The sequence below is a fragment of the Plecotus auritus genome (assembly GCF_963455305.1).
Source record: "Plecotus auritus genome assembly, chromosome: 2".
Taxonomy (NCBI): Eukaryota; Metazoa; Chordata; class Mammalia; order Chiroptera; family Vespertilionidae; genus Plecotus; species Plecotus auritus.
The window spans coordinates 32003720-32074740 of record NC_137771.1 but is presented as its reverse complement, the minus strand read 5'-3'; the positions used below and the strand labels follow the sequence as shown (position 1 = coordinate 32074740).

The 71021-nt window shown below is 42.4% G+C and overlaps 3 protein-coding genes and 1 pseudogene across 15 annotated transcripts; 3 read left to right on the top strand and 1 right to left on the bottom strand.

Annotated features, from left to right (window-relative positions):
* The first annotated feature begins 1866 nt into the window (after positions 1-1866).
* Positions 1867-15962, top strand: ZFP69 (ZFP69 zinc finger protein). 3 transcript variants are annotated; one of them, XM_080655075.1, is made up of 6 exons: positions 1867-2492; positions 3751-4222; positions 6264-6349; positions 12557-12683; positions 12994-13089; positions 14539-15962. In XM_080655075.1, the coding sequence occupies exons 2-6, from the start codon at positions 4096-4098 to the stop codon at positions 15669-15671; spliced, it is 1569 nt and encodes a 522-aa protein (XP_080511201.1). In that variant the 5' UTR covers positions 1867-2492; positions 3751-4095; the 3' UTR covers positions 15672-15962. The 3 variants fall into 3 exon arrangements, with proteins under 3 accessions (XP_080511201.1, XP_080511200.1, XP_080511199.1); XM_080655074.1 differs by having other exon boundaries at positions 1895-2492; positions 4063-4222; positions 12991-13089; positions 14539-15895; XM_080655073.1 differs by having other exon boundaries at positions 1895-2492; positions 12991-13089; positions 14539-15895.
* A 2512-nt stretch (positions 15963-18474) lies between these two features.
* EXO5 (exonuclease 5) lies at positions 18475-24557 on the top strand. 4 transcript variants are annotated; one of them, XM_080654784.1, is made up of 4 exons: positions 18636-18800; positions 19347-19513; positions 19622-19674; positions 23026-24551. In XM_080654784.1, exons 2-4 carry the CDS (start codon positions 19506-19508, stop codon positions 24162-24164), a joined length of 1200 nt encoding a protein of 399 aa, XP_080510910.1. In that variant the 5' UTR covers positions 18636-18800; positions 19347-19505; the 3' UTR covers positions 24165-24551. The 4 variants fall into 4 exon arrangements, with proteins under 4 accessions (XP_080510911.1, XP_080510912.1, XP_080510909.1 ...); XM_080654785.1 differs by lacking the exon at positions 19347-19513 and having other exon boundaries at positions 18475-18800; XM_080654783.1 differs by lacking the exon at positions 19347-19513 and having other exon boundaries at positions 18556-18800; positions 19549-19674.
* Positions 24558-28307: 3750 nt separating this feature from the next.
* Positions 28308-50649, top strand: ZNF684 (zinc finger protein 684). Of its 7 annotated transcripts, none has more exons than XR_013959837.1 (6): positions 28343-28516; positions 29846-29883; positions 34719-34845; positions 35168-35263; positions 47818-48430; positions 49017-50649. XR_013959837.1 is itself a non-coding variant. In XM_080654231.1 (6 exons), exons 2-5 carry the CDS (start codon positions 29869-29871, stop codon positions 48413-48415), a joined length of 333 nt encoding a protein of 110 aa, XP_080510357.1. In that variant the 5' UTR covers positions 28378-28516; positions 29846-29868; the 3' UTR covers positions 48416-48430; positions 49843-49949. The 7 variants fall into 7 exon arrangements, 4 of the variants coding, with proteins under 4 accessions (XP_080510354.1, XP_080510357.1, XP_080510356.1 ...); XM_080654231.1 differs by having other exon boundaries at positions 28378-28516; positions 48321-48430; positions 49843-49949; XM_080654230.1 differs by having other exon boundaries at positions 28378-28516; positions 48321-48430; positions 49017-49089.
* An 8241-nt stretch (positions 50650-58890) lies between these two features.
* On the bottom strand, positions 58891-59815 carry LOC308242714 (general transcription factor IIF subunit 2-like; annotated as a pseudogene). The gene has a single exon. The product of its transcript is annotated as a general transcription factor IIF subunit 2-like (transcript).
* Between the last annotated feature and the right edge of the window lie 11206 nt (positions 59816-71021).

Genomic DNA, 71021 nt, shown 5'->3' with positions numbered 1-71021 from the left:
CCAGAATGACCGCTCAACCAGTCGCTATGAGGTGCATTGACCACCTCTCGGTCCTTCCCCTCCTCGAGCCCCCAACCCCCTCCCCTGAGACCCACAGGCTCTGATGGCTGCATGGTGAACGGGCAACAGGGGTGGGTGGCGACGGCGGGGTGGGACTGGGGATTGGCGAGTGGGCGGAAGGTAGCCCTGATCACAAGCTAGGCTAGGGACCCTACCCGCGCACGATTTCATGCGGCAGGCCTCTAGTATATATATAAAAGACTTGAGACAGGTAATTTAACCCCAGCAATTCCACTTCCAATTCATCTTCATCCTGAGGGTGTGGCCTTTTGGGGACCCGTTATTGTACAGAAGGTCTTGGACTTCACTCCCTACACATTGTGTTTTATTCATGTTTTTCTTCTTTGAAGTGTAAAAGGAAGATCACAATTTCCATTTAGGTAAATGTCTCAGGGTAAAAGCATCTTCCAGTATTTCAAGTTGGATTACCTCTTCCAAATTGGATTATCTCCCTGGATCCTTGCTTTCTAGCTTTTGGTTTAATAATTCTATCTTGCCATCTCTTAGACACCGTGTTATGGGCTGAATTGTGTGTCCCCAAATTTCATATGTTGAAATCCATATGAAATTTGGGGACCACCAGTACCTCAGAATGTGACTGTATTTAACCATATATTTTGGTGATTAAACATAATCACTTTAAAGAGATAAATGAGTTAAAATGAGGCATTAGAGTGTGCTCTAAACAAATCTGCCTGGTGTCTTTATAAGAAAGGTAATTTGGACAGAGACATACCAGGGCCATGAAGGCACGCAGAGGAAAGACCCTGGGAAGACACAGGGAGAAAGCTGCCGTTTGTAGCCAAGAGGAAAGGTCTCAGGAGAAATAAACCCTGCTGACACCTGGATCCTGGACTTCTGGTCTCCACAACTGTGAGACAATACATTTCTGTCATTTAAGCCATCCAGTTATGACAGCCCTAGTAAACTAATAACATTAGTTTAGTAAGCTTTAAAAACATATATATATATATATATATATATATATATATATATATATATATATATATATATATATATATATATATATATATCCAGACATTTACTTTTTAAAATACATATATATTTTTTAATTGATTTCACAGAGGAAGGGAGAGGGAGGGAGAAAGATAGAAAGATCAATGATGAGAGAGAATCATTGATCGGCTGCCTCCTGCATGCCTCCTACTGGGGATTGAGCCAGAAACCCGCGCATGCATCCTGATCGGGAATGGAGCCATAACTCCTGGTTCATAGATCTATGCTCAACCACTGAGCCCCACCAGCCGGACCAGACTTTTACTTTTTAATATTGTTTTCTGAGGTGGGTTGATATAACTATCCTAGCCCACAATTACCAGAGAGGAACTCTGATTATCCTCTACTCCCCACTCTCTACGCTGCTTCCCTTTTCCTCATAGCCCTTACCATCACCTAGAATGTTATCTATTTTTCTATTTACTTATCTGCTTAATCTCACCGGAATTAATATACAAGAAAGCTGGCTGCGTTTTGATAACTGCTTGTAGCCTCAGATTCTGAGACAATGCGTGGCAGATCGTAGGCACTAAGAAGACAGTTGGTGAATGAATGAATGAATGAATGAATGAATGACAGAAGGGGCTTCCCCTCCGGAAGAGGTGGCGGTCCACGCGGTCTCTTGGACCGCGGTCAGGAAACGCTGCAGATCCACTGAGGTGGTCGCTGCCCCTAGGTCTGGAGAGTCCGCTGGGGGGCACGCTCCACCGCATCCAGGTTCCAGGTTTTCGCGCGCGCCCCACAATCCTGGAGCCGGCGGGCTCCTCCAGGGCCCTCGTGGGCGGAGCCAGCGGCGGAGCGGGTGGAGCCGCGGGAAGACTAACGGGCGCTGGGCGGGGTGGCAGGGCTGCCCGGCGGCCGCCTTGGGTGGGCTGTACCCCGGGCTGCACTGGGGCCTGCGCTGAGGCGACTGGTGGCGCGGGCAACTGCGGGGGCGCGTCCGAGGCTGGGGCGCCGGGAGACGTCGGACTGCGGCCCAGGAGGCGGGGCGCCGGAGGACCTGGCCGCCGCCGCCCCGGCACTGAAGCCGCCTCCTAGGAGATGTATCCTAGACTCGGTGTGCGGGAAGCGGGTTCAGGGAACCTCTCCCTTTGCGGCGCCCAGAGCCCGGCTCCGAGAGGTGCGGCGGGGAAAGGCCACGTTGGGTGATCAGGAGCAGCAGACCCGCCCTAGGCCGCTTCTCCTTGGGAATTTGGAGAAGACCCACTTCCAGTCCGGAGGCCGACGTGAACGTTGGACGTCTTTTGAAGAATGATTGTTTTGCTTGGGAATATGGTTTGTCTGTAAAAGGCTGGGAAAGAACAAAATCTGTTACCAGTCCTCCTCCAAACAGACACCCTCTGGAGCTGAAAGCCTCAAGAGCGAGCGCTCTCACGCCCGCATCGCTGGTCCTGCCAGCGTCCGAGGCGGATCTGGTGAGTAGGAGGCCGCCCTGGCTGTCGTCAGTCCGAGGGAGGCATGTCTGGGAGTAGTGAGAAGGGGCACCTTCTAAAAGAAGCTTCCCTGTCATTAACCGTTTAATATATTTCTCCACTTTGGTAACAAGACATTTACTATTTATATATTCAGAAGCAGGCTATTTCCCACTTGTTCCAATAGGTAGGATGCAGCCCCTTTCTCTGCACCAGTCACAGCTGAAAACAAGAGATGCCCATTAACCACATGATGCCCTTCCCCCACAAACTTTAAAAAGTTGAGTCGGCTTTCTTCCCAGGGAGCTAGGACAGATTTTAGGGTCCCAGATACACTGGACCTGGTCGCTGTAGAGCGCGATCTACCTGCTCAAATGACAGGGGCGGGATGAGACAGAGGATGTATTTGAGTTTTGTTCTGTTTTTTTTTTCCGAAATTGCCTGTTACAAACACTTCTGCAGTAGTCCTCAATTGTACTCGAAGTACTGTATTTCCTCCATTTGTAGGCATTCTCCTTTCCCCAAATTTCAACATTTTTGAAACCAGGATACATCTTAACAGAGAGGTTAAAAGGACTTGCTAGCTGCTAGGCATCTATGTGGGCGTGTCTGTCACTACTTGCCCATGTGAAAATGCAGCTATATGATTATTCCATCTTTTGAAATACTTGACATTAACTTTGAGATTTATTAATTGTTTTTTTTAAATAACTTTAGAAGACCCTGGCCCAGTAGGTCACTGTTAGAGCATCATCCCAATATGCCAAGTTTGTGGGTTCCACCCTCAGTGGTAGAACAACAAATCGATATCTCTGTCTCTTAAAAAAAATGAAGAAAAAAAAACTTAGAAAGATAATGCTCTGCTGCAGCATTAAAGCAAAAGGTTTATAATAATATTTACTAAAGGTTTATTGTTTGCCCGACATTGTCTCAATTAATCAACTTTACAACACTATGAAGTACGATTATTATTTTATAGATGAAGAAACTGAAGCTCAGTTGAAGTGCCTTAGAGCTTTTAAGTGCAAGAGTCAGGATTCTAACCCAGGCTGTCTGATTTCAAATCTATATCCAGGCAGAAGATGCATGTGGCTTTTAAGGGGGGAAGTCAAGGCAGGATTGGTGCATGTCTGTGTATCTTTGGCTGTTTGCGGGGGGGGGGGGGGGGGCACGGGAACTGGGAGACAGAGCCACATCCAAGAGCATTGATTATACTTCTTCCCACATTGATGCCAAATCTTTGTTTTTGGATCTTTTGCAGTTCTAAATATATTTCTGGATTTCTGGCTGTATGAGGGTGCTCCTGGGTCCCTCCTCTCCTGCATTGTGTTCCTCTCGAAGAAGATAGAGGCATACACCCAAACCTACTCAACTGGCTGCCTCCTAGGGAGGCTGTACTTAATTCAAGAGAGGAGTCAGTGTTTCAGAGTTGTCCAAGTCACATTAGCCTCTCGGAGCCCCCAGTTCTAGTGCTGCAGGAGCATGCCAAAGCCCTGAGGGCAGGGACTGTGATCAGAGGAGGACCACCCAACTGTGAAGCCTCTCAGCAGAGGTTCTGGCCGTTTCCTCACAGGAAGTGGACAAGCCCAATCAGGTGGACATCATTATGCTGCAGCAGCTCTTGATCACCTTGCCCGCTGAGGCCAGCACCTGGGTGAAGTTGCACCATCCAAAGAAGGCCAAGGAGGGGGTGCCCCTATGGGAGGATGTGACTAAGATGTTTGAAGGAGAAGGTAAGAATAGACTGATGAAGGGGGGAATGCATGGGGAACTAGGAGATCTCATTTGTGTGTCAAAAGATAGGTACACGTCATTGTTCTGGTCTCTGGGAGAACATTGGAGGAAAGCAGGTCTCTGAGGTTCATGCTTGTGGCTTTTGGGAAAGGGATAGCTGTGAGAGTTCTGGAGTTCTGGCTGTGGGATTGTTGCTTCCGGATCCCTCCTCTCCTGCATTGTTGTTCCTCTAGATTCTAGAATAGAGAGGCATGCACTCAAACATACTCAACCGGCGGCCTTGCAAGGAGGCAGTACTTACTATTGTGCTCTCAGCACAGGCTTCTTGGTGACATGTGCTCTGTGTTGTCCCATGCTGCTCCCATCTCCTGTCCTCAGTACTCACAGGACAGGAAAACAGAACACAAGATGGTCCCCACCAGCGACTCTTGAGTGTGGACAGCAAAGTCAAAGCTTTTTGCACCCTTAAGCCCCCCCAATGGTTTTTCTTCACAAGTTTCAGTCATTTTAGCCTCAAACCAATATCAGTTCTTGCTTTTCATCTTCTGCTGAGAGGAAAGAATGACATGCTTGATTACTCTTATTTCACCTTGAAATATAGGTTCAGTGGGAAATATGTCCAAAATTACACATTATTTAGTGGTCTGGTCAGGATAGATAGATGGATAGAGGAATCTGTGTGTTTCATGTGGTCTCTTAATTCATACCTTTAACACTGTAGATTCCGTCAATATTTATTGTATTCTAGCTGTGTCAGGCAGGAACTTTGCTAAGCTTCTTGACAGATGAAAAAATGAATAATGATTTCTAATGCTAAATATTTTTTAAAATATATTTTTATTGATTTCAGAGAGGAAGGTAGAGGAAGAGAGAGAATTGTTGATCAGCTGCCTCCTGCATGTCCCCTACTGGGGATCGAGCTCACAACCTGGGTATGTGCCCTTGACTGGCATCGAACCTAGGACCCTTCAGGTTCAATCTATCCACTCAGCCAAACCAGCTAGGGCACTAATTATTAATTGATGGAGACAGACACATACCCAGATCACATACCCATAATAGAAGGTAACCTAGGAAAATGCTATGATAAAGTTTTTTTTTTGGAAGACAAGAGATAGGAAATATTTTTCCAGTTGTGCTTATCTGATAATTTTTTACAAAGCAGATAGCATTGAATTGGGCCTTGAAAGATGTCTAAGTTTTGCCCTGGCCAGTTTGGCTTAGTGCCGTGGTCGGCAAACTGCAGCTCGCGAGCCACATGTGGCTCTTTGGCCCCTTGAGTGTGGTTCTTCCACAAAATACCACAGCCTGGGCAAGTCTATTTTGAAGAAGTGGTGTTAGAAGAAGTTTAAGTTTAAAAAATTTGGCTCTCAAAAGAAATTTCAATCGTACTGTTGATATTTGGCTCTGCTGACTAATGAGTTTGCCCACCACTGCCTTAGTGGATAGAGCATTGGCCTGCAGACTGAAGGGTCCTGGGTTTGATTCTGGTCAGGGGCACATGCCCGGGTTGTGGGCTCGATCCCCAGTGTGGGGCCTGCAGGAGGCAGCCAATCAATGATTCTCTCTAATCAGTGATGTCTCTATCTCTCTCTTCCTCTCTGAAATCAATAAAAATATATATTTTTTTAAAAAAAGAAAGATGTCTAAGTTTTTTTGTAGAAGTGTCAGAGAATGGAGGCCATTGTAGTCTGAGATTGGTGTTTGAGTCCAACAGACAGAGGATGGTGATTAGAGGAAACTAGTGCTGGAAAGATATGCTTCGGGTGGACCATAGAGTGCCTGGAAGTCCATGGGAAGTGAACAAAGGAGTAGCTGAGTAGACCTGTGCTTTTGGATCAGCATTGACCATTGGGAACTACAAATGCCCCAAAGAACACACTGCAGTTCCTCCTCATTAAGGGGCTTCCAGTCTGCTTGAATCACTCCAAATGTCCCTCTTTGTGAATGTATTGAGAGAGGAGCCATATTCAGCAGGTCTCCCGGCATTTTGGGGGGCTTTTGGGGAGTGCAAATCTTATGGCTCTTTTCCTTCCTCAGCTCTGCTATCTCAGGATGCTGATGAGACCCAGGGAGAAAGTTTAAAGGATGAAGGGACTTCTGGGGCCCAGAGAGCAGAATTCCAGGTGGGTTGGAATTTCCTCTCATTTTTTTGACATGCTTCTTGGTTTTTAAGGCATAATGCCCCTTTTCTTGGAGTGGGAGGTTGTTGAGGCTAACGAATTCAACCTAGGGAGCTCAGAGAATATTGCTCTTGTACAGAAAATGGCAACGGTGGTATCAATTTATCTGCTCATAGAAGTTATACTTTCCTCCATGTAACTCTAACATTGTGTTGCTAATTTCTGTAAAGAAAGCAAAAGGAGTGATAGAATTTTAGCCTCTAAAAACCAACAGATACCACTTGGGATCTAAGATAAGCCTCATTTTTTAATTTATTTTTTAGTATTTATAACTGAAAAACAAACTTTGTAAATGAGAAGAAAGTTCTGACATTCCTTTATTATTTTTATATATTTTTTAAAAATATATATTTTTATTGATTACAGAGAGGAAGGGAGAAGGAGAGAGAGAGAAACATCAATGATGAGAGAGAATCATTGAATGGCTGCCTCCAGCACACCCCACACTGGGGATTGAGCCTGCAACCTGGGCATGTGCCCTAACTGGGAATTGAACTGATCTTCTGGTTCATAGGTCTGTGCTCAACCACTGAGCCACACAGACCAGGCTGACATTCTTAATGGTGTACACATATTACTTGTGAACTTAATGAGGTGACCCTTAGTGTATTGGGAGCAAAGATCAAACTGCAGCCAAAGAATCAAGAAGAGGAGAAATGGTCTGGCCACAGGTACACCCGTTAGCCTGGGCAGATACAACAGGGTGTCATAATAGGTGTCCTCACCCCCTGGTGGAAGGATAGGTGAGACAGAAGGAAAATGGTTTAATAAACAGGAAATGAAGATCATTAAAGAGCAGATGTTATTCGAGGACAGAAGAGTTTTAAGTGAACAGAACTTGGATTCTAAAATTAGATGGTACAAGATTTAAACTTAGCTCTTGAATTTACTTGCTTGGTGATCTGTGGCAATATTTTTTAGCTGTTTAAAATCCCAGTTTTCTCAGCTAATTCACATGCTAATACTTTCTAGGATTGAAATGCATTCCAGAGTTAGAGAAATGTGGAAGTAATAATAGTCTAATTATTTAAGGGGTTATCTCTGCATTCCACTTTTTAGAATTCCTCACTTCCTGACACTTATTGAAACTGATGGGATTTAAACTTAGCACTGGGGAAAGATTAAAATAAAAAAAATGAGGTATATTATCCTGGCCATTTTGCTCAGTGATTAGAGCATTGGCTCTCAGACCGAAAGGTCACAGGTCCGATTCACGATCAAGGGCATGTACCTCGGTTGCAGGTTCGATCTCCAGTCCTATGCGGAAGGCAACTAGTCGATGTGTCTCACATCAATGTTTCTCTCTCTCTCTCTCTGTCTCTCTCTCCCTCCTTCTCTCCCTCTCTCCCTCTCTTCCTCTCTCCCCCTCTCCCCTCCCTTATACTCTCTCTAAAAGTCAATGGAAAAAATATCCTCAGTGAGGATTAAAAAAAAGAGAGAGAGGTATAATTTACACATAGGATAAAACACTTAAGAAAGTGCATCGCTCTTTTTGACACATGTATACACTATCTACTGCAATCAAGATCTAGAACATTTTCACCATCTCAGAAAGTTCCCTCATGCCCCTTACTCTGCTTTGCCCCCAGTAGTTAGTAGATGGGATCTCTGTTTATTTCTTACTAGTGGACCGGTGAACGGATTCGTGCACATTGAAAGAAAATTAATTAAAAGAAATATTTTAATATCACTATTTGCCCTTTATAATAGAAGTGTCAACCAAATTCACGATCAACAATGACAGATCAAAACACACATGTGCACTTGGCACCAGCGAGAGCTTTATATGTATCGTGCATGCGTGAGTCCAGTCAGTGGGTCAGAGGGACGGATGTACAGCTGGATGTACAGACGGATGTACTTAGCCTTTTATATCCTATACTAGAGGCCCGGTGCACGAAATTTGTACTTGGAGGGGTGTCCCTCAGCCTGGCCTGCACCCTCTCCAATCTGGGACCCCTCAGGGGATGTCCAACTGCCCTCAGGGATCAGGTCTAAACCGGCAGTTGGACATCCCTCTCACAATCCGGGACCGCTGGCTCCTAACTGCCTCTGCCTGCCTGCCTGATCCCTCCTAACCACCTCTGCCTGCCTGCCTGATCGCCCCCAACTGCCCTCCCCTGCTGGCCTGATCGCCCCCAACTGCCCTCCCCTGCTGGCCTGATCGCCCTCAACTGCCCTCCTCTGCCAGCCTGATTGCCCCCTACTGCCCTCCCCTGCCAGCCTGATCACCCCCTAACTGCTTGCTCCCCCACGCCGGCCTGGTCACACCCCTAACTACCTCTGCCTCGGCCCCCAACACCGTGGCTTTGTTCAGAAGAAAGTCGGACATCCAGAAGATGTCCGGTCGACCCAGTCTAATTAACATACTACCCTTTTATTAGTATCTATAATATAATTTACAATGGCTGGGTAGTATTTTATCATATGTAAGTACCAGAGTTTAATCAGTATCTTATTATTAGACAATTAGGGGATTTCCTAAATAATCTATAATAATAAAAGCATAATATGCTAATTAGACTGGACATCCTTCCAGACAAAGCCGGGACTGCAAGGGAAGCCCGGGTCCTGGGTGCCAGAGGGAAGCCGGTGCCGGCAGCTGGGGAAAGGAAGACCTACTCTTGCACGAATTTTGTGCATCGGGCCTCTAGTAGATAATAAAGCACTAATATGCAAATGATCATCACACCCTCACACCATCACACCGTAATGGCTCAGACACTCAACACTGGGGAGAGAGGAATGGGGGCCAGCCAGGCTGTGGCCCGGGAGAGACAAGCTGCATGCCCCGCGGTCCCGGGCACCAGCAGCTGTGCCTGCGTCTGCGGCCAGGGAGAGGGACAAGCCACCTGCCCTGTGGTCCCAGTGCCTGCAGCTGGGGCTGCAGCCCGGGAGAGGGACAAGCCGCCCGCCCTGCAGTCCCGTGTGCCAGCGGCTGTGCCTGCAGCCCGGGAGAGGGACAAGCCGCCCGCCCCACAGTCCCGGGCTCCAGTGCCTGCAGCTGCGGCCCAGGAGAGGGACAAGCCATTCGTCCCGTGGTCCCAGGTGCCTGCGGCTATGGCCTGGGTGAAGTCACCCGCCCACGGTCCCTTGCAGCTGCGGCCAGCCTGGGCAAAGCTGGCCCAGGTCCTGGGTGCCTGCTGCCGGCCAGAGGGAAGGAAGCCCAGATCCCAGGTGCCTGCAACTGACTGGAGGAGGGAATCCTGGGTCCCAGGTACGGGGCGATGCAGAGGCGATTAGAGGAGATCAGGCCAGCAGGGGAGCAGTTAGGGGTGATCAGGCTGGAAGGGGAGCAGTTAGGGGCAATCAGGCAGGCAGGCAGAGGTGGTTAGGGGCAATCAGGAAGGCAGAGGGGTTAGGAGTGATCAGGCAGGCAGGCATGCGAGTGGTTAGGAGCCAGTGGTCCCGGATTGCGAGAGGCAGTCGGACATCTCCCAAGGGGTCCCGGATTGGAGAGGGTGAAGGCCGGGCTGAGGGCCCCCCCAACCCCCATGCACGAATTTTGTGCACTGGGCCTCTAGTATATAGATAACTGCAAGTAAATCTATCTCAAAATAGATTTACATGTAAAATGATCATGTTAAAGTCATCTCAAAATATAAATTTAATTTTAAAAAGAATCTATTCAGTAATGTTCTATAAATGTCAATTAGATTAAGTTGGTTGACAGGTTGTTTAAAGCTCTATCTTTGAGGAATTTTTGTCTAATTGCGTCAGTTATTGAGGGAAGAATGTTAAAATCTCTATCTTGATTTTGTCTCTATCTCCCTTTAGTTCTGTCAATTCTGCTTTATTTTGAATTCTCTGGTCAGATGCATAAACATGTGGGATTGTTGTCTTCTTAATGAACTGATCCCTATCATTATGAAATGTCTCTTTATGCCTAGTAATATTTCTTTTTTTTTTAAAATATATTTTATTGATTTTTTACAGAGAGGAAGGGAGAGGGATAGAGAGCTAGAAACATCGATGAGAGAGAAACATCGATCAGCTGCCTCCTGCACACCTCCCACTGGGGATGTGCCCGCAACCAAGGTACATGCCCTTGACCGGAATCGAACCCGAGACCCCTCAGTCCGCAGGCCGACGCTCTATCCACTGAGCCAAACCGGTTTTGGCAATATTTCTTTTCCTAAAGTCCACTTTGTCTGATTTAATGTAGATCCTCCAGTGTTTTTTTTAGTTATTGTTTTCATGGTATAACCTTTTCCATTCTTTTAGTTTTAACCTCTCTTTGTCTTTTTATTTATTTTTTTTCTGAGTGGTGTGATGAAATCTCACACCATTCTGCTCTATCCTGCCCAGGATGTAAATCATCCCTTTATCCAGAATTTGCAGCCTGTATATACTTCTCACCCATTAACTACTTAGTAGCAACTGGTTATCAAATAAGTTGTCATGGTATTGCAGTGCTTGTGTTCAAGTAACCCTTATTTGGCTTAATAAATGACCCCAAAGTGAAAGATTAGTGATGCTGGCTTTTCAGATAAGTGCTTTCTTTAAGTGAATTGGAAAAAGACATTATATATAGGGTTTGGTACTATACATGGTTTCAGGCATCTACTGGGTGTCTTGGAACATATTCCCCATGGATAAGGCGGGGAGGGGCAGGGAACTATTGTACATATGTTCTCCTTCAACAATGAGAAATCAGGCTCCCATTTTTAATTCATTTGCTCAAGCTTGGAATATAAGAAAAATAGTTTCAGAGTTGATAACCCATACCATTGTAACAGGCAAACCTACTAAATGAAGTTCAATATTTCTTAAGATAAAATTTAATATAAAAATGCACAAAAATTAAGTGTATTATTTGATAAGTTTTAACAAATGCATACATTGTGTTACTTGTGGCCCAATTATTTTTGTCAGCTTGGGCTGCCATAACAAAATACTACAGATTGGGTGGCTTAAAACAATAGACATTTATTTCTCATATTCTGGAGGCTGTGAAGTCCAAGATCAAGGTGCTGGAAGATTCAATTCCTGGTGAGAACTCTCTTCCTGGCTTGCAGGTGACCACCTTCTTGCTGTGTCCTCACATAGCAGTGCACCAGGGGGATGTGGAGCTCTTTGTCTTTTTTTCTTTAATCCTCACCCAGGATATTTTCCCATTGATTTTTAGAGAGAGTGGAAGAGAGAGAAAAAGACAGAGAGAAATATTGATGTGAGAGAAACACATTGATTGGTTGCCTCCTGCACGCGCTCTGACCAGGGCCCGTGCAGGAGCCTGCAACCAAAGTAGGTGTCCTTGACCAGAAACAAACCTGGGATCTCTCGGTCCGCAGGCCAGTGCTCTATCTATTGAGCCAAACTGTCTAGGGCAACCTCTCTTTGTCTTTATATTTAAAGTATGACCTTCTTAAATATAGCTGGATCTTGCTTGGTTAGTCCATTTACAGTAAACATAATCATGGATATGGTAGATTTAAGTGCATATTCTTATTCTTTGTTTGCTCTTTGTCCCATCTATTCTTTGTTCCTTCTCTTCCGCTGTCTTTTGGATTAAATACTTTTTTTTGTATTCCATTTTGTGTCCCTAATGACTTTTTAGCTATTCTTCTTTGGTTTGTTTTTAGTGGTTGTTCTAGCCACTACAATATGAAATTTTAAACATATCACAGCTGCTTTGAATTAATACTATACAGTTTCACATATAATATGAAAGTCTTATATTTCCATTCTCTCTCATTCTTTGTGTATTATCTCAATACATTTCACTTTACATATTATAAATCCCACAATACATTGTTCTTATTTTAGTTTTTAATAGTAAATTGTGTCATAAAAAATTAAGAAAGCTAAGGAAAAGAAAATGAGCCTTTCATATGTGGACACATATTTACCAATTCTGGAACTCTTTTTTAAAAAAATACGTTTTTATCTTATTTTATTTTTTTAAATGTATTTTTATTGAATTCAGAGAGGAAGGGATAGGGAGAGAGAGATATAAAGAGAGATAGAAACATCAATTATGAGAGAGAATCATTGATTGGCTGCCTCCTGCCCACCCCACACTGGGGATCGAGCCTGCAACTGGGGCATATGCCCTGACTGGGAATGGAACCGTGACTGCCTGGTTGATAGGTCAATGCTCAACCACTGAGCCATGCTGGCTGGGCAAAAGCTATGTATTTTATATTCTAGGAACGGTTGACCTTCAAGGACATAACTGTGAACTTCACCCAGGAGGAGTGGGGGCAACTGACCCCTGCTCACCAGAATCTGTACCGAGAGGTGATGCTGGAGAACTATGGGAATCTGGTCTCAGTGGGTAAGGATGGGCTGTTTATCCAGAAACCTGCTCATTACAGGAGAGCCATTATTTCTAAATTGTTAAATGTCATGGATTCCCTGGATCTTCGCCTTGGGTTCTGTGTTAGAGATGTCTTATTCCTTTGAAAATCAAGCCAGGCCATATCCGATTCTCCTTCTTTTACTTTGTAGAGCTAAAATAGAAAAACATGCTGAGGTGCCCCTTTCCATTTTCAGAAATCCTAGGACTGGAACTAATTCTGGGCATGGTTCTTATATCTCAACATAAGCATTCATACTTTTTTTTTTTTTTTTTACTGCATAAGCAGGATATGAATTTTCCAAACCTAGAGTGATTTCCCAGTTGGAGAAAGGAGAAGAGCCATGGATAACAGAGAAAGAAGGCCCAGGACATCCCAGTGCAGGTGAGCCAAGGCAGGTGGTACCTTTTCATATGTAAATAGTATATTTTTTTAAATTATGTTTTCTGTTTGTTCCTGGTGTAATAATACAGTTGGTTTCGTATATTGATCTTATAGCCAACCACCTTGTTTCATTCTGTTATTAATTCCAATAATTTGTTTGTACATTCTCTTGGGTTTTCTTTTTCAACTTATAATGAAAAGAATAATAAAAGTTGCAATGGTGTTCTTTCCCTATCTCTGGGTAAAATCTCAAAGAGATCCCATAAATGGTCTAGTCCCTTTAAATAATAACAGTCTGATTTTAGTAAAATGTTTAGTTCAGTGAAACTTCATTCAAAGTTAAATCTTTTCTTCTTCCCTAGCTTGGGCTGCTTCAGGCCTGGATACTGAATTGGATAGATGGCTTCTCTGTCTTTCCCTGTCTTCTCTTCCTCCCCCACTATTCAGGACCAGAATCGGGGGCCTACAGAATGTAGACTCTATTCTTGCATCTATTCATTTAGAATTTGGAAATATTAATGATCTTTACAAGAAGTTATACCTTTTAGGAATACAAAGCTGTCAGTTGAGATATTAGTAATGGGTACAACAAATTATCAAGTAAGAAAAACAGTCAGAATTTTATTATTTTTACTTTATTTTTTGTTGTTGTTAATCCTCACCTGAGGATATCTTTTCCATAGATTTTTAGAGAGAGTGGAAGGGAGGAGAAGGGGAGAGAGAGAGAAACATTGTTGTAAGAGAGACATATTGACTGGTTACTGGTTGCTACCTGCAGGCCCCCTGACTGGGGCCAGGAATCGAGCCTGCAACTGAGGTATGTGCCCTTGACCAGAATCGAACCCATGTCCCTTCAGTCCATGGGCCAAGAAAATCAGACAAAATTTTAAAGGTTAAAGGATATTTTCATAGAACATTGTAGTAGCAGCAATATAGTCTGGATTTCTTATAAGTCTTCTTTGTATAAATAACACTCCCAGGAACAAATTAATAAGCACAGGAAATAGAACAATGTGTAAGTTTTAATAAAAGACACCTTAGTGTTCTTGTGAATTTTCTTACTTCCAACATTATTTTTTTAATTAGTGTCTCTGGCTGCAGCTGGAGTGGGGGAAGGGACATCTTTTTTATTTTTCTGAGATGGTTTTCTAAAAGTAGTTGTCAATTTAAAAGACATGTTGTAAAGACAGCTCAGAAATTTCATTATTTAATATTATTAGAAAGAGCAGGACTAAAATGCTCAAACTTTACTCTCTTTATAAAATCATACTTTTACTATTTACTGATTCTTAATTTAATTTCCCATTACCTCTCCAGGATGCATAACCATATTTAAATATAGTAAAAATCTCATGTACTTTATATGTATTGTTATCTAAATCTCTATAGTAATTGAGTTTTCAAAGCATAAAATATTTGAGTTATTTGTATTTTTTCCATTTCTTTCAGATGTGAAGAGTAAAACAGAAACCAGTACATCAACTGCAAAGAATGACATTTTACAGGAACAGTTATATCAAGGCATTATGATGGAAAGGTTCATGAGGGATGATGTAATTGATTCCACATTGAGAAAAGTCTCCAAATATGATAAGTTAGAAAGGCATCAGGACACCAATGGAAGAGATGTAAGACAAGCCATCTTGCTCCACAAGAAGAGAGGCCAAGAAACTAACAAATTTGGGGGAAATATTGTGAATTCAAATGTTATTATAGAACAGAGGTACTGTAAATATGACACACTTAGAAAGAGGAACAAATACAAATTAGATCTGATTAGTCATCCAACAAGTTACATAAGAACAAAAACCTATGAATGTAATATATGTGAAAAAATCTTCAAGCAACCCATTCATCTTACTGAACACATGAGAATTCATACTGGTGAGAAACCTTTCAGATGTAAGGAATGTGGAAGGGCCTTTAGTCAAAGTGCATCTCTTAATACCCACCAGAGAATCCATACTGGTGAGAAACCTTTTGAATGTGAAGAATGTGGCAAAACCTTCAGACATCGCTCCTCTCTTAATCAGCATCACAGAACTCACACTGGAGAGAAACCTTATGTATGTGATAAATGTCAGAAAGCTTTCAGCCAGAACATTAGCTTGATCCAACATTTGAGAACTCATTCTGGAGAGAAACCCTTTACATGCAATGAATGTGGGAAAACCTTTCGACAAATTAGACACCTAAGTGAACATATAAGAATTCATACTGGGGAGAAGCCCTATGCGTGCACTGCATGTTGTAAAACCTTTAGTCATAGAGCATATCTAACACATCATCAGAGAATCCATACTGGGGAGAGACCCTACAAATGTAAAGAATGTGGGAAAGCCTTTAGGCAGAGGATCCACCTTAGCAACCATAAAATTGTTCATACAGGAGTGAAAGCATATGAATGCACACGGTGTGGAAAAGCATATAGGCATGATTCATCCTTTAAGAAACATCAGAGACATCACACTGGAGAAAAACCTTATGAATGTAATGAATGTGGAAAAGCCTTCAGCTATAATTCATCACTTACTCGGCACCATGAAATACACAGGAGGAATGCCTTCAGAAATAACGTGTAAAAATAGATTATAAAAAAGATTATCCAACATGAGAACAAAAGCCAAGTTTAAATCAGTGATTCTATGCTTTTAAATTTCAGAACTCTAAATGTGAGTTATTGATATAATGATGCCAACTTCTAATTTTGCCCATTGTGTAAATAAACACTACATTGATAACTACTATCTACACTTCCATACAAAGTACTTAAAAATAAAGGATGGTCCTTCCAATTAAATTCAGCAATATGAAAAATTAACTTTATTATTTTTCTGACTTCATGGTTGATTAATAAATTATTATGCATGGGCATTCAGTGATTTACAGACCAGTATATGGGAACTACTGTTTAAAATGTCACCACCCCATATTTTAAATTCAAATTTAATTTTTAATTTTTTTGTTAATCCTCACCCAAGGGTATTTTTTCCATTGGTTTCTGGAGAGAATGAAAGGGAGAGGGAGAGACAGAGAGAGAGAAACATCGCAGTGAGAGAGACTCATCTATTGGTTACCTCCCACATGCCCCTGGGGTGGGGGGGCAAGGGATCAGCCTGCAACTAGCTCATGTAATCCAGGGCCTGCAATATATTCTAATAGTGGACTGGGATGAGTACTTTGGAAAACCCAGGCAGTTTTCTCTCCATTTTTCACCTCTGCTTCTTGTGTCTTCATTCTGGCTTTTTTTTGTTTTGTTTTTAAAAGAAAACACCTCATTGCAAATCATCACTACCAGCAACTCCAGATTTTACATATACAGGCAGTCCTTGGGTTACATCGGACTCAAGTTGTTTCGTGGTTACGTCACCATCTCACATTTATAGTATTTATTTTAAAACAAAGTTCTGTCATTTTGACGTATGTACATATGTGCTTTATTTTTTTTATTATTTATTTACCACAAGGTCAGGAATTATCTTTCTTTTAAATTTTTTTTTACTGTTTCACTTCATTACTGCTGTGTATGTGCTCCACGTGAGTGACATAGGTGCTTATGTAGGTGGGTTCCGACTTACGGAGAAAATCAAGTTACATCGCGCTGTAGGAATGGATCTCCGATGTAACCCAAGGACTGCCTGTATTCAGGTTCTATAACCCAGAATAAAGCTGCCTTCTCTTTCTCATTTCTTATCTCAAAATCCTGAGGAAGGTTTCTTACTGGCCCAGCTAGGTCTGTGCCCACCTCTACAGTCAATTGTAGGCTGAGATCTCAGCTTCTATGAGAACCATGCAGCTGGTGTGGTGAGGGGAGGGAGGACCAGGGAGGGGGGTGGGGAAGAAGAAGAGAGTTATTGTTCATAGAATTCCAAATCTTACCCATTCTTCAATGCCAATTCACCAGGTCAGAAATTTAGAACTGGAAAGGATCTAGGAATTCACCTAATTGAAACTTAACTTTATAGATGAAGAAATGGAGAATCTTCTTTAATTACTCATGTCCTTTTACTATGGTCAAACCTGAGTTTGAGAAATTTTTCCCTCTAAGTTTGTTAGCCTAGCTTTCTAAATACCTACTATTAATGGCTAAACATAGCTGAGCTGCTCTTTGCCATTCTAAAAGATTTACTTAGATCTGCTGCCCAGGAAATCTTCATAAATTATACTTCAGAGCCTACCCATTGCCTTTGCCTTTTATCATTCACTCTTTTTATCTCACAGGAACTTCTCCCTCCACTGATCATGGGATTGTTCTTCCTCAGAGCTGTGTCCTTAGACATACTCTCTTTTCAAGTTACGCATTTTGATTTTGTTAACACCCAACACTTCTGACATCTATATTTTAGAAATACCTCCTGAGCTCCAGAACATTATATTCAACATCCCACTGGATATCTTCACTTGGATATCCCATAGTCACCTCACTTTTTTTTTTTTCAATAAAATCTGTATTCCTTAATCCAGGAAGTGATATCACCACCTATTTAATACTCCTGTTTAAACTTTTTCCTCTCTCATTCATTACTTCTCCAATGTCAGCGGGTCCTATATATTGTAGTTAGGATTTAAGTCTCTACTCCATTCCCATTGTCAGTACTTAATTAGACTTGTAGTACTTCCTAACTGCTTAGATTTCCATTGGTTTCTCTACATCTAGTCTGGTGTCATCTATCCTCCCCACTGTTGCTAGAGTGATCATTATAAAGCACATATCTAATCAAACCACATCACTGTTTAAAATTCCTCAATGTTTTCTGAAGCATACTCAAGAAAGCATACTTTGCTTCAGCCATAAAGACCTTATGGCTGGCCGGTGTGGCTCAATGGTTGAGCTCAACCTATGAACCAAGAGATCACAGTTCAATTCCTGGTCAAGGCACATGCAATAAAAACTGCAAAGAAAAGCAAAGAAGTGATGTCATAATAGGCTAGTGGTTTCTCAGGAAGGAGGCATGGGAGTGCATCTGAGAAGGGCCTGAAACTCATTTTTTGCTCTAATGATAACATGTCTGCTCAATTACACTTACCTTTATTTTACATTTTAAAATATAATATTGTTACATTTCCCAATAAAAAAGGTTAATTAAAAATTAAATAGAAAAGAGAAATACGTTGATGAAACAAGAGCCAGCATCTTTGAAAAGCGAGCTCGTGGTTGTTCTCTCCGCTGGGAAAGCTGGTGCGAGGTGCAGAGGGGGATAGAGCATTCAAGGTGGCAAAGCAAAGACGCATCATTTAACGGACTGAGGCTACGTGCCAGGGAGAAAGGAACATGCCCAGACCTTTCCCGGGCACTGGCTCGACAGTCGCCAGGAAACCCCGCCAGAGTGGGAGCTTCTAGGTCAAGTGACAGCGCAGCTCCGTCACCAACCAATTAAACCACACGCACAGCCAGCGGCGCGCAGGGTGGGACCTGCCCCAAGGTGGACCGCGCATCGGGGCTCTCTACTCGGCGCAGCAGCTGGAGGGACTCCGGGCGGACCCAAAGCCTCGCGAGGACTAGGACCGGGAGGCGCCGCTGAGGCCTCTGGGAGGGGGCGGGCCTCGGGCAGCCGCGGGGCATTCCGAGCCGGTCTCCCGGCGGCTTTGTGTGAAGCCTGAAGGAAAGGGCTGCTGCCTGACCTGCTCTTGCCGGCCGAGAGTGGAGTCCGGGAGCAGTTCCGAGGCCGCAGCGGAGCCGAGTGGAGTCCGGATTCGCAGGAGGATCCGAGGTTAGGGGAAGGCCGGCGAATGGGGGTGGCGGACTTGAGGGTTGTGTTTCGAGCTCAGGGGTCTGTCCCCGCGGTTGCCACGCCCCTCACCCTCCTCCCCGGGTGGCAGCGGCTCCCGGAAAGCGGTTTGTTTCGTCTGCCCGCGCCGGCCAGGCTTCTGTGGGCTCTGAACCTTTCACTCTCGGAAGCTCCTGCGATCCGCTGGGACCCCTTCCGGAGGGGCTGTCATTCCTAGCTCCTCCAGGACATAGTAGGAAGCGCTCAGAAATCTTTAGGGCATGCATGGAATTCGGGGAGACCGTGGTTTGGGGCCAGTGGAAAGGTACCTCCTGAAGGCAAACGTTCTCGGAGCCCATAAGTCCGGGCTGCTCCAGACAAGTAGGATGCTAGGGTGAAGGCAGTGGCAGTTCCACAAGCAGCACGAACCCAAAGAACGCTCTGTGAGGTCTCTGCCCGAGTTTCCGGACTGAGCTTGAGGCTGGAAAAGGAAACTGACCGCGGAGCTTCCGGGACCTTTTTTTTTTTTTTTAATCCTTTTACTTGCAGGGAGCAGGGGTTGGATCAAGTAGCTGCATCCAAGGTATGGGGAAAATGAAGTCATGGAGGATTTGCCCCTGGAGAGAGGCAAGCGTTACCTAGGACCTGGGGTGGGCTACAGTTTGTGCAGTGTGGATCCGAGAGGAGGAAACGCCACAATGTGAGGGAATGGTCAGGTGAGAAAGGACAAAAAGTCCCCATTCTGCCACAGCAAAGCCCAGAGTTGCTAATCTGGATTCATCGATGCAGACCTGGCGTTTCAGAGCTCCTCTCTCCTCCCCCAGCTTTGTCATTTCAGCAGTCAGCCTTACCCGTGAGGAGGAAGATCAAGTCCCAGGTGAGCAGTTTTCCGCTCTCCTAAGGTTTAATCTCATCTGTCAGAGGGAATTGACACACTTGGGAAGGGGAAGAAGATCCACATTTGTTCAGTGCTAATATATATACTGTTTCATCACTCAGTCGTTTGTGTAGCCGAGTACAGTTGGAAGGAATACTCTAATTTTAAAGATGTATCAGTAAGCCACGGGAAAACTTGGCCAAGAGTAAATACTTCCTAAAGCAAGTAGCATTCTACTAAATACGACTGACCTAGTCAGGATCAGATTCAGAATCCAGATCTGTAGGATCCCCAGACTCTTGATACAATGCTGGTGTTTCCCAAACATCTCATTCACTTGCCACCTAATGATTTTGCTATACCTATGTACTCTCTGTATTGTTATTCTCATATTTTAATTTTTTACATTTATTTAAAAATCAAACTTGTCCTAAGAAATACTACTTCTGATATTATACATTTGATGGATGCTCTAGTAGCTTTACATGTATTCTAAGATACATCTAAAAATATTGATCAACATACCATGTAAAATCATCTCATGTCAAAAAGATACAAATTGCATTTTGGGACACAGTGCACTGCATCATGCTCTTGCTGCGATATTTTCTGCACGGGAAAGTCTAAGCAACCCATCTGAGTCTAAATTATCCATCCCCAGTACATTGTTTTATTCTTTTAGATGAATAATTCCACAAAAAATACACCTCTCTCCCCTCTTTGTGTCTTTTCCACAAAACGTTTCACTTACCTGTTCAGAGATACTCTGTTCTCAATGTTGCACGGAAAACAAGTAGAAAGTCCATACCTTAAACAGTACTGTCCAATAGAGCGTCCTGTCATCAGGGGAAATGTTCTAAATCTGTGCCTTATAATGTGGTACCCACTAGCCACATGTAGTTACTGAGCACTTAAAATGTGCCTAATGCAATTCAGAAAATGAGTTTTAAATTTTATTTAATTTTATTTAAGTTTAGTCACTTGTGGCTGGTGGGTACATATTGAACAACCCAGGTCTAGATATTTGAAATAAAATATTTTCAAGGTCAGTTGATTTGGATTTTGTGCCCTGTCCCTGGTTGTTAGGGAAAACCCCAAAGTATACCTGTACATTGTCATTTAATTTTAGTTTCTTGGTGGAGAGTAAAGATACTCTCCAACCTTCAGGGACTTCATGCTCCAAATAACATTACTCATTTTGAAACTGTCATCATTTAGGCACATTTGCAGTTTCAGACACGTGCAAATATGCAGCTTCTGTGTTTTAATCCTATTTAAGTATACCATTTTCAAGGCATCAGTTCTTAAGCTTTAAGCCTGGGAATTGGTGCATTCAGCATATTCATTGCTTATTAGAATAGCAAGGAGGAAATGGCCCATAGTTATCTCAATTGACTTAAATTCTGTGTCAAATTATTTATTTTTTCTGGCACCCTGAGTCAAATACTAGTGGACTGGTCCTTGTTTTGTTTTCTCTCTATGCGAGGTTAGATATGTGAGGTTAGGAGGAAGGCTTAAAAAGAGTATCTTCACAAGATAATTTGCCTACTTTCTTAAGATTAAAAATACTTGAGAGACAAAACAGTCAAATGAGATGTGTGGTCTTTGTTTCCTGGTTTAAGGAAAAGCTATCCAAGACATTTTAGGACAGTTGGAGAAATTTGAATGAGGACCAGAATGTTAGGGTATTACCGATTATGTAAGATGTGATAATAGTGTAGTTAATGTGGGAGAATATACATATTTATATTTGAAGTGTTATGATGTCTATAATGTACTTTAAAATAGTTCAGCCAAAAAAAAGTACACACAAAAGAAACAAATGCAACAACATGTCAACAGTTGTTTAATTGGTTTGTATATAGCCATTCATTGTACTGTTCTGTTTCTCTGTATGTGAAATTTTCCATAGTAAAATTTTTTAAAGTACCTGTCCTACAGTAGAATATTCAGATATTGCATGTGAAATACTTATTTCAGTGTCTAGCACACAATAACTACACAATAAATATCACTATTTATGTAATTGATTATATTATTAATATTAATAGTGCTTATTGACAGATATTTTCCATCATATGTTAATATCTTGTGGAGGGAGAAAATAAAAATGTTAGGAGTATAAATCACAGTCAGTAAGGCTAAAATTAAACCCACAAAGAGCTTTCTGTCTGCCATTTCCTTAACATCTCAAGTATAAAAAAAGCAACTGGTTTCCACATGTCTCTGTGAATATCCCCTCTCATTACTTCATGCTATTACTTTGTGTATGAGTAGATCTATTTTCTTTAAATTTTAATCCTGCAAACTACATTTAAAAACAGTCATTGGAGAGCTGATTTTTCTCAAGAAACAGTTTGTAATTGAGATTTATTTGCATAGTCAAGGATTTTGTATCAGTGGAATTATAGAAGTGATCCATGGTAAACTTTCAAATATCGTTCCAACATTTACAAAGATATGTATTCACTTGAAATAATGAAATAATGTCCCAAGTCAGTAGAATTTTTTTTTAAAGAGTAGTTTATAGCCAGGCCAGTGTTGTTCAGTGGTTGAGCATTGACCTATGAACCAGGAGGTTAGGGCACATGCCTGGGTTGTGGGCTCGATCCCCAGTAGGGGGTTTGCAAGAGGCAGCTGATCAATGATTCTCATCATTGATGTTTCCTTCTCTCTCTCCCTTCCTCTCTGAAATCAATAAAAATAGATTTTAAAAAAAGAACAGTGTATTGGTTTTTAGAGAGAGATGAAGGAAGAGGGAGAGAAAGAGAAATAACAATGTGAGAACTAACATTGATTGGCTGCCTCCCACATGCCCCCTACTGGGGATCAAGCCCGAAATCTGGGCATGTGTTCTGACCTGGAATCAACTGGCAACCTCCTGGTGCAGGGGATGACATCTAACCAACTGAGCCACACCAGCTAGGGCTCAAGTCAGCAGAATTTTGCAGTAGAAAAGACAAAACTCAAATCTTCTTTTTAATTTAATTTAAATTATTTATTGTTGAGAGCATTACATATGTCTCCTTTTTCCCCCGTTGACCCCTCCCCACCCACTCAAACTCAAATCTTTTAAATGAAGAAATTGAAGCCAAGGAAAGTAATTTGCTTAAAGTCACACATAATGTGTTAGTGCCAGCTTCAAGAATAAAACCATTTTGCACCTAAAAAAAATTTTAAGTGTTCATATATGGATGATACAAGGAACCCTATTGTAAATTGTACCTGTACTACAACTCTCTAGCATTACTAATTGGTTGCAAACAAATAGGCTTCTTTAAGGAATGTAAATAAATAGTCATAATTCTGTTTATTTATTTGGATAATGCATTTCTTTAACATGATGTGCAGGGCCTACCCTAATCCAGAGCTGTGACATGGCAGAGACAGAGGAAGAGGAGAAGGTGCCAGCAGAGGCCTCAGGGTTTTCGGATTTGAGTGACTCAGAGTTTCTGGATCTGGAGGATACCCAAGAGTTGAGTGATTCACTTAGCAAGCCTGGCCCTTCTTCTGAACTCACCGGGAAGGATGGCAAGCTCATAAACTTTACAAAGTGGAAAAAAGGATTGGATGTCTTATCACCCATGGAGCGATTCCACCTTAAATATTTGTATGTGACTGACCTGTCTACTCAGAACTGGTGTGAACAGCAAATGGTATATGGAAAGGAACTTCCTGGTTTCTTGGCACCTGAGAAGGCAGCTATTTTGGACACTGGTGCCAGTATCCACCTAGCTAGAGAACTAGAACTTCATGATCTTGTGACTATCTCCATCACCAGTAAAGAAGATGCATGGGCAGTTAAGTTTCTGAATATGTTATCAATGATTCCTACCCTGCAGTCAGAAGGGTGCATCAGAGAGTTTCCAGTGTTTGGAGAAGTGGAGGGTGTGCTTCTTGTTGGAGTGATTGATGAGCTGCACTATACACCCAAGGGGGAACTGGAACTGGTTGAACTCAAGACACGCAGACGCCCTATGCTCCCTCTGGATGCTCAGAAAAAAAAAGACTGTTTTCAAGTCCACCTATACAAGTATATCTTTGATGCCATGGTACAAGGGAAAGTGACCACTGCTAGCCTAATCCACCACACAAAATTGCATCCAGAAAAGCCCCTGGGACCTTCAGTGTTGAGGCATGCTCAACAGGGAGGCTTCTCTGTGACGTCCTTGGGTGACCTCATGGAGCTGGTCATCTTGTCTCTAACATTGTCTGACCTTCCAGTCATTGATATTCTGAAGATTGAGTATATCCACCAAGAGACTGCCACTGTGCTGGGTTCAGAGATTGTGGCCTTTGAAGAGAAGGAGCTAAGAAGCAAAGTGCAGCACTATATGGCTTACTGGGTGGGCCACCGAGAGCCTCAAGGAGTTGATGTGGAGGAGGCTTGGAAATGCCGGACATGCAGCTATGCAGATATCTGTGAGTGGAGGAAGGGCGGTGGGGTGCACAGCTCCTCGCTAGAGCCCCAAGCCAAAAAAGCCAGATGAACAGAAGGTATGCCTTAAGGAACTTTTATCCTTCCTGCTCCTGATGTACTCACAAAGTAAAAGAGGGCCAGTCCCTGATGTACACACAAAGTAAAAGGGGGCCAGTCTTTGGCTTTCATATTTTCTCAACCTCTAACCACTCAAATCTAGGACCAGTGCTTGGGTGAGTGGGAGAGATCTGGGATTATGCTGTACCTGGAACTTATCATAGATTGCCAAGAAGACAGATACTCCTCATGGCTGGAACAACAGTATCCTTCAGCAATCATTGCTTTCCTAAGAAGATTCTTCAGTTTCTCTTAAGTCTCTTCCCTATTTTTTCTCAATCAAGGCTTTCTGCATTTTATATAATAAAATAAAATAAAATAAAACACTGTCCAGATTGGTTAACTGATGGGTGGTTGTTTTTTTTCATAATCTCAATCCTTCATAGGTAACCACTATAAATGGTTGTGTATGCTGACCTTGACCTTCTGGTTTATAGACTGATGTTCAACCACTGAGCCATTGGCTGGGCACTTTGTGGTTTCTTACAAAATAGTTGAGGCACCTCAGGATCACTAATGGTATTTTCTACAAATACTTCCCTGGTTTTCAGCCTCGACATGTCTAAATAATTTTATCTCTCCCTTTTGAATTATGCCTAAGGAGTCTTAACCCCAAATTATGGACCTCTTGGATGCTTGTTCAATGAATGGGTAAATGAAAAGAGATGTGACAACAAAGCTATTTCTTGATTTTTTAAAACATGCTTCCTGGGCCAGAGAATGGATTGAGTACCTTAAGTAGAATTAGGTTCAACTGTTCATAATAGAAATTTCCAAAACAATCATGGTTAAACAAAATAGAATTTTTTTCTCTCTTATGAAAAAGATAGTATAGTTCTGGTGGGGCACTCCATGGTGTTCGGAGCCCAAATTCCTTCTCTCTTATTTCTCTAACATCAGCAGGTATCTTTCTACTTCATAGTCCAAAATGGCTGCCCAAGCTCCAATCACCCATTACACATTCAATATAGAGCTGAAACAGGAAAAGGGCATCAATTTAAGGACACTTCCTAAATTTGTACCACTGCTTCCACTTCCATCCCACTGGCCAAAACTTGGTTACCTGGTCATAGCTAGCTGCATATGTAAATTTTGTTCTGGGAAAGCATATTCCCAGATAAAAACTGGAAATTCTATGAACTATAAAAAAGGGAGAATGGATATTGAGTGACAGCTTGTCATCTTTGCCCCACTGAGATTTTCAGGAACAGAGCTTGCAATTTTTGCCTTGCTAAGGATGCTAAACCCTAGGGAAAAGAGGAAAGATGAACATGACTAGTCCTTAATTGGTCCCCACAACCCCATTCCAGCACCAAAATGTGTTAGAACATTTAGGTTAAGGCTCATAATTTTAAAAATCTGATGTCATCTGCTAGATGGAGTCTGGACAACTCTTCACCTGTCTTGCATAATCTGGGGCAAAAGCATCAGATTGAAAAGGTCAAGTTTCAGAATTTGATACTCACAAATCCATTGGAGGCCTGCAGGAGGCAGGTGCTCAAGAACATGAAATTCTTGGAGACTTACCTAATGATTCTGGACATCCTGTGGCACCAAGAAGAGAGCAGGTTTGAGAGGACCCAGCCAAGAGATTCAGTTCCAGCCTTCCTGCTTTATATAGGTTAGCAGAGAATGCGGACAAGTAATCAGGCAATGACAGAGCCATGTGATAAGAGCTAGTATAAAGTGGTAGGGTGGTATAAGATGGTATAGGTTCACAAAAGGAAGTCTACACTGGACTTGTGAGAAACATTGTACTTACTAGATTATTAGTTTATTAGTTTATTATAAAGGAATACAATATTTGCCCTTCTGTGACTGTCTTACTAGTATTTCACTCAGCATAATGTCTTCAAGTTTCATCCATGTTATAGCATGTGTCAGATCAATATTCAAAAATAAATTGTATTTGTACAGTTGCAATAAAAAAAACAAATGGAAATTTAAAATACAGTTTATAACATAACAAAGATGAAATACTTAGGGATATTTTTGACCAAAAAATATGCAAGTGTTTTACACCAAAAACTAGAAAACATTGCTGAGAGAAATTAAAGCAGACTTAAATAAATGAGACATACCAGGCTCATGGTTCTCTCCAAATTGATCTATAGATTGGAGATGCTGAGCCAGACAAGTTCCATAATGCACTTATGAGGATAAAACTATAGACAGTTTCACATTTATTCAGTATTCACAAATAATTATTTAGCACCCATTAAGTGTCAGACTTTGGAGGCAATGTCATGAACAAAACTAAAATTACACTCACACCATTTCCAATGTGTTTGTGGTTTTTTTCTCCACCACCAACCAATTCTCTGACACCAACTGAGTATCCTACAATTCAGCTCAATTCTGACACTATCTACCTGGTAACAGTGTCAGATTATACAGGTAAAGTGTTCAGTCCTACAATTTCCCCCCTCCCTCCATTTCAAATACTAATTGCAAGTCTAGGTTGTCACCTATGCTTCTGACGTATATATAGGCTATAGATTGGAGGTTCCAATGATCCTCTCCTCATGTTCAAATAATTCGATAGAGTGGCTCACAGAACTTAGAGAAACATTGTACTTATTAGATTATCAGTTTATTACAAAGAAATATAGGAACAGCCAGATAGAAGAGATGCATAAAGGCAAGGTGTAGGGGAAAGGATACAGAGCTTTCATGCCTTCCCTCTCTGGGCTCATCACAGCTCCCCAACCTCCAGTACCTTCCTATCTTTGCTTTCAGCTTTCTATTTCACTGAGAAAATAGAAGCACTCATAAGAGGAAATCCTAATTCTCTCACCACCAAATCTGACTGCCCATCTGCATCTGTATCCATGAACTCTGCCTCCCCTTTTATTTCAGTGGATGAATTGTACACACTCTTACAATCGATCCTTATGATTGTATACTGGATTCCATCCCTTCTCTCCTCAAGGACTTTCCTCCTGCAACTGTCCTTTCTCTACTGTGTTGTCAGTTTTACCCTCTCTATGTATCATTTTTATTAGAATACAAATACACGTAATTTCTTCCATCTTAAAAAAAAAAAAAAAATCTGGCCCTGGCCAGGTAACTCAGTTGGTTAGAGGTCCTCCTGACGTCAAGGCTGCAGTTGGATCCTCGGTCAGGGCACATACAGGAATCAACCAATGAATTCATAAATAAGTGGAATGACAAGTCCACATTTCTCTATGTCTCTCCCAAAGCAATTTTTAAAAATTTTGGACCCATTGGCCACATGCAAAGACAGCTTTACTTTTCTGTTCATCTTAAAAAAGCAAAACTTCTTAAAAGTATTGTCTATACTTGCTTTCTCCACTTTCTCTCTCATCCTTTTATCCCACTCTTATCAAACTTCCACCACTGCCAAAACGGCCTGTTTCAACAACTTTCATGTTGCTAAATTCAATGATCAATTCTTAGTTCTCATCCTAGTTGACCTATCAGTAGCATTTAACACAGTGGATCACTCCCTTCTTGGAACATTTTCTTCCCTTGATTTTTCAGATCCTAACTCTCCTACTTTTCCATCTATCTCACAGATTTTCATTCTCAATCTTCTTTGTTGGTTCCTCTTCATTTCCCTGATCTAAGCTACTGCATTGCTAGAAGAAACCAAATTTGAGTCAGGGTAAATTATTCTCTTAGCATACTGCTGATTTAGATTTTCCAGTATTTAAAAATTCTGATGTCTATATTTTAAAATAAAAATGATATGTACACCTGCTTCTTTTGTGGAGAGCATGGAATTAGCATAACTGACCCCATTTTGAGATGTGGATTCTACCCGTGTCCAGGTAAACAGCCAAAGCCTGGGCATTTAACCAAGGGAGGTAACCAATAGGTGACAAGAACTTAGAGGACCAAACGACCACCTAGGGTCCCCGCTTGATCAGGCACCCTGATACTATACGGGGGTCAAGACATCGAGTCATACTCGCAGCCAGAGTGATCCCCACACTTTTAAAAATGAGCATGGCTCTTAAGGCGGGCCCCAGAGATACCAACCCTGGAATTTACCCCAAGTGAGGTGGAAATATCTGAGGTTTTCCGGAAACTAGCTCCACGTGCCTTATGGGAAATGTAGTCTTGGATGAATGGCCTACACCGCGGGGGAGCCTGGGAACTCTAGGTGGGCTGTTACTTCCGCATACGCACGGTGGGGAGGTAGCTAGCTTTCTGTAATTTTCGAATCTGTCGCGTGAGTGACAGTGGGTGTTGCTCCCCGAGTCTCTGGGAGATCTCTGTAAACTGATGTAGGACTTCGAGCGAGCCGGAGCTGGGAGCGTAGCGGTGAAAGGCTGACGGGTATGACTGCGGGACTAAGGGAGGGCGGGGAGAAAGGCGCTGGTTTATTGGCTTACCCAACCAAAGATAAACTCAACAAGCCGCACAGGCGGTCACTTGGTGTATGTGCTCCTCCCAGTTCTGGAGTAGTTCAGAGAAAGCAAGCGCAGGGCTCCGGCTGCCACTCAGTGGGTTCCTAGATCCCGGCTGGGCTGGGGCAGGGGCAAACTTAGTTTGCATTCCTGCCTTTGTTGGTAAAGGTCACTGTGTAGGAAGGAGTCTGCATCAAACTACCTTTCTTGGTTACAAGAGCACCGTTGGCCCTATCAGAGCCTGCAGTAGGAAATGTTAAACCATTTCAGGGGATCTGGGAAGAAAGCATTTCTGGAGAAACTGTGTATTCTCTTCTTAAGGTATTCTCACAATCATCACCTGAAGTAACTTCATTTTACAGCATGAATTAACTAAAGCTGAGAGAGGCGAAGTTACTTGGCTAGACTCATACAGTTTAGTAAGTGGAAGAGCTGAGATTTGAATCCAGATTTCTCCAAATTTCATTCTTATTTTAGAAGATAGCACCCTGCAAAAAAACCCAAAGAGTTGGATTTATTCTTCTTTTGAAATATTTGAGCAGTGAATATTGAGCAAATTTCGATTTGCTGGCATTTTTTAAGGGGCACTAGGTGAATCCACAGATCTTCCAGTGAAAATTATATAAATAAAGCTGTGAATCCCGCTTGCACATTTTAGTCTTTCTAGAGCCCCAGCTGTACTGGTTAGAATTCGAAAAAGCGCAGACTGCGTACATAGGAGATGGTGAGTTTCCAGAGGGGGTGGAGGTGGGGAGAAAGAGAAACAGAAACAGTTTGGAGTCTAGACTGCTTTTAAAAAAAAAAGTTCCTGGGTCTTTGGATCTAGCCTTCTCAATAAAGCCAACCTAATTTGAGATCTCTTACACCAACTTCAGAGTAGACACCAGAGAATCACAAGAAGGAATGACTTCCAGAGATACTGAGCATCAGAGACCAGGTTTTTAGTTAGTCTTTTAACTCATTTATTATTTTCTTAAGATAAATTTCTGGCTGGAAAACATGCCACTGGTTCAGAGGTTAACAACTTGCTGTTAGTTCAGTAGGAATGTATCACATCCATATATTCATAACAGAATCACAAGTAGACATAGGTGCTTATAAAATAGGGGCTTTTCTGACTTGCTAGAAACATTCTCCCAGTAGGTGGCATTCTCTGAGGCTGCAGTGTGGGTGCTTCCATTCTGATAGAGCAGGGTTCTACATTGCAGTCCTGGTTTTTCATGTCCTTCTATTTACTTCCTAACTTTTACTTTCATAGATCTCTGTGCAAGAGTGCAGAAAATGATTAACTTCCAGGTAAGAAATTCCTTTATTCAGTCATTTAAGTCTCTCAAAAATCCATATAAAAAGGAAATGTATAGTCAGGGAAAATGTAGATTGAATAGATTAGGTCCAAAAGGAAATTTAGAAAATAGATAAGTTGATATTCAGGTCACAGGGTTTGCACATAGTTGGAATAAATTTGAGCTGCATTTGTGTGCTTAATATTTCTGGCCATCATAGAAAATGGATAACCAACCAGTTAAAGTATTGGCATTGTCTATGAGGATAAAGCAAAATAGTTCCCCAGATAAATAAAGTTTTTCCTGGCACAGTTCTTTGAAGAAAGTATCTTCTAATGGGCTTTCATAGAGATAATACTAAAAACATTCATAGCAAGAACCCTATGAAAAAATATAACATCAGATTTCCTATGCCTTAGAATGTTCCCTGGAGTAAACAGAGAACACAGTGCTAAGTAGCTCTATATAAACCCTTTTAATGTTTATCCAGAAAAATAAGTAAAAGGTACCCTTATATCTTTTTCAGGGTTCCCAGCTATTCTTGATCATTTTCTCTTGTGCATTTTAAAATCAGGTTGTCAAAGTCCCTAAAGGAGTGTGTGTTAAGTATTTTTATTGTGATTGCATTACACTTTTAGATTACTTTGGAGAGAATGACTTTTCAATGAGTTCTTCATTTATTTAAATTTTCTTATAAGTTCTTCATTACAGTTTTATTGTAATTCTTGTACATTTTTGTAATGTTTATTCTTGTTTAAAAATATATTTTTTTAATTTACTTTAGAGAGGAAGGAAGAGGGGGAGAGAGAGGGATAGAAATATCAATGATGAGAGAGAATCATTGATCAGATGCCTCCTGCACACCCCACACTGGGGATCAAGCCCTCAACCTGGGCACGTTCCCTGACTGGGAATCGAACTGTGACCTCCTGGTTCATAGGTTGATGCTCAACCACTGAGCCATGCTTACCAGGCTGTAATGTTTATTCTTACACTAGAGGCCCAGTGCACAAATGCGTGAATGGGTGGGGTCTGGCCAGCCTGCCCTGATCAGGGTTGGGGGGGCCATTTGGGGGCTGGGCTGGCCAGGGAGAAGGGCTGTGGGAGGTCGGCTGGCCAACCCTGCCTCCAATGGGCGGGAAGGGGGTCCACAGGAGGTTGGCTGGCCACAGTGCACATCATAGAGACCGGTCGTTCCAGTCATTCCAGTCGCTTGGCTTTTATATATATAGATGTGGCTATTGAGAATAGTATAGATATTTTTCATCATATTTTCTTACTGGCTATTCTGTTATATAGGAAAGTATGGATTAACCTGTTTAACTTTATAGTCATGCACCACTTACGACTGAGAAATGCACCATTAGGCGATTTTGTCATTGTGTGAACATGATACAGTGTACTTACACAAACCTACACATATAGGCTAGTTACTGACTTTTACTATGGATTTACCTATTCTGAACATTTTATACAAATGGAATCATACAATATGTAATCATTTGTAACTAACTTCTTTCACCTCACACAATATTTTCCTCTATTTTATAGATAGCTTTTTATTGCACATGATGCAGTATTGTTTATCAATCCATTAATTGATGAATAGCCATATTGATTTCACTTTTTATTATTAATAATTCTGCTTGAACAGTTGTGCACAGGTTTTTGTGTGGGCATGTATTTTTAATTCTCTTGGGTATATGCCTATGAGGAATTGTTGGATCATGTGGTAACTCTATGTTTAACATTTTGAGAAACTGCCAAGCTGTTTTCCTTAGTTGCTGCACAATTTTACAATGCCACCAGCAATGTATGAGAGTTCCAGTTTCTTCACATCCTTGCTAACACCTGTCATTGTCTGTCTTTAATTTTAGCCATTCTAGTGGGTGTGAAGTGATAGCTCGTTGTGGTTTTGATTTGCATTTTACTAATGACTAATGATGTTGAGCATCTTTTCATGTTCTTATGGATTATATATGTCTTTGTAGAAATGTCTGTTCAAATCCTTTGCCTATTTTTAAATTGAGTTATCTCTTTATTGTTCGATTATAAGAGTTCTTTTTATATTCTAGATACAAATCTCTCACAAATATATGGTTTGTAAATATTTCCTCCCATTCTGTATTGTCTTTTCATTTTCTTGATGGTGTCCTTTTAAAATTTTGATGAATTCCAACTTATCTATTTTTTCTTTCGTCACTTACACTTTTTCTGTCATATTTAAGAAACCATTGGCTAATCCAAGTTCACAAAGATTTACTCCTATGTCTTCTTCTAAGAATTTTTTTCATTTCATTTTTTCTTCTTAATTTAATAAATCTTTATTGTTCAGACTATTACAGTTGCTCCTCTTTTTTCCCCCCATAACTCCCCTCCACCCAGTTCCCACCCCACCCTCTGCCCTTACCTCCCCCTCCACTGTCCTCATCCATAGGTGTACGATTTTTGTCCAGTCTCTTCCCGCACCCCCCACACCCTTTCCCCCCCGAGAATTGTCAGTCCACTCCCTTTCTATGCCCCTGATTCTATTATATTCACCAGTTTATTCTGTTCATCAGATTTTTAATTTACTTGATTTTTAGATTCACTTGTTGATAGATATGTATTTGTTGTTCATAATTTTTATCTTTTTTCTTCTTCTTCCTCTTCTTAAAGAATACCTTTCAGCATTTCATGTAATACTGGTTTGGTGGTGATGAATTCCTTTAGCTTTTTCTTATCTGTGAAGCTCTTTATCTGCTCTTCAATTCTGAATGATAGCTTTGCTGGGTAGAGTAATCTTGGTTGTAGGTTCTTGCTATTCATCACTTTGAATATTTCTTGCCACTCCCGTCTGGCCTGCATAGTTTCTGTTGAGAAATCAGCTGACAACCGTATGGTGCTCCCTTGTAGGTAATTAACTGTTTTTCTCTTGCTGCTTTTAATATTCTCTTTGTCTTTTGCTCTTGGCATTTTAATTATGATGTGTCTTGGTGTGGTCCTCTTTGGGTTCCTTTTGTTTGGGGTTCTGTGCGCTTCCTGGACTTGTAAGTCTATTTCTTTCACCAGGTGGGGGAAGTTTTTGGTCATTATTCAAATAGGTTTTAAGTATCTTGCTCTCTCTCTTCTACTGGCACCCCCATAATTCGGATGTTGGTACGCTTGAGGTTGTCCCAGAGGCTCTTTACACTATCTTCAACTTTTTGGATTATTTTTTCTTTTTGCTTTTCCGGTTGAGTGTTTCTTTGCTTCTTTGTATTTCAAATCTTTGACTTGATTCTTGCGGTCCTCTAGTCTGCTGTTAGGTCTCTGTATAATATTTTTTATTTCAGTCAGTGTATGTTTAATTTCTAGTTGGTTCTTTTTCATATCCTCGAGGGTCTCACTAAATTTATCGGCCTTTTCTAGGAAATTCTTGAAAAACCTTGTAACCGTGGTTTTGAACTCTATATCCAATCGTTTGCTTTCCTCCATTTCTTTCATTTGTGATCTGTTTCTTTGTCTCCGCATTTTTGCTGCTTCCCTGAGTTGGTAGAGTAGCTTTGTGTGCTAGGTGTCCTATAGGGCCCAGTGGCTCAGCCTCCCAGTTACGTGAGGTGGACACTCTTGGTGCATCCCTTTGTGGACTGTGTGCACAGTCTTGTTGTAGTTAAGCCTTGATTGTTGTTGGTATTACTGGGAGGAATTGATCTCCAGGCCAATTGGCTGTGAGGATCAGCTGTGTCTACTCTGGGAGAACTTCTGTGCTGGAGACACCCTTATGAGACAAGACTTGCAAAATTGCAAAAGCCTCTGTGCTCAGCTTGGATGGGGCAGAGTCTCAGGGCAGAGCAGACAGCCTTGGCTTCCCCTCAGCCCTGCCCTATGAGGCCCCTGGGTCTCAGTGTCCCTAGGTAATCGCTGCAAGCACCTCTGAGAGAAAGCCACCCTCGAGTTTCGCCTGCTGCCAGACAGTCCAGTTTCTCCCCGAATGAGTCTGGGTTCCCATAGTCTCGCCCAGAACTGGAGTTCAGTGCAGTCGGGGGCTTTTGTCTCCCTCCCATTTGAGAAAGCCAGCCGTGCACTCAGCAGTCAGTTCTCTCCATGCGCACGCCTCTGGACCTCTGCCTTCCGCAGCTCCCCTGAGTCTCAGTGTGCTTTTCTCTTTTCCTGACAGTCCAGATTCCCCCCGAATGAGTCTGGGTTCCTAGAGTCTCACCCGGAACTGGAGTTCAGTGCATTCGGGAGCTTCCATCTCCCTCCCGCTTGAGAAAGCCAGCTGCGCACTCAGTAGTCAGTCCTTTCTGCGTGCGTGTCTCCCTCCCTCAGTCTTTTGCAGCTCCTCTGAGTCTCAATGTGCTTTTCTCTTTCCTTCTAGTTGCAGAATTTCCACTCAGCCAGCTTTCCTGTGGTTCTGGATGATGTCTGTTTTGTCTTTTAGTTGTAGTTTTGAAATTGTTGTGCGAGGCAGCAATTTAGGTGTTTACCTATGCCGCCATCTTGGTTTCTCTCTCTCTTCTAAGAATTTTAGTTTTAGCTCTTATATTTAAGTCTCTCACCCATTTTAGTTTATTTTTGCATATGATGTGAGGTGTGTGTCAGAGTTATCCAATTTCATTCTTTTGCCTGTGTATATCCAGTTGTTCCAACAACATCTGTTCAAAAGACTATACTTTTCCTCATTGAATTGTCCTGGCACTGGTTAAATATTTTAAGTATGATTTTTGTTTTTATCACAGTCTATTTCTGAATCAAACATGCAGTAGTTATCATATATAACTTTCTGGAAATTCAGCAGTGAACATGATAGGACTGTAAGAAGCTGACATTCTCTTGGAAGTCCCACGTGATTCACACTTTAGTTTGAAGATCAATGTGCTATTACAGGGATCAGTGACATTCCAGGATGTGGCTGTGGACTTCACCTCAGAGGAGTGGCATCTGCTTGACTGTGATCAGAGAACCTTATATTGGGATGTGATGTTGGAGAACTTTAGAAACCTCATCTCAGTGGGTAAGGACAGTGGGTGGTAACTTCTCATTGTAACTCAGAATGCATTAATAGTGCCCTTCCTGAAGACTTGTGAAAGCTGTGAACATTCTGAAGCTTTAGTAGGTTTGGCCCTGAATTTTAGTGATCAAAGACTCGTCATCCTCTTTGGGGGTCAGTGTGTTTATGCTTCTACCTCCCAAATGGAGGAGGAGAGTCTTTCTGTTCTAAAGCCTGTTTGTCATCCTTTACAGGCCCTGAGACTCAAGGAGGCAGACCTGAGTTGTGAGGTAGTTGTTTGTCCCTAGCACCTTGTTCCCAGTTCTGTGTTGTTTCCCATGAACAGGGGGTCCAGTTACCAAAACAAAAGTGATCTTCAAGGTGGAGCAAGGACAAGAGCTGCAGGTGGTGGAGGGAGAGAACCCACATTGGAGCCACCCAGGTGAGTGAGAGAAAACCAGGTAGGTGGGAGTCTTTGGAATTGGTCAGTGAGGGACAGGCACCTTTGAAACATTTTTCAGGAAGTATCTCTTAGAAGCCACACACGTTTGGAAGTGACTGGGAACACTTGCCATAACATCATCAAGTCCCCAAATGACACTTTCACTTTCACTCTCCCCACATAGCTGTTCTTTCTCTTTGCTCAGCTCTTGTACAAAGGATGGCCCTCTCCTCTCTACTCTGGCTTCTCACACTGCCTGCTTCTAAATCCTTGCTTTGATCCCTTAATTCCTAAAATCCTCATTCTCCTTCCGTCCCCAACATGATTGCAGATCTTTTCTATACATCTAATTATTACAGCAAGCATGTCAAACTCAAAGGCTAACGTGGGCCAAATAAGATTTAAGTTTATGTGGGCCACAGAAAAAAAAGCTTCCATTTTCATAGAAAAGTAGGTTTATTTTGATAGAGACATGATGAATACAAAGGGCTGAAATAAATGAGTAATCGTTAACATAAAATAATAGAACATTTTAATAAAAATTATTTTTTTTCTTGAACATTAACTTACCAGACACTGAATAATTGCACAAATTAATAAGCATAATGCAAATAAACCTATTTTTTTTGTTCTCTGAAAGTGAAATATTTCCTGTTGCGCACACCAAACAAGTCAGTACAAGACTAATGACATGGCAATCTGCTGCTAAAATATGGGCTGCTAGTATTAGTGGAGAGAAATGTTGCGCATGTGTGTAAGGTGCGTAAGGGGTAAGGGACATGAATGCAACATGATTATAGTAATCAATCATTAGTGAATGTTGTAGTTCGTTATTAATAATCTACACTAATAAAAGAGAAATATGTAAATTGACCGTACCTCTGCAACGCACACCAGCCAATCAGGAGGGAATATGCAAATTAGCAGGACAAAGATGGAAGCGGCCACGCCCCCCAGCCACTCCAGGTGCGGAGCGGCTGGGCGGGGCAGGATGCCTGCTATGAGGGGGAAGGGTGGGGGGCAGATGGAGCTACAGGAGCGGCACTCCGGCCTGAGCAAAGCGAATACTGCAGACTCCAGCAGGAGTCAGCGAGAAGCCTGCAGACTCAGGCCGGAGTCAGCGAAGACGGAAGGCGGTGGCCAGAGCGAAGGCCTCGGTCCTGGGTGCCGGAGGAAAACCAGTGCCGGCAGCCAGGTGAAGGAAGGCCTATTGTACGAATCTTCGTGCAACAGGCCTCTAGTTATGTATAACAGGATATTGTAAAAATTTAGTTATGAAATTTTTATTAAAATGTTTCTTACTGTTATATTGGCTGGGCCACAAAAATATTCGTTGTGGGCCATGAGTTTGACATGCTTGTCTTAGAGGGTAGTCAGATTGTGTGGATTTTTGAAGTCTTACTCCACCAGTCACTGTCTAGCGGCTAGCCTAATTACTTTGTAGCACAATTTTATTTATAAGAAAGGGATAATATTAATCCTTAAAAGCCCTATGGCTTCTAAGGCATGTTTTCTTATGATAACACCCTGAAGAGAAAGACCTATATCAGTTTTTCCTTTATACCATTGTTGAGCACATAATGGTTATTTAGTGAACATTTCATTAATTCATTGTTGTAAAATCAGGCATTGTTGGGATATTTATTATTCTTTCAAGAAGGCTTTTTGTTATTTCCTGAGAAACATTCAAAGAAAGAAAGAAAACCTATTACCTTTTTCCAGGTATGTAAATTGTAGTTGAAAAGGCAAAACATAGCCATATAAAATATAAGTTGAGTGTGGAACATTTGTTCAGTGCATAACATTGCAGTTTTGTTCTAGTTAATTGTCAAAATGCATGATTTAGGAAGCAGCAGTGACTATTTTAGACATTCAGAGAAATGGAGCTTTAAAGTTTAAAATATGCAAGGATTGGAGGAGTCTCTTTTTGAGGTCATGGAACAATGACTCCTCCCTAAAAATATCTAAGTACTACATAGGCTGAGAGTGGATGAAGGGGGGCAAGTTACGGTGGGGAAGGAGCATAAGCAAAAGATTGTAGTTATTTAGAGTCTAGAATCCTTGGAACAGCCCTGTCAGTGTGGTTTAGCCATTGAATGTCAATCCTTGAACCAAGAGATAGCTGGTTTGATTCCTGGTCAGGGCACATGCCCGAGTTGTGGGCTCGATACCCAGAGGGGGCATAAAGGAGGCAGCCCATTGATGTTTTTCTCATCATCAGTGTTCTTATCTCTCTACCCTCTCCCTTCTCTCTCTCTCAAATCAATAAAAACATTTTAAAGAAAGTAGAATCCTTGGAACAGAAGGTCTTTGTTGAGGACTAGAAGAATATATGCTTAGATACCATAAGTGAACTCATTATATTGCATAGTTTGTTCATCAGGCTAATTACCCTGGAATTTTCAGTTGGTTATTGTTGATTGAGATAGCACAGGATGCTGCTTCCCATTGCTTAAAGTGAGAGAAAACAGAAACCCAATACCCATTGCTGGGGTGTTTCTCAGCATCTAGAAGGGTTCAGGAATCTGGAGAAGGGGCTGCGTGTAAATTAATAAAGAGACTAGAAATATAAATTTGGAATACATGGGGGAGCCAGAGGAGACTTAGCTATAGTAACCAAGTTCTCTCTGAATCTCTGGACCTCTAGCTTTTTATTAACACAAATTGCCCTAAGGCAAAGCAGATACACATATCAAAGGCAAGGTTTGGTATACAGTAGGCATTGTCAGGTTGGAGGAACTGCCTTTGGCTGTTCCAGTAGTAGGCAATAATATATGCATATTTTCAGGTTTGGGGAAATGCTTTTGGCTATTCCAGTAGGCAATATGATTCAGCCCTGCTGAATATAGAAGCCCATCAAGCTTTTGAGGACTTCTTGCATTTATTATGACATGAATTAGCTTCCAGCAACCCATACTTAGAACCATTCTATAAAGACGTGTGTTAATACCAATAGCTTACTACTCAGTCTAGCTCCATAGAGAAAGATAAGGCATGGAGCAAGAGGCTAAGGGTTTTGTGCTAAAACTCCACATGGAAGGAATCTCAGAAATGGGATTATAACCCCCTCTTTCTGTTTTTGTCTTTTTCTTCTTTTATAAAATGGAGCAGTGGATTTGGGATTTATGGGGTAACTTCAGGACCAAGAAAGCTTTCTGGGGATTAGTTTGTTAGTCAGATTGAAATAGGATGTAAAAACAGTTCTTGTCAAATACAAATATGACATATAGTTTTCATATTTAGAAATCCAGCCAGAATAAAAATGGTAGCATGCAGACAGAATCTATGCTTGGGCTAAAGATAACTTGCCCTTAAGTGACCTGTTTGGATATTTGTGTTCCTGTGCTTACAAGTAAGTATATGGGAGAATGAATCCTAGCTATAGTTAAGTTGGAACCCTGTCTACAGATATTTCTCAGTTGTAGTTTGAATGGGGTTAGAGGACTGGAGATATAAGAATATTCCTGAAGGGTACTGACATTGTGCCAGGTTATTAAGAGGAAAAAGAGATGTGAATGAGGGGAATACGGAGCTATCCTAATAGGGCAATCTAGAAATTAGGTAGTGAAGATCTGATTCTGATCAGTGTCCTCCAAATCTAGTTTTTCCTCTGATATTTTCCTTTAACTCACTTGTTTCTTGTTCCCCTTTCCATGAATCCATTCTCCGCAATGTCTTTCTTCATTCTGTGAGCTAACAAGGCACCCTTGTTGAGCAACCTTTGATTTCCTTTGTATCCTGCTCACTGAACCTTATGCCTATTTTACTGTTTTTCCACAAGGCACAAGTCAAGCCATCTGTTCTCATTACTGTCATTCATCTCCCATTTCCTTTTTAGAGTTTTATTCTTAAAGCTCAGGAGCAAGGCAAATATAGGATTTATTTCAAAATGAGAGATTAAGTTTGAAGTCATATAAGTTTCTTTCTATAACTGTTGATAGAAAAAATTGACTAGTAATTGTACTCATTTTTAGAAGCTGACTGCCCATTTATTGATGAATCAGAGAAGCACCAGGAAAGCGAAGACAATTTTTTGAATTCAGTTTTGTTCACGTTCAGTAAAATACTGACTATGGAGAGACTCCATAGTTATAATATGAGCACAGATCATATTGGAAAAAATCATATAAATGCAAGAAAAATATCATATAAATGCAAATCACATGGGAAGACTTTGCAACCTACTTTAGATTTACTTAATTATAATAGATGTTATAACAGAGAAAACCCTTATGAATGCAAGGACTGTGGGAAAGCCTTCAAAAAGAACTTCCATTTAATCAGACATGAAAAAAATCATACAAGAAAAAAACCCTTTGAATGCAATGACTGTGGGAAAGCCTATAGCAGAAAGGCACACCTTGCAACTCACCAGAAAATTCATAATGGAGAGAGACCCTTTGTATGCATTGATTGTGGGAAAGCTTTTATGCATAAAACACAGCTCATGGTCCACCAGAGACTTCACACTGGAGAGAAACCTTATGAATGTAGTCAGTGTGGGAAATCATTCACGTGGAACTCCTCCTTTACTCAACATGTGAAATCTCATACACTGGAGAACTCATTTGAATGTAAGGAATGTGGGAAAACTTTCAGGTATAGTTCATCCCTTTATAAACATTCTAGATTTCATACAGGAGAGAAACCCTACCATTGTATTGTATGCGGCAAAGCCTTTGGCAACACATCTGTGCTTGTTACGCATCAAAGAATTCACACAGGAGAAAAACCTTATGGATGTATTGAATGTGGCAAAGCCTTCATCAAGAAGTCTCATCTCCTTAGACATCAGATAACTCACACAGGAGAAAAGCCCCATGAATGTAACAAATGTGGGAAAGCATTTTCCCAGAAGTCAAATCTTATTGTGCATCAAAAAATTCATATGTAATATTCACCTTATGAATATGAGAAAGCCTTAGATATTAAATAAGTCTTTATTAAATAGAGATTTCATGGTGAGGAGAAATCCAAGAATTAGAATGAATTTGGAAAGAGTAGATTTCCATAAAAAGATAATCCCAATCATGTTCTGGAAGTGATAATAAACTTTTTACAGAAAAGATCACAGAAATCATTAAATCATAAGTAATAGAGCGTAGAGCATCGAAAGTAAACATAAATTAAATAATCAAGGAATCAGTGAAGACTACATTTACCATCCCTGATTGTTTTATTTTTATAACAAATTATACATTTATGTATGTGTGAGTATAAAATATGTTTATATGTAATATTAAATTATATCACATTTCTGCAGTAAGTATCACCATTTTTTCTTCCAATCCTAATAATAACATGCGAGGGAAAATGTGTTTAATATGTAGTATGAGTTTCAGTAATATTTATATCCATTTGCTGGCACTTTTAATGGGCACAGCAGTGTTAATGAATCCCAGAGTCTCCTCTTTAATTATAAAACTTGCTATAAAGATGTTTTCCTATGTATGTAAACACGAAAACAAAATTTAACAAGATACCAATTGAGAGGGGGGGAAAAGCAGTTGTATTCTGTATTACAATAAGCATTCCATTGAGGAAAATAAGTATTTAAATAAGTATGTAAATAAAACATTTTTGCACGCTAACATTCCTGTTCTTTTTCATTGACGTGTTTACATAAGGTAAGCATAGCTCAAGTAGTATCTAATGGGAGTGTCATCTATATTTGATTTTAGTAAAGTAGGGTGTCATAATATCTTGTAACTTTCAAGAAATTGACATAGGTTTTCCTCCTAGGAGTGCCTGGAATTTTCTATATGACAACATAGACAGCATTAATCAAGTTGAAAAGAGCAAGTTTTTCTGCACAGCAACTTTGCTTTGGAATGTGACATTTAAAAAAAAAAAAGCCTATCTAATAAAAGGGTAATATGCAAATTAACCATCACTCCATCACAAAGATGGAAGTGCCCATAGTCACAAGATGGTGGCGCCCAGTCCTCAGCCCCTCTGGAGTCCCCCAGTCCTGGGGGGACGGCCACTGAGAGCAGGCTGTGTGAGCGGACTGGTGAAATGCTTGCTTCGTCGCTACGGCGACGAGGCAAGCATTCTGCACCTGGCCGCAGATGGGCCTCTGGGCAGTGGGTGCAGAGTAGCCAGGCCCCGCAGAGAGCTACTGGCACACGGATTCGTGCGCAGGGCTACTAGTATATATATATTGATTTCAGAGAGGGAGAGAGATAGTAACATCAGTGAGGAGATAGTCATTGATTGGCTCCTCCTGCACACCCCCTACTGGGGATCAAGCCTGCAGTGCAGGCATGTGCCCTTGACCAGAATTGAACCTGGGACTTTTCTGTCTGTAGGCCTGAGTCAAACCAGCTAGGGCTGGAAATGTGACATTTTGTAAGTTCCACGTATTCCCTTAAAACAGTGGTCGGCAAACTCATTAGTCAACAGAACGGCAAACCGCGGCGGCTCGCGAGCCGCAGTTTGCCAACCACTGCCTTAAAAGAATGAAACATCCATCATTTAGGCTAAAGTTTTTATTACTGTCCATAATATTCCTTGGTAATGTCAAAAAACCTTTATGCCTTTTCTTGAGTGGTGCTAAAACAACTTGAACCTAAATTCAGAAATCGAGCCTCTTCCTCACAGATTCAAGCTCATTTACAACTATGTTGCATTATTTCTTCATTAGCCATTTTTTTTGAAGAGTAATGTTGAATAATGATTATAGATGAAATAGTGCTTTTTTGAACAAGCATAATAGAACTTAAAATCTAAATTAAATCTTGTCTGCTGACATATTTAAATTTTTCTTTTTTATTGAATTTATTGGGGTGATGTTGGCTAACAAAATTATGTAGGTTTCAGGTGTACAATTCTATAATACATCATCTGTATATTGTATTGTGTGTTCACCATCCCAAGCCAAGTCTCCTTCCATCACCATTTATCACTCCTATACCCTCCTAACTCTCCCCACCCCCAGGCCCCTCTGATAATCACCATGCTATTGTCTGTCTGTGAGTTTTGTGTGTGTGTGTGCGTGTGTGTGTGTGTTTTGCTTAATCCCCTTGCCTTTCTCACCTAGCCCCCCAACCTCCTTCCCCTCTGACAGCTGTCAGTCTGTTCTCTGTGAGTCTGTTTCTATTTCGTTTGTTTATTTTGTTCATTAGATTCCACATATAAGTGAAATCAAATGGTACTTGTCTTAGTCTGACTGGCTTATTTCACTTGATGCTCTCCAGGTTGATCTATGCTGTTGCAAAGGGTAAGAAAGATTTCCTTTTTTCTATAGCCGAGTAGTAGTCCATTGCTAAATGTTACACAGCCTTATGTTTTTCTTTGTTACTGTAAATAATGCTGCAATGAATATAGGGGTGCATATATTCTTAAGAATTAGTGTTTCAGGTTTCTTCAGATATATTTCCAGAAGTAGAATCACTGAGTCATAAGGCAGTTCCATTTTTAACTTTTTGAGGTAACTCCATACGGCTTTCCACAGTGGCTACAGCAATCTGCATTCTCACCAACAGTGCACGAGGACTTCCTTTCTCCACATCCTCACCAACACTTGTTGCTTGTTGATTTATTGATGATAGCCATTCTGACATGGGGGAGGTGATATCTCATTGTGGTTTTAATTAGCATTTCTCTGATGGTTAGTGACATTGAGCATCTTCTCATGTCTATTGGCCGTCTGTATCTCCTCTTTGGAGAAGTGTTTATTATAAATGAGCTTTGCCCATTTCTTGTTTTTTGTTTGTTTTTGTTTTGTGTGTGTGTTGAGTTTTATAAGTTCTTTATAAATTTTGGATATTAACCCCTTCTTAGATGTATTACTGGGGAATATGTTCTCCTATACTGTGGGTACCCTTTTCATTTCACTGATGGTTTCCTTTGCTGTGCAAAAACTTTTAGTTTGATGCAGTCCCATTTGTTTATTTTTAAAACCTTTTGTTTCAGTTGCCTGAAGCAATATATCAGGAAAAAATATTGCTATGAGAAAGGTCAGAGATTTTACTGCCTATGTTTTCTTCTAGGACTTTTATGGTTTCAAGTTTTAACACTTAAGTCTAATCCATTTTGAGTTTATTCTTGTGTATGGTGTAAGAAGGTGGTCTAGTTTCATTTTTCTTGCACATATCTAATTTTTCCAACACCATTTGTTGAATAGACTATCTTTACCCTATGGTATGGGTTTGCCTCCTTTGTCAAATATTAATTGACCATAAAGGTGTTGACTTATTTCTGGGCTGTCTATTCTGTTCCATTGACTTATATGTGTTTTTATGCCAGTACTATGCTGTTTTGTTTTTTATCTTTTGCATATTTGTTTACTAAAAAGCAAAGCACATTACTAGCATGCAGGTTAAAAAGTAAAGATACATTTATTTTGTACTGTAGAAACACTGGAAATGATTAGCCAATAAATCCAATTCCCATGGCTCCATGCAAGGAAAAAGTAAACACATCACCACTTTCTCTGGAAAAGTTAAACAACCATGATTTACCATACACCCTAAAAGTTGCTGCCTGCCAATATGTCAGTCATTTGAACCACTGTCAAAAATGAAAAGTAAAATATACAAATCACATTTTATAATTAATAAAGGAAAATAAGAATCTACTTAAGCTTCCTAAAATGTAGAGCATCACACTTTCAAGTTTCACAGTGATTAATATAACACCATTTTATTGTTAAAACTCTAACTTTAAATATACATGCCAAAGTGCTTCGAATGCAGCATACTAGTTAAAATTCCTGGAAGGTTCTAGAACTGGCAGCTAATTTAATAAGGTTACTCACCCACAAAGTGTTCAAGAAAGAGCATGCTGCCTTACAAAGAAATCTCATAGGACAAAGAAAATTCTAGTCTGACTTCAAAATTTCCTATAAATATAGTGCTCAATCAAGTTCAGAACTGAGGTCAAGGCCACTTTGAACACAGGATTCAACACAACCAAAAATTTCTGTACCTGTTTTTGGCTTATTTGAAGACCCAAAGTCAAATGTTCTAGCCCATCAGGTTTACTTTGTTCCCTCTGGCATGTTCCCAGTCCTTGACTAGACAAGATATCTAAGGCAATCAAGGAGATTTGAATGTGGCAAGATCTGGGGCAACACAGCAAGTGGACATCTTTGTCCTAGGTGGTGGCTAGTTAAAATGAAACCCAGGTGAAGACTGGAGAGGAAGAGTTACAAATAGACTTCTAGTTAAAATATACTAGCCTTTCATTCAAACACCTTCAGATTATCTTTTTATTCTCCATAGGTTACAGAATCAGTCTGCTTTGGACAGCAAAGTACATTCCTAATGCTTTATGACTGACTACAAAATACACTAATTCTTTGAAAATTAAACACTTAAGAAACTTTCAAATTCACATTTGAATTTGAAATTAGTGGAGGAATGATGAACTATATTGTGACATTTTTAAACTGTGCATTACACTTAAATCATTGGGCCCCATGGACATTAGGCATTAAGGTGATCCCTTCTTTCCCTTCAAGTAGGTATGATGCATGTTTTTTCCTGTGCATATTCCCCCAATGCCCAGGTTCCAGACCATGACCAATATTCTTTTGGTATCTAATTTGGAATTTAGGCACTCTAGAGATAACATTCCTCTCCTAATAGCTCTTTATTAAAATAAACTAGAGGCCCAGCGCATGAAATCATGCACAGGTAGGGTCCCTATGCCTACCTGCGATCAGGGCCATCTTCCACCCTCGCCAGTCCCCAGTCCCGCCCCGCTGCCTCCACCCACCCCGGTTCCCTGTTGGCCGGTGATCAATCTGAGCCTGCGGGCCGGGGGAGGACCAAGAGGTCGGCATTCCGCTTGCTTGCCAGTCCCCAGTCCCCCCACTACCACTGTCACCCACCCCAGTTCCCCGTGGTTGTGGTTCCCCATTGGCCATCCAGTGATCGGAGCCTGTGGGCTTGAGGCGGGGAGGGGACCAAGAAGTGGTCAATGCACCTCATAGTGACTGGTCGATTGGTTGTTCCAGTTGTTACGCTGTTATGGTCGCTGGCCTTTTATTATATAGGATGACATATAATAGTAGTAGTACATAAAGTTCTAGACCATAATCAGCATTTCTTTTAAAATTAGAATTAAAAGTACTTTTAAATTAGAATTAAATTAGAATAACCATAATATTATTAATATATCAAGGAAGATTACTTTTATATTTGGAAGTTATTCACTCTATTACCCTTAAGACTAAAACCCATAAACTATATTTATTATGGATTAGTGGAGGTATGATGATTTAAACTAACAAAATTAAACTATGCCTTGCACTAAGGTCATGTTATTAAAGGAACAACAAAAGGCAGCATTAACATTATCCAGGTATTTTCTAATTTTTCTATCCTGTGCCCCCCTCAAATATAGGGGAATTCTTTTCTGACAAGCAAAAAAGGGCATTTTTCATACCATAACCTGAAAAGAAGCTTCTCTTACAGATCTAGGTAACTCTGGTCAGTAGGAACACAAAGTAAACCTTTGGCCTGGCTAAGGCACTCTATTCTGAAATGTACAGAAAACATATAGGAGTGGCCAACCATCTCATTGCTCCCCCAAAAGGCAGCTGTGTATGCTGGGAGAAAGGCTGAGGTGTGAACTCACCCCAAAATACCATGCATAAGCCTGAAATATCTTTTATACTTTGGAAATGTTGTGATAATTGGCATGACAAACGCACAGAGCTATTTGTAACTAGGTCCTGCTTCAGGCACCCCACTACTACATAACAAATGGGGACTTTCAAGATGGCAGGCTACACCAAGAACAAGAGGCAGCAGCACACTCCAGATGCACAAGTCCACGGCGTTCTGAGACAATCACTCAGTTTCACTTTCACCTTGCTCACAGCCACCTTTCTTTCATCTAAGAATATCAATAAAACTGACTATAGCCCTAGTGGGTTTTGCTCAGTGGATAGAGCGTTGGCCTGCGGACTAAAGGGTCCCTGGTTCAATTCCGGTCAAAGGCACATGCCCAAGTTGCAGCTCGATCCCCAGTAGGGGGCGTGCAGGAGGCATCCAATCAATGATTCTCATCATTGATGTTTCTATCTCTCTCCCTCTCCCTTCCTCTCTGAAATCAATAAAAATATATTTAAGGAAAAAAAAAACCGACTATGGCATAAGTCTTTACCACCATAGGGAAATAAGTCATAAATCACAGGCACAAAACAATTTTCAAATGAGCTTGATGCAACAGAAAGAGCAGAAACACATGCTGAGGTACAAGCCCCCAAATAATAGGACATGACCTTATGCCAGAAGTAAAAGGTATTCTCTTACTATACTATAAGGTGAAAAAAGCCTGTGGTCCAAATTTGTGATTTTATAAATATTTATCAGTTCCTTTCTTATATAATACAGATTAATCTCATTCCTGTGTACAAGGTCAACAAAACAGTAAAATGATTAGCTTAGAAATCTTAATGCAAAGCTCTGTCCCCAGCCCGAATGGACACTTTCTCCAGTCAATATCACAGAGGACACAGAAGATCTACAGAAAAGAGCATTTCCCTCACTTAATTGATTCATTCTTTGACCTCTGTGATGGCAACTTATCAACAAACATGGAATCACTACCCACATTTTCCGGCATCATTTTCTCACCTATTTTCAGTGTTCATTTTTGTCTCAGAGAGAGTCATTGAATATACCTTAACCTTTACAAACATTTTAAAGAATGAGTATAGAACTATGAGTTCAGCTTCTTGACTCTTCATTTCTAATGACCTAGATGACAATTAGAATTTGTAAATTTAAAAATTGAAACATCAATTACATAGTTATTTTTACAAAGCAGCAGATAGAAGTTCAACAAAGGAATATGCTATAATTAAAATTTTAAATGGTCACATTCATAGATACTAGTAAATAATAGTTATTAACTTAATTACATATCAACACAGTGGCGCCTATTTTATCCAAGTGCAATCCATCCAAGAAAAGGGTTTACGATACACTCTTCATTCAAGCACAAACTTCATTCAGTGAAAAATAAAAGAAAATCAGGGAGTAGGGGGCTTCACTGTTGCAGCATGATGTAACGTCACCTTGAAAGAGCAGCTGTGTAGGTCAAGATGGCAAGAAATGTGCAATGGTCTGCTGTGGGAATAAGGGAATAAAACAAGAATTTTATTTCATTTGTTTATTTAAAATCCTCACTCGAAGATATTTTTCCATTGATTTTTAGAGAGAGTGAATGAGGGGGGGAGAACAGAGACACATCAATGCGAGAGAGACACATCATTTGGTTGCCTCCTGCATACGCCCTGATCAGGGCCTGGATGTGGAGGAGCCTGCAAGGGCAGTGTGCCCTTGACTGGAATCAACCAGGACTCTTCTGTCCGTAGGCCCATGCTCTATCCACTGAACCAAACCAGCTAGGGCTAAAACAGTAATTTTAATTGTAATATATCAGGAGGCATGTAAATTAATTCTATGAATTAACTTGCTCCCTTCCATAAGTGTAAGAAGGAATACTGTAGAATAATTTAAAATATATTTCCAGAACCGGACACATATATACTGTATCTAGAGCACTTTTGTCACTGACCTCATTGTCTTTGTAAGGTTACTGAGACCTCCCACAGCCCCCCCCCGCCCCCCCCCCCCCCCCCCGCAGGCCCGGCCTGGTGTGGCCGCCCGCCGCCACGCTCCTCCTCCTCCTCCAGCCCACGGCCCGTCGCCTGCTCTACTACCCCCTCCCCTAATGCCTTCTCAGACCCCAGTCCGAGATCCAGTGAATATGGCATTTAAGGTTTTAATGCCCGTGAGGAGCAGGCAGAGTAAGCCTGCCTTCGACAAAAAGTGAATCTGCAAACCCAAGCCTTGGTAGCAGCTCTGAGGCCAATGGCAGCCATGCATGGTCCAGAGGGAATGTGCATGGTGGGGGTGCAACGAGAGGATGAATGCCACCTGGAGGATGCTTCAAGTGCGGAAATGAAGGCCACTGGGCAAAGCAGTGCCCTGACCCCTGGCTCCAACCAAGCCCTGCCCGACGTGCAGTAAAAGTGACTGCCCCTGGAAAAGTGATGGGCCCTCTGCGTCTCAGCGTAGAGGGGCTGCCCTTCCAGGTCATGACCCGCCGCTGGCCATGACTGAAGACTGGCCGAAGACTGAAGATGCCCGGACTCGACGACCCCCGTCACCCTCGCCGAGCCCAGGGTAACGCTCAAGGTAGCAGGTAAGCAGGTCTCCTTCCTGATCGATACGGGGGCTACCTTCTCTGTCCTGCCCTCCTTTCCCGGGCCACTCTTCCCTTCCACAATCTCAGTCATGGCTATTGACAGCAAATCACCCTTTAATGCTCTGAAAACTGCTCTGGCCTCAGCGCCTTCTCACCACGCCCCCTCCCCCACTCCACCCTCCCTAGAGAACAACTTTCTTGCCGGCACAGGCTTATCAGAAACTTAGATCTTTATCTCTAGGAAAAAGTGGCAGTTTTGAAATTCAAGCGGTTAGAAGCCTGGAAACAGGCTTCAGGGCCTGTTTCCTCCTCCCCCTGCCTTTTCTAAATATTTTAAATAGCATACAATACTGAAACATTAATTGCTAGACATGTTTAGAAATATTTAATGGAAGAAAGAAAGAAGTTCTAAAGTTAACTGTTGACAAGAATTGTAAAAGGACCCACTCACCTGGATGGTCCTGCCCCAGGGGTTCAGAGACAGTCCTCATCTGTTTGGCCAGGCCTTACCCAGAGACCTCCGACAATGCTCGTTAGAACCCAGCACTCTTCTCCAGTATGTAAATGATCTCCTTCTCTGCAGGCCCTCCCTGGACGCCTTAACCCCCGTAGCCTACCTGTCCAGACAGCTTGATCCCATGGTTCAGGGATGGAAGCCCTGCCTCCGGGCTGTGGCTGCAGCCGCCACTCTCACCAAGGAGGCCCAGAAGATCTACCTCCAACAACCCTTACAGGTCTTCTCCACCCATAGGCTACAGGATCTTCTGTCCCACCGATCCTTATCTCTCCTTGCCCCCTCTTGAATGCAGGAACTCCATTTCCTGTTCCTCAAGAGTCCTGATATCTCCCTAACCCAGTCCCCAGCCCTGAACCCGGCCACTCTCCTTCCTGCTGCCTCCACCCAAACCTGCAGCAACGCACTCCTGCCCCGAGGTCGTCAAGGCCCTCACTCAACCTCGGGCGGGACTCTCAGATTTTCCTCTCTCTAATCCTGACTTAACTAAACTGCACATACCCTACCGTCCACAATCATTGGGTAAGATTGAGAGGATCAACGGCCTCCTTAAAGACCATCTAACTAAACTCTCTCTAGAAATTCGCAGCTCCTGGCTGGACCTCCTGCCCATGGCCCTGACCAGAATCTGTGCTACACCAAGGAGCCCCACCTTCTTAAGCCCTTTTGAACTCCTGTATGGGAGACCCTTATTGCTCAACCATCGTCTCCCTACTGACCCTACTCTCCTGGCTACTTATCTTCCATACCTGCCCTTACTCAGGCAACTGCTCCGGGAACATGCTGACAGGTTTCTGCCCAGGCCAGAACCAGCTGACCAAGACTCCTGAGGACCAGCCCTCCAGCCGGGGGACTCAGTCCTCCTCAAGAACCTTACCCCCAAGTTGTATTTCAGCTCCAGGCCCAGAAAAGCAGCAAAACCAGACAAGTGACGCTGTGGCAGCCTCAGGACCAGCTTTTACCTCCCAAGTGACTCAACAGGATTGCTCTCAAGACTTCACCAACGAGTCCCTTGGGGAAATCATGCTGCTGCACCCCTCGTCCAGCATGGAAAACACTCCCTGTTTTTTGCTCACTTACCCCATGGCTCCTCCCATCATTAGGCCCACTGGTATCTATTCCTTTAATTTTGCTCTTTGGCCCCTGTCTCATGCGCTGTTTCACTAGCTTTTTGCAGAACAGAATGCAGGTGTTCACCAACCAGAATGTGGGAGAGATCTATCTGGCCTTGAATTCAGAACCTAGGGACACCTATGTCACCAGAATCCTTGAGACCCCGGGTAGATGCCCCTGACGATGCCCCCTCTCAGCAGGAAGTAGCTATGGAAAACGGACCTTCACCCCCAACCTTGCCCAGACTCTCACTTTTTTTTTTTTTTAATATCACCAAAAGCCTGGAATGATAGATCCTCCCTTCTCCCAACTGGTGGGTGGAGTATGATGTAACCTGCATCTGCCGGCTGGGACATCCCTGAGACATTGAACCACCAATCAGCGCATGCCGAGTGCCCTGGGCCCCACCCCTCCCTGTTCCTCCCCTCAAAAGGCATGTTCACTGTTGCACATGTTGCTGTCTCCCCAGTCTGTGAGGCAGTCCGGCTGGGTCTTTCTCCTCCTCCCCCTCCTCTAATCCTGGTTTTTCTACCCTCTTCCATAATGAATCTCGCTCATTAGTGCAGAATAAACTTCCTCTTTAACATGCCTTGGTCTCTGACTCCCGTTTCCTGTGCCTCGAACCTTACAGTCTTAGGCTGTATAAAATTTTGGCAAGAAGAAAACCAAAATTATCCTCAGCTCTTTCCAAACATAGGAGATAAATCAACATGTTTTTGTTTCATAAATACTACATACAGTACATGCTTACAATAGGCTCCCCCTGGGCCTGGGCCCTGGTCAGGGCGAGTATAGTACACATACACACGGAGAAAGGTCTGAAGAAGCCGGTAAAATAAATTGTCCCAAATTTGTTCTGGGACTTTTTTAATTTTTTTTTTTTTTTTTTTTTTTTTGCATACTACATTCATGACCTCTTTCTCTTTCCGCAACCATTTTCGCAGACCTGCTCCACCAACCCCTCCCCTCATCCCCCCCACCTTCAATATGGTATAACTAGAAGGTTGGTTGGAGGGGCAGGGATGGGAATCAGCAGTCATGAATCAGCTTTGGGGGATAATCCCTGGCATTTCTTTCCCCAAATCAAAAGACAGGATTCCAAGAAATTCCCCCATGGAGTTTGGAGCTCCTTGCAAGAAGGGGATTGGAAGCCTGAACCAAAACAGTAAGGCAGACAAAGGCGCAGCCACGTGGACAGCGTGGACAGCATGGACAGCGTGTGAAGTATACCAGCTGGGATCAGGGGCGGAACCAGAGGGTTGGGAAAGGTCGCAGTGGGGTGGAGCTTCCCATCTTTGGAAGGTCCGGGAGGGCACCCTGCCTGAGACTGCCAAGAGGTGCTGGTGTGTCAGTGGAAGTCAGTGCGGGGACATTCCAGAGAGGACCACCAGCCAAATGAGAGCCACCCGTTCCTTCCCCTTCTCTTGGCTCCCAGTCGATGAGGAGCCAGGTTCCGAAGGGCAGGAGGTAAGAAAATCCTGGCGGGCTCACCCGCCTGGCCCTTCCCACTTGGAGATCCTTGGAGCGCCGCGAGCCTCCGCATCAGAAGAAAGGAGGCCGTCAACACTCCAGTTGTGGGATCCCGGGAACTAAATATAAAAGGTGCATTTTCTCCCCCTTAGTAAGGCTGAAAGGAATTCCCCCACTCCACAGCGTGAAGGCTGCGGCAGGCCGGGCGCCGGGGCAGGTCGAGGAGGCGCAGTGTGACCGGCAGGGGGCTCGCCCCGCCTGCAGCTGCGCAGCAGGTGAGCCTGGGCGCGTCTTCGCACCCATCTCTGGACTGGGGTTCGGAGGGGCACCCTGGGTCAGCAGGAAGATGGAGATCAGAGAGCTAGAGTGGGTGTGGGATTGAAGGACTTGAAGCCCTACATTTGAAGCCCCAGGAGCGATGACCCCCCCCCCCAAAAAAAAGTGGCGCCCACAATTTGGCTATGGAGGGCGGATCTTTCCAGGTTCCCTAAAGCAGTCACTTAACTCACCTTTGCTCACCTCAGACAAGAGCATTAGAAATCTGCCGCCCGAGTGACTCCAGGATCCCTTTCTCCTTCCGACTCCAGCCTTGGCTCGGCAGCCCAGTGCCCCGCTGCTCCGCCTGTGGGCGCCCCTCTTACCCTTCCAGACCTGCTTTTCAGCCTTGTCTTCCTCGCAGTAAAATGGAAACTCCACTCTTCAAGTTGCTTAGGCCAAAAATCTTGGAGTCATCTCTGGCTCCTTTCTCTCCCACCCCCAAATCAATCCATCAGCAAATCTGTCTGTTCTACTTTCAAATTATATCCAGAATCCAATCATGCTTCACCACCTCCATTGTTGCTACCCTAATCTAATCGACCCGCCCCTCTCTCGTCGCCCCCAACGTGCTGGGGTCCCTCAGTCTGGCCTGTGCCCTCTCGCAGTCTGGGAGCCCTCAGGGGATGTCCTCCAGGGAGTGGGCCTAAGCCAGCAGTCAGACATGCTTAGCTCTGCTACAGAGGGGGAGAGGCTCCCGCCACCGCTGCTGGGCTTGCCGGCTGAGTCCAGCTCAGGGCTTCTGGCTGAGCGGCACTCTCCCTGTGGGAGCGCACTGACCACGAGGGGGCTGCTCCTGCATTGAGCGTCTGCCCCCTGGTGATCAGTGTCCGTCATAGCAACTGGTTGTTCCACCGTTTGGTCGGTTTGCATATTAGCCTTTTATTATATAGGATTCTTGTTTCCCAGAGTGTGGTTTGCAGACCACCATATCAGAATTACTCAAAGTGAGTACTAGAATGTAAATAATACCTTAGTATTTAGTGCACAAAAATGTCAGTGTACATACTTATTTGGGGGTTTTGTAAAATTGCAGATATCTGGGCCTCATGCCAAGTCTTAAGCTTAGTCTGTAGATGTGGGGACAAAGGATTTGCAATTGTAAAAGCTCCTCCTTCCTCTTTTTAGGTAACTATTATGTGTATTAAAGTTGGAGAATTACTGCTCTATATGATTTTTGCATAAGGTTAAGAAAAAGAAACAAAATCTTAGGTGGCACTTTTGTTAGAGTGCTGCGTCCACTGAATACAAATATTTTTACCAATAAATTGATTGAAGTAGGAAGTAAAATTGAGGAGACTTGAAAATGCACGTCTAAAAAAAAAAAAAGAAAAAGAAAAAGAAAATGCACATCTAATGGCCCAAGGAAATATTAACAAATGGCTATCTGACATCACTCATGACGATATGGTTGATTACCACAAATGAAAACTAATGGGGACAAGCAGCACAAATGGGCTTTTAAATGATCTTATTCTAAAGCTTCCAACAAGCTTAGAAATGGTTTGGCATAGAAATATACAACTTGATGAAGGCCATCTGGTATGAGTCTCTTATATATGAACAATTAAAAACAGGTTGAGAAATTCCTGTGCTAGAATAGGATAATGGTTCAATTATCCTAGTGCAACAATGATTAAATTAGAAATATTGGTGTAAATTAATCTGTCCCCGAAATAATCTTCACTGTATCTAGTGTATATACTGCAAATGGTGGTATGGAATGGCAACACATGCAATTTACACTCTAATCTGACCCTGTATCAGTAGTTCCCAAATGTGGCTGGGCATCAGAATCAACTCTACAGCTTGTTAAAAATATAGCTATCTTGGGTTCTGCCTCAGGAGGCTGTGAGTCAGTATTTCTGTGAGAAGGCCTGACTAAGCATCTGAGTTCCAGGTTTGGGAATTGCTGCTTTATACACCTTTTAAAAATAGAACCTGGGCTTCCTAGTGGTTGGCTAATTTGGAATCTTGGTAGTTAAGGTGGGACCTGGGATGTCCTATAAAGTACTGATGCTTACAGAGTTTCCTGGGGTAGCAATTAAGGGAAGTAAAGGAACTAGACAAGAAGAGGGCTCATACTATAAGAATGGTCAGGCAATGACAAGTGGCGTCATTAAAGCAGCCTCTGATCACCCTGCCTTAGGGGTGATGAATATGTTCCACAATATAAAAATAATTGTGACTTGTCAGCAACTCCTCACTGAAAATGTTTCTGGTCCTAGAACAATTTACTCTATAAGTAATAAGCTGTTGGTCCTGTGATTAATAAGCCCCATTTTGGTCCTGGTACCATAGGTATGAGTGAACCAAAAGGATCCAAGCACCCACCCCCCTTAAGATGGGCTCTGATGCTTTTCAAAGACATTCAGTGGAGTTCAATAAGGAGCAGGTGTCTGCTTCTGAAAACAAGCTGAGGAAGGGCAAAGGGATAAAAGGATTGAGCAGTGGGAAACTTGGGGGTGGAGACAGAGGAGGCCACTATTTTAGAGGGGCCACTGCACCCCAATGAATGTGCTTTTATTTATTTTTTATTATTTTTAATATATTTGTATTGATTTCAGAGAGGAAGGGAAAGGGAGAGAGAGAGAGAAACATCAATGATGAGAGAGAATCTTTGATTGGCTGCTTCCTGCATGTCCCCTACTGGGGATCGAGCCCAAAACCTGGGCATGTGCCCTAACCGGAATCGAACCTGGGATCCTTCAGTCTGCAAGCTGGCAGTCTATCTACTCAGCCAAACCGGCTAGGGCAGTGGTCGGCAAACTGTGGCTCACGAGCTACATGCGGCTCGCAAGCCGCGGTTTGCCGCTCTGTTGACTAATGAGTTTGCCGACCACTGGGATAGGGGCTTAATCACAAGGAACAACAACAGCCTGTAATTATTGGAATCGAGAGTCTAGGTCAGTGGTCGGCAAACTCATTAGTCAACAGAGCGGCAAACCGCGGCTTGCGAGCCGCATGTGGCTCGCGAGCCGCAGTTTGCCGACCACTGAGCTAGGGCTATGCCTTTATTTTAATGGTCTACCACTAAACAACTAATTTGGTCAGTCCACATGGGTAGATTATGGAGCATAAGGACCTACTGTTTCCCTTACCCTCCTCTGACTCCTCCAGCTAACCTGGCCCACCTGGAACACCAAAACATACTTTCAGATTCACTCACAAACAGCTCAAGCAATTTATCAAGCCTTGTTCCTAACTTAACATTTCTTCTTAAATAGGAAACAGTTATTTTTGAAATCTTCATTTAGGCTAAACCTTGTCAAATTAATGCCTAAGACCTGGAATGGCTCTCAGCTCTCACTGAGGGCGTTATTTTCTCAAATCCCACTGTCTCTATTTCCTGAATCTTGGAAATGTCACCCTCAAGTGACTAAGAGGGTCATTTTTACTTTTGATCCCTTTCTCATCTGCCCTTTGCCTGCATACTGCTCTTCAGCACTGGAAATGAATAACATCCTGCAGGCTGGGGCTGTCCTGCTTCTAAATCACCCCTAAGGGGTAGCTCCTGTAATCTTTGATCAGCTTCTTATGTTTGGTCCCTTCACCATCAGGAATTCTGACTGTAATTCTTTTTCCCAAACATCAAGAACAACCATGGCTTATTTCAAAGAGTCTAAGTGGAGGAAATAATAAATAAGCATAGAATAAGTTACTTTTTTAATGGTATAAGTAGAAGAAAATAGTATATAGAAGGTAGTGTTGGTGGTACCAGCTGGCTGGCCGTCTCTTCCAGCCATTCAATCTCCTTCGCCATCAGTTCTGAATATAATTTTTTTGTTAATCCTCACCCAAGGATATTTATTCCATTGATTTTTAGAGAGAGAGGAAGGGAGGAAGAGAGACAGAGAGAGAAACATCATGTGAGAGAGACACATCAATTGGTTGCCTTCTACACACACTCTGACTGGGGCCAGGGATCAAGCCTGTAACTGAGTTACGTGCCCTTGACTGTTTTTGAACCTGGGACTGTTAAGTCCCTGGGCTGATGCTCTAATCACAGAGCCAAACTGGCTAAGGCCTGAATATAATTTTTAGCACCTCTCTACATTTGGGAAACAGAGCCAAGCTTTGCTTAATTTAGTTATAGTGTGCTAGTTAAATGAATTGCAACCCTCAAAATAAATTTGTATAATCCTGATATTCATTTTATTTCAAATATTGTTAACCTTCCAGCCATAAAGTCCTTGGAGCCACTTCACTCACTTGCTCTTAAAATTTCCAGAGCTTCACTTATCCATTAAAATGGACTTGAATTCAACCATGAATTGTCTTTGACAATCTAATTGGATGGATATATTTAGTAAATATCCCTGCATTTAGCCATTCATTCATTTAAAAAGCATTCATTGGGTGCTGGTCCTGTGCCAGGCAACCTGATGTGTAAAGGCTGGCCTGCTCACTACTCCTCCATGTGCCTCTGCGGGTGGACTGGACATGCCTGTCCTCTCTGGGAGGGAGCCAAGCTTGGCCAGCACTCTATATGTCACTTGGAGCATTCTGAAATTCCAATAAGAATTATCATTTGGGAGAATATCAATGACATCACTTAGAGCATGATTCCCAATATTCATCCCCTACAAATAATTGGAGCTCAGATGTCATAAAAGGTGCTCATTAATGGCAGGATAGAGTATGGGTGGCCTAGAAAAATAGGTAGAGGTCTGGGAATTAAGATAGTGAATAAAGAATCAATTAAGGTCACTAGCTGGTTTGGCCTATGCACTGAAGGGTCCCAGGTTGGATTTCAGTCAAGGGTAGAGGTCTGGGTTGTGGGTTCAGTCCCCAATAGGGGGCTTGCAGGATGAAGCCAATCCATGCTTCTCTCTCATCACTGATGTTTCCATCTCTCTTTCCCTCCCCCTTCCTCTCTGAAATCAATAAATATATATATATTTTAAAAGAATCACTTAAGGTTTTATACCAGGTGTGGGACAAATTAAATTTGATGTTTCAGGTAGAAAATTTGGCAGAGACATTAAGATTATTTAGAACGTGTGTGGCAGCAGTAAATGCTATTAAGATGTAGTATTTCTGTCATGGATTGATGGAGACCTAAGTCAGCAGTATACAATGGGATGAGAGAGTACGGCTAGGGCTGCCCCATATTTTATTCAAAGAATAAGGGAACCAGAAAGTTAAGCCCTCTTCTTCCTGCTACCAAATCTACCAGCCTGCCTGCCTCTGTACTAGTATTTTTTTTTTCTGTCCTCTGCTCGTGAAAAATATCTTTGCCAGCTCCTCCACACCAACCTGGCTAAAGACCCCAGCCTGCTTGCCTTCAAGGACTTCTCTGACTTCCCCTATTTCCAGTATCATTGTTTTCCCTGGTTGACAGCATGTAGACATCTTTTAATCTTTTTAAAAATATATATTTTTATTGATTTCAGAGAGGAAAGGAGAGGGAGATAGAGATAGAACCCTCAATGATGAGAGAGAATCATTGATCGGCTGCCTCCTGCATGCCCCTTACTGGGGATCAAGCCCGCAACCTGAGCATGTGCCGTTGGCCGGAATGGAACCCAGGACCCTCCAGTCCACAGGCCAATGCTCTATCTACTGAGCCAAACCAGCTAGGGCGAGATATCTTTTAAAAAAAGAGTAAAAACCCAAACCTTTCTTCAATCCCTCATTCCTCACAGCCTTTGAAGGATGGGGTGGGAGAGCAGAAGAGAGAATCCACATCTCCCTCGTGGGTTGCTGAGAGAAAAAAATTATCTAATAAATTATCTAATAAATTATATCATCCCCTACAAATCTAGTGTACACAGCATCTAGTGTACAGCAAGCACATAAAGGTTAGCCATTATTATTATTGTTGTTGCTATTACGAGTGTAAATTTTTATTTCAGTGCTTGTTGCCAGAGTAGAATCTCTTCAAAAGGGATTTTAGGCAACAACTGGGGATCCAAATGTAAGATAAATTTGTATAACTCACTTGAAGAAAAGGAAAGGTTCTTTAATCTAGCCTGTTGCCATTGATTGACCAGATACCGTCCTCCCCAGCCTGTTAGCTGGGAAGTTTTAATGACCTCACTCTCTTAATATTTTTTTTCATGTATGTATCTGCATATGAAAAGGTGACACATTTTAAGCGTTTGAAAAACAAAGTTGTTCTTCAGTAATTTTAGAATGTAGAACTTTGGTTCCCCCCGCCACACACACACACACAAAACTACCCCACCTGCCCATGTATGGCCCACAAAGCCCCACCTTGGCCCACACCAGTCCAGAGTTCCTGGTGACATTTCTGTTTGTTCCTGGCTGTGCTACTCCTGTGTTTTCACTTAGATTAGCAGAACTCCGGGAGAATATAGCAAAGGCAAACAGTCTCCAGAAAATATTTTCTCATCTTTTCCTCCCTGGCCACTTGAAGATCAGAGGCCATCATGAAGGACACAGTAACTATGCAGACCGGGAAGTTCATATCCAACAGACAACTTCAGTGGGAACAGATGGTCATTGACGTCCTTCACCCTGGGAAGGTAATACTACCTAAGACAGCATTTGGGGAAACCTAGCCTAAATGTACAATATTACACCAGATGCCATATTTGTGTTGGACTCAGGACCCATTTTGGTGGTGTCAAGACAAGTGGCTTTGGCATGATTTATGATTCCTTGCGTTATTCAAAGAAGAATGAACCTAAACATGGACTTGGAAGACTTGGCCTATATGAGAAGACTTCCCCAAAAAACAAAAACAAACAAAAAACAGAGAACGGAACACAGAACACAGAAAGGCAGGGGGGCCGCAAAGGCCAATGTTGGTGCTGACAAAAGTGAGCTGGGGATTGGCCAACAGGAGTAGAGATTCTCCAGTGACTTTATCCGTGGTGACTGTGCAGATACTTCACGAGAGGATTAATAAACTGAGAACTTTAAGGAACGAAAAGAAAGACCATGTTTTCTCATTTTGTCTCTTTTTTATTTCCCTGTTTTACAATCTAAAGTGAATACTTAAAAACAAAAAGACATTTAGTCCCCTACCCCTTCCAACTAATGGCCTCACCACCTCAGTTTTGGTGTTGGAAGGTTGTCACCCGCATATTGTCTCCTCAATCATGGAAGGAAAAATGAACTCAAACATAGACTTGCAAGACATGGCGGGTACGAGAAGAAGAAGGCTAGTTTTCCCCAGTTCTGTCTTAGGTGGTGCTGCCTTCCCAGGGTGAAGGCCAGCTCTCTCCCCCTTGGCTGCTGCCGGATAATGCCGGTACTCTGCCTTCAGCTTCCATGAGTTTTTGTGGGGCCCTTGTACAACCTGAACAGCTATTTCACGCAAGATTTCCTTCAGGTACAGCACAGGTTGCAGAGTGATGCCAACCAAGCCCTTCATGCAGTGATACTGGTGTTTCTCAAAGGCAGCGAAGAGCAAGGCTAACACCTGGTCTTTGTCAGCCCGCACTCTCTTTCCATCTTCCTTTTTTTTTTCTTCTCATATTCAATGTTGCACCGATGATTGGCGACAGGTTTGTAATTGGTCCTGACGGGCATGTCCAGGGTCTGCATGGTGCGGGCAAGTCTGAGAGACCGCTCTATTTGCATTCTCTTCATCTCAAGTAGCGTTCACCAGCCACAGGTCTGCATTCCAATCGCTGTACCACTGCCCCTTCCAGGGACAGCCTGTGCATCCTGTCCTCCGTCATCGCCGCGAGGGCCTGCCCTCTCACCCGCTGCAGGAGCACCTGATGCTCCCTGGGAGCGCGGAGTGGCATGGGTTGTCCCGCAAGGTCCTGAATGCGGGTGAGTTCCTCGTTCAAAGTGAAGAACAACTCAGGCTTTCCTGGATTCTGGACCATCTGCAGCTTCCCCACTTCCCCGCTCCCGGAAGCGCCAGACCACGGCTGAGACAGGTATTTGGGCACCTTCACGAGCCACCTGGGCTGCTCCTGTTGGATTCCGCTCAAGTCCAGGCTCCTGCTCCGGGTGTGGGTCTCGGGTCTGCAGCCTCCAGAGGCCATGTGGACCGGAGCTGAGGGAGCAGAGCGTGGGTGACACGGATGCAGGCGGAGGCAGGACACCAAAACCAGCTGCTGGGACCCAGGGACCTAGCAAGAAAGTGTAAAGCACATGCTGACTTCAGAAATCGCCAAAGATAGAGGCTTCCCTCCCTGGAGCCACGGGCATCACCAGTGCCCTAGGCCGCAGACATCTCCTTCAGGCCCTCGCTGACTCTTACAGAGAGGCCGTCCCTGACCGCCTGCTTCTCCGCCTCGGGCTCCCTCCCCTGCTTTAGTTTTCTCCAGAGCGCCAGTCAACCTGACATTGCCGTAATGCTTCCTATTTCATTCCTTTATTTACTATCCTATGTCTCCTCCACTAGACTGTAAGCGCCTGGAAGGTCGAGTTTGTGGCTGTAGGTGTTTGATAATTTTACTTATTTATTTTTTGAAGGAACCAGAGGTCTTCACTGGCTTGTTCACTGTGACTTAATTGTGTGTGTGTGTGGGGGGGGGGGGGGGCAAGGGGGGGGATTTCCTTGGGAGAGGGGCTGAGGAACCTCCCTCTCTCTCTCTCCCCTTCCCCCCCCCCCCCCCCCCCCCCCCGTACTCAGGGACCCAGCTCTCTGCCACAACCAAAGGTGGAAACCCCTCAGCATGAAATAAGGGGTGCACCTACCAGGTTGAGGCCCTGCCCTTCCTGCCGCCTCGGCCCAAACATAAGAGTCGCTGAGACCCAGGTGCTTTTGCAGAGGTGTGAGGCCCCCAGGTTAGTGGGTGCCAGCACTATATTTTGGGTTGCAGGCAGAGCCAGCCTGCTCACAGCACCTGAAGCTCGAGGTGGAGCAGCCGCACCCTTTCCCCGCCTCCTCCCATCCCCAACTTGGGCTACTCTTGGACCTAAGGGGAGAAACCTTCCAATTCATTTCCATTGAAATCCATTCAAACCAGCAGGCACTGAGAAGCCGTGTTTTATTTTTTTTTAAATCACCTCTCTGGGCACCTTCTCATGCCTAAAACACGGAGCAAACTGTGCAGAGTGAGCATAGTTTTACAAAAAAGAAGTGAGGGGGGAGGGCCCTTCCTCCAGGCTGAGACTGACCGGAGCAGGCTGTCAGCTGGGCCGGGCCCTCGCAGAGGGTGGCTGTGCTGAACCAGGGCTCCTAGCCTCCCACAGCTGACTCTCCCTGGAAGTAATGGCCCCCACAGCTCGGCACAGGTCTAGTTATTGCCACTTCTAGGGCGGCCCTCGACTGGATTGGATTACAGCAACTTGATTCGATTATGGGTGTCTCCCAGATCTCCTATCTAAAGCATACCCGAGAGGGTACGTAGCTTAGTGGATTATTTCATCCACTGAGCTAACTTTCTTTCTTCTTCTTTGTTTTAAAATATATTGTTATTGATTCCCAAGAGGAAGGGAGAAGGGGAGAGAGATAGAAACATTAATGATGAGAGAGAATCATTAATCGGCTGGCTGCTTCCTGCACACACCCCACTGGGGATGGAGCCCGCAACCTGGGCTCGGGCCCTTGACCAGAATGGGACCCGGGATCCTTCAGTCCTCAAGCCAACGCTCTGTCCACTGAGCCCAATCTGCTATGGCCTAATCTTTTTTTTTTTTTTAAATATATTTTATTGATTTTTTACAAAGAGGAAAGGAGAGGGATAGAGAGTTAGAAACATCGATGAGAGAGAAACATCGATCAGCTGCCTCCTGCACACCTCCCACTGGGGATGTGCCTGCAACCAAGGTACATGCCCTTGACCGGAATCGAACCCGGGACCTTTCAGTCCGCAGGCTGACGCTCTATCCACTGAGCCAAACCGGTTTCAGCTGGCCTAATCTTTAATGCACCAGCGAAGGCTGGGTTTGAGTGTAGGGCAGCTTGCCTCAGGGCCCCTTTAAAAAGCAACAAGATACAGGCACTCTGTGCAGTTGCTGGACATGTGGCTCCTAGCCTCCCGCCAGTCATTTCCACCATGCACTGAAATTGCTCTCCCCTTCGTCTGGTGAAGTGCAAAGGGTCCTTCCTCCACCTCTCTGATTGCTCCCTTCCTCTTAGGAGCTCCTGGGTTTCCTCCTGCCTTGAGGGCTGCTTCCTTCCAGTCTCCTCTGTGGGCGCCTCAGTCCATCTTGGGCCACAAACGCTGTGCCTCGGTCTTAGGTGCTGTCCCTTCTCACTCGACACACCTTTTGAACAGTATATTCCTGCAGATGCTTCTCAGATCAGCGTCCACAGTTCAGAGCTGTCCCCTGAACTTGTGGCAGACAACTCAAACGCCAACTGATGTCCTACAATGAACTGGACTCTTAATAGGTCAAAACCGGGACCCATTACTTTCTCACTCCTTCCCCTAAAACAAACATGCCCTTCTAATAATCCCCATCTACCCTGTTTCCTAAGCCACACACTTGAGTGTTAAGCTCATCTCTCCCGATATCTCGCTCCCAACGAGTTAGCAAGTTCTGCCCATTCTGCCTTCTTAATTTATCTCAAATTGTCCACCCTGCCCCACGCCCTGGCCCAGTTGAGGCTACTCTACAACTTTCCCCTCATGATTCAGTGCAGTAGCTTCTGAACTGAACTCCCTGTTTCTTCCTCCAATATCTCCCACACACTAAGTTGGAATAGTATTTCTAAAACACAAACTAGCCCTAGCTGGTTTGACTCAATGGCTACAGCATCGGCCTGCAGATTGAAGGGTCCGAGGTTTGGTTTCGGTCAAGGGCACATGCCCGGGTTGTGGGCTCAATCCCCAATTGGGGGCGTGCAGGAGGCAGCTGATCAATGATTCTCTCTCATCATTTATGTTTCTGTCTCTCTTTCCCTCTCTCTTCTCTGAAATCAATAAAAGTATATTTACAAAAATAAAAATAAAGCACAAATTAAACATGTCTTTCTCCTTGAAAACATCAGAGCCTCTCTGCCTTTCAAAAGTAGCACCACTGAAGCATTGGTGGACTCCTAAGCCAGCATTGCCTTTTGGGAAAACTCTTTAGCTCAACCAACACAGGTGTTACCTCTGAACAACCAGAAGAGACAGTCCCCATAGTGAGGGCTGAAGCGCATGCTCTGGAGTTGGGTTGCCTGAGTTCAGACCCCTGCTGTGCCACTTACTGGTTGTGTGCCCTTTGGGGGTTGGGGACATTTAACCCCTCGTGGCTCCTCTTCTTCATTGATAAAATGGGAATAAGAATAGTACCTACTGTATAAGGTTGCTATGAGGATTCAATGAGTTAGCAAATGCCTGATGTGTAGTAAGGGCTCAGTAAGTAATGGAGTTATCCACTAGAATGCCTGTTCCACAATCATACGGGGTTTCGCCTGTTTTGTTTTCTGCCTGTCACCTAGGCATAGAACAGTGCCTGGCAGCAAAAAGGTGCTTAAAAATGTTTCTTGAATACACAGGCAAAATTCATATAAAACAATTTTTATTTCAGCATACCCATAATAAAAAATCTGGAAAATTTTAAAATGTCCAATAATATGAAAATGAATAAGACAATAAACAGCAGAATAAACAAACAAACAAAAAGAAGGAATGTTGGGAAATTTTAGAAACCAAGGATTAAGAAAAAAAAATCCTAAAAGCATTCACAAAGAAAACGGGTTCCGTGTCGACGGAATATTTGTCAGTTTGACTTCACACTTTCCATCCGAAGCACGGAGTGCAGAAATACGGTGAAGCAGTAGCTTCCATTTTCTGAAAGAAAATAATGTGGAATCTAAAAGCCTGACTCAACCAAACTCTCATTCTAGAATGGAGGCAAAAATATACATTCTTTACCACAGACGCTCCCTTAACAAATTTCTTAGGGATGTAGGAAAAAATTATTCTAAGAGGAAGAAGCTGAATACCCAAAGCAATAATAAACCAAGACAAGAGTAACATGTATTGGTAAGTTCAAATTTCTGTTGATTAAAAGATATTTTAGAATATCTAGAAGAGGAATATGGAACTAAGATCTCCTCCAGTTCTTTTTCCCCTTTCTTGGTGACCTTGGAAGCTGTGTGTTTCTCAGGACATAGCTACAAGAGGTCCCTACATCAATCTAAGCAATTATGGGTATGCTTAGAAAACAAACCTCTGGGAGAGGGACCAGACCCTCACCCAAATGGGACATGAATGTACATAAGCCTCTGTTATACAAAGCCGCTGAGATTTCAGGATTCCCTATAGCAGCATGACCTGCCCATTCTGACAAATATGCCTCTCTATCTACAGACACTGCTGTTGGAGGGCTTCAGGTGCTGGGGGTGGATGGCAGATACACATGGGACCAGGATAGGGCCAGGATGGTGGTATGTTAGTAATGAGATTCTTACAGACTCAGAGGATACTCTAGGTTAAAGGGTTGGTTGTGGCTTCTGTGATTACATCCTTATAGTCCCACCCCATTTCCCAATGTAGTGATTTAATGGAAAGAGCACCGAGCTAGGTGCCAGGAATCCTGGGCCTGGTATTATTATTCCAAGGCTGATGGGCATTGGGCAAATGTCTACCCCTATCTGGGCATAGTTTCTTTTTCCTTAAAATGGAGATAACATCCCTGTCCCCTGAACTTCTAGTGAGACAGGGAGAAAGCTGAGGATGTATCTAATGCCACCCCTCGAGGGAAGCTCTAAACTCTCCTTGACAGCTTTCCTGCTCCAGGACCTTCTTCCCTATTCCCATGCCCTAGGCCTGGATTTGAACTCAGTTATTGCTTGATGAGCAAGTCAGTAATGGTGATTCCTTCTTCATGTTCAGTCTCTTTCCTGAGTACACGCGGTGGGCTTTCCCCTGGTGAGGAAATAGGGGCTTATTGCAGCTTCTGGCAATGGCTATGCTGGAATAGAGGTGCTTTTCAAGGCTCCTTTTAGGATGGTAGAGAGTGGTCACTTCCATTGCCTCTATCTAGCGTGAGCCCTGATGGTCAGAGGGGCCCCCTTCATTCCCTGAAGAGTCTGCATTTTCATCCACTGCCTGTCAGCCTGATGTTTTTTTATGAGCACTGGGCTGGATTCTGTCCAAACTGTGCCCCTAATGAACTGTTGGATGACCTTGGACAACCTGTGGGTCTTTGCTCCTTAATTTGTAAGATGGAAAAACCTGTCTTTGAGGAGCTTGAAGGTACCTTCCAAGTCAAAATGCTATAGAATCTTAGACTCTCTTTTAATGGAATCTGAGTCATAATGGAATCAAGCAAAGAAAGAATGCAGAACACTGACCCCAACACAGACACTCATTTCTCAACTGAGGCGCATGCAGAAATTCAACCTCCTCTTCACCATAATTCCAGGTGCACCGTCTCATCTGTATCTCAGGAATAATCCAGAACAATCCTGCATGACCACTGAGGCTTTCCAGCTCAGAGAATCAATCTCCCACAGGAAGACAGAAGTTTTCCAATGTTCCTATCGAACCCGTGCCCTCTCAATTGGCCCTTGGCCTGGAATTTACAAGGCACCAGGGCTTGGAAGACAATGGTAGTCCAGATTCCACACAATCATAGGCATCTCATTTACAGATGATATTTTAAAAATAGACACTACTATAATTTATATAAAATGCATCCATTTAATAAATGTATACACTCATGTAACCACTACCGCAATCCAGATTTGGCATATTTCCACCCTCCTCCCAAATTCCCATGTGATCTTTTGCAATCAATACCCACCCCCAATCCTTGGACAATACCGGTTGACATTTTTGTCCCTATAGATTGGTCTTGTATTCTAGAATTTCATATAACAGTATTTACCCTTTGTGTCTGGTTTCTTCCATTCTGCACGCTGATTTTGCAGTCCATCTATGCTTTTGCATATATCAGTAGTGCATTCTATTTAGTGCCGAGAGGTCTCCCATTGTACTAATGTACCACAAACTGTTCTCGCATTGGGCCTATTGATAGATATGACAGTTATCAACTTGTTGCCTCTCTAACTCCAAATCTACCTTCCATTACCTGCGATAGTGGGATAGCCACTTGAAACATTTCTCCTTTGCAGTGAGAACAGTATTGAGCTTTGTCAGTAGATGGCGCTGGAGTGACACTGCTAGAGAAGAAAGAAACTGCTGGTCCAGTCTGCTTCCGCTCGGCTTTTCTTCCGACTGCACTGCTGCCAGAGGCACGTGCATGGGACATCCATTAGCGTTCCGCCCCTCTGTGCGTCCAGAACACGCAATGTCTGTGAGCTCACAGCTCCAGCCTGGCCCAGTGCCCGCCTCACTCCCATCGTGGACTCTGCACACTTCAGGCTTGCATTCTGCAAATAATGGTGAGCAGGCTACTGACTCCCCTGGGCACCAACCTGCCAACCTGCCAATTTGCCAGCCTAACCTTGGCCCACCAGCTCCCCCGAGAGATGTTTCCTGCTGACCTGGAGCCTGGACCGGGACCTGGCCTGGGCTCCTCACGCACTTCACATCACATTACATGTATTCCAACAAGATTCGATTCCCAGCTTAAAGGAGAGGGCCCCCTTTCATTTTGTTCCTTCTTTGAACATTCTCCAGTCCGCTTTACACCTTCATAGTTATGCCCCTGCTAGTGTTATTTTTTAGCATTAAAATTTCCTTGGTTAAATTACTGTGTGGTTTCTGTATTCTGGTTGACACGTTAGATATTTGTATTGCTTCCAATTGGGGCAATTTATGAGTAAAGCTGTCATGAACATTCTTGTCTTTGGGTGGACATATGTTTTCATTTTTCCTGATAAAGGAGTGGAATTGCTGGGTCATGTGGTAAGTGTATAAGAAATTTGTAAGAAATTGACAAAGTAGTTGTAGCATTTTATATTTCCATGAAAAATGCATAAAAATCCACCAGCATTTGATATTACCAGTCTTTAATTTTAGGCATTCTATGGTTATGTAGTTCCTTCATGAACTTGGGGGATGAGCATCTTTTCATGTGCTTATTAGCAATTACGTATCTCCTTTTGTGATATGTCTATTCAAATTTTTTACTTGGATTATCTAATTAAATTGTCATCTTATTATGAGTCATAACGTGTGTGTTTTTTTTTAAAAAAGAAATTTTAATTTGGATGAAGTCCAATTTCTCTTCTTATTTTAGGGTTAGTACTTTTTATTGAGGTTTAATTGCCATATAACATTACATTAGTTTTAGGTGTACAATATGATTCCATATTTATATACACTGCTCACTGATCACCACAATAAATCTATCCATCACCATATACAGTTACAAAAATTATTTTTTTCTTGTGATGTGGACTTTTAAGATTTACTCTCTTAGCAACTTTCAAATATACAATATAGCATTATTAATCATAGTCACACTATGATTATCAGTTTTATAACTGTAACTTTTTACTCCCTTCACCATTTTGCCACCCCAACTCCCCAACTTCCCATCTCAATCCCTCTGGCAACCATCAATATGTTCTCTGTATCTATGGTCTTGGTTTTTGTCTTTTGTTTGTTTTGTTTTTTAGATCCCACATATAAGTCACCCTTTTTGATTTTTTAAATTAAACAAGAATGTATGTTTTAAGATTTTTAAATTCAATGGAAAGGACAGAGTTATATCAAGTCCCTTTAAATTGCTGTCAGGCATTAAAGGAATCAGCCTGCAGTCATTTTCTTTCTGGGCCAACAGTTCTTTGAGTCCCAGTTTCAATGTCCAACAGTTCTTTGTGTGTACATGTCAGCAATGATATTTCATTTCTAGATGGTGGACAAAAGGTGGCAATGCAGGTCGACCCTTTCTGGTTTAGTCCTGGGCAACCTGCTGCTACATACAGCTGCTGACTGCTAGCATGGCAAGGCATCTTCACCATCTTCATTTTCTGGACTGTTTCTCCTCTGTTCTTGGGGCCACTGCTATTTCTGTGGCTGGAGCAGTCCTGTTAGTTCCTCTCTGGGATCTGTTGTTGCGGGAATCCACATGGGCTTTTCTGAAAATATACAAACATATTCTCGACCAAAGGTTAATAAAGGAATCTTTTCTATAAATTTGACTTGGGATCCTTTTTATTTTTGCCCAAACAATTTTCCTTTGGCTTAGTTTGACACCATGTGATTTTTCATGGGTGTCTTGCTATTAGCATAACAAATAAAATTTATTTTCAAAGTAAAAAATTTCTTGATTTAATTTACTTCCAGGATATTTCTCCACATATCATATTTTTCCACTACCCCTCCCTTTTTATTTAAATATTAAGAGGCTTTTGAAATTTTATAATGCAGTCTTGATAACTTTTAATTTTTTGTACAGAAATGACTGCTTTGGATTCATTGCCTGTTAAGAGATTTTACTATGAGATGAACCATCAATAAAAATTTTAGTTAATACTTCAGGAACAGTTTTTTTTTTTTGTCCAGTACAATTAAGTTTTTATGAATATTCACTTATTTCAATTAGCCAATTGAAATTAATCTGAAATAAGATTTATTTTTTAACTTTACTTGTCCTAGATGATAGACAGTAAATGACATTAATTAAACTTTTGTAATTAGTCATTGAGTAACTTTAACATTAGCTTTGTCAGAGAGACAAAAACACAAATTACTTACTTGAGTTTAAGAGGCCGAACATATTGACTTTCAATTACAGTTCTTTAGATGTTTGAAGAAAAAATCTATTTCCTTCCAAAATAATTTTCAAGCTACAGAGAGTTTCACTTAAGAATCTTTGTCTTTCTTTACTAAGCAACCTACAGGGCTACCACTTAATCCTGGCAGCTATTGCCAGGCCATGTCACATGAAACAATTTCCCTTAAGGTCATGGTGACTACTAGTACGCATCAGATTTAATATTTTAATAACAATCTTAGTTTACACAGTAAATATCAGTGGAAGAGATTTCAAAATTTGAAAATTTCTCCTTTTTATTAAGCTTAGAATTTTATATTTAAAGAGTATCCCCTTAGGCTAATTTGCATTTACAGAGGGATCATGGGAGGTCTCAGTAACTTTCTTAGAAGACTTATTTAAGTTGCTTACAAAGACACTGTTTCAAGATGGCGGCCCCCAGGGGGAGTGGCAAGCCATGTGGCCATCATGGCAGCTGCCTAAACTGTTCTTTGATAGAAAAGATGGTTTGTTTATTCTCACAATACACAAGGGAAGAGCAAACCAAAATCCCTACAGACAAACAGAAATCTCACTGGCTGTTTCTGGTCTTTATTAGAATTTAATTGTTTATAATTTAAGTAGGTATCTCTAATTAAAAAGCAAAGCAAGCCCTAACCGGTTTGGCTCAGTGGATAGAGCATCAGCCTGCGGACTGAAGGGTCCCAGGTTCGATTCTGGTCAAGGGCATGTGCCTTGGTTGTGGGCGCATCCCCAGTAGGGGGTGTGCAGGAGGCAGCTGATCGATGTCTCTCTCTCATCGATGTTTCTAACTCTCTATCCCTCTCCCTTCCTCTCTGTAAAAAATCAATAAAATATATTTTTTTTAAAAAGCAAAGCAAATTTAGTAAATGTTTACGTCTGATTCACAAGGTGCAAAAGCAGCCCCACCTTCAGCCTAATTAAAAATGCAGGCGGCTAGAGGCTCTTTGTTATTTTAAATTCTGCTGTTGGATTTTAAGAAATATTTAGTTACTTATTTTGCCCTTCTTAGAGGCTAAAACCTTCATAACATTTAAAAGTAAAATATAGTTATTAATTTTTATTTGATAAAGCTTTCCATATGATTTCAAGTATGTTAGATCGGTTAAATTTAAAATATTTCCCTGGGTTACAGCCTTGAAATTTAACTTGGAAAAAACCATCAAATATATATCTATATATGATTTAAAGATTATAATACTTTTTACAATTATCTTAAGATATCAAATTTAAACTGGTCTTTATATTAAAATTTTCAGTTAGGAATCACAGAATTAATCCTTCTTATTTAATTAGACCAATAAACAACATATTTTGAATTCCTAATTATTTTCAGAAGAAAACACATTTTTTCAACAATTTTTATATTTTAGGCATTTAATTACCACAACTATATAATTTCTCCCAATTCAATTTGAGCCTTGAACTTTTGAGCTGGCAAGTCAAATATTTAGCATTTTGTCATTTCAAAATATCTAAACCTTTAACTTTATTATTTATATAATTAAGCAAACTTCCAAAACTGTTTACTGCCAAACGAGTTTGGAGGAAGTTTGTAGCCATTGAAATGCAAATTACCACATTCCTTAGCATACTGGGAGAGTGGGCTTCCATATTGGATCTCCAAGTGTCTCCCTTCCCCCACATCCTGCTTGCTCTGGGGTAAGAGTCAGTAACAGATCTGGCTGCGTTTCTTTTCATGCTCAAAAGATAAAGACAGATCCTAAGTTTTTTCCTTTTTCTCTTTCCAAAGTAATTACTAGGACCCAAGGTTATCTTGGCCAAAATTTGCATTTCCCAGCGAGTTCTTCTATAATTTTAAAACAAAACATTGAGTAATCTCCTGGGGAGAGAGCTGACGGCCTTAATCTCTCTAGCAGCCCAGTCTCTCCTCTTCAGGGGCAGAGGATCTGATGGCTTTTTAGAAATTACAGATTTTCCATCCTCAAAACAAATTAGGTTTTCCATGATTTGAACAAGAAACCATATTAAAGATGACCACGGTACTCTTTTTTCAGCCTGATTTTAAAAAGTACATTTTGATATTCCAATTTCTTTATAATTTTGCCTATTTGCCAAATTCTTCCCCATAATAATCTGACTGAAACACCAAGTATCACTCACGGACTTGTAGATCTGTGGGGTTCCGAAGCTGACATGAGCTCTACGCACAGTGAACTTTCCATCCGCTCAGGCGAGTACTTCTTTCTCCAGAAACTTGCCACTGATGTTGATACTTCCAGGGTTAGGTCCCACGTTCAGGCGCCAATTGCCAGGGTTCTTTTTTCTAGCCTACAAAGGGTTCAGCATTCTGGAGAAAGGGGCTGCGCGTAGATGGTTAAGAAGAAGTCCGTGGACGAAAGATATTTTTGAAAGGCATTGGGGGTCAGAGGAGATTCCAGCTGAAGGAACTAGAAGACTCTCCTCCTTGACCAAGGACCAATGCTTTTAAGTCAACACAACCTGTCCTAAGGCAAGGTGGAAATATACACTTCAAAGGGTACAGTATCAAAGGATATACAGAAACATTGTCAGTTTCGGGAATAGCCTACAGCTGTTCAGGTGTTTGGCCAACAGGAGGCAATAAAATGCCTTGAGCTGTCTGGCAGTTAACAATCCTATTCAGGTTTGGGGGAAATGCTTTGTAGCTGTTTC

Coding starts and splice junctions, on each gene's coding strand:
- ZFP69 (XM_080655074.1), top strand. CDS start 4,096: ATGCTGCAGCAGCTCTTGATCACCTTGCCCGCTGAGGCCAGCACCTGG. Junction 12,684..12,990: donor TGGGAATCTGGTCTCAGTGG/GTAAGGATGGGC, acceptor TTACTGCATAAG/CAGGATATGAATTTTCCAAA. Junction 13,090..14,538: donor CCCAGGACATCCCAGTGCAG/GTGAGCCAAGGC, acceptor CATTTCTTTCAG/ATGTGAAGAGTAAAACAGAA.
- EXO5 (XM_080654783.1), top strand. CDS start 19,581: ATGCAGACCTGGCGTTTCAGAGCTCCTCTCTCCTCCCCCAGCTTTGTC. Junction 19,675..23,025: donor GGAGGAAGATCAAGTCCCAG/GTGAGCAGTTTT, acceptor CATGATGTGCAG/GGCCTACCCTAATCCAGAGC.
- ZNF684 (XM_080654228.1), top strand. Junction 34,846..35,167: donor TAGAAACCTCATCTCAGTGG/GTAAGGACAGTG, acceptor TCCCATGAACAG/GGGGTCCAGTTACCAAAACA. Junction 35,264..39,237: donor CCCACATTGGAGCCACCCAG/GTGAGTGAGAGA, acceptor ACTCATTTTTAG/AAGCTGACTGCCCATTTATT.